Source organism: Theropithecus gelada, chromosome 1 (assembly GCF_003255815.1).
Source record: "Theropithecus gelada isolate Dixy chromosome 1, Tgel_1.0, whole genome shotgun sequence".
NCBI classification, from domain to species: Eukaryota; Metazoa; Chordata; class Mammalia; order Primates; family Cercopithecidae; genus Theropithecus; species Theropithecus gelada.
In genome coordinates, this window is record NC_037668.1 from 23291800 (window position 1) to 23363888 (window position 72089).

At 40.9% G+C, this 72089-nt stretch overlaps 2 protein-coding genes across 4 annotated transcripts; both read right to left on the reverse strand.

The window, feature by feature from the left end:
• Nucleotides 1-2493: 2493 nt before the first annotated feature.
• Nucleotides 2494-27994, reverse strand: LOC112629231 (Fc receptor-like protein 1). 3 transcript variants are annotated; one of them, XM_025392747.1, is made up of 11 exons: nt 27852-27994; nt 14662-14682; nt 11414-11680; nt 9942-10229; nt 9480-9758; nt 9026-9142; nt 7636-7663; nt 6255-6337; nt 5962-6033; nt 5190-5218; nt 2494-4266 (listed from the first exon to the last, which is right to left on the reverse strand). In XM_025392747.1, the coding sequence occupies exons 1-11, from the start codon at nt 27880-27882 to the stop codon at nt 4195-4197; spliced, it is 1287 nt and encodes a 428-aa protein (XP_025248532.1). In that variant the 5' UTR covers nt 27883-27994; the 3' UTR covers nt 2494-4194. The 3 variants fall into 3 exon arrangements, with proteins under 3 accessions (XP_025248532.1, XP_025248521.1, XP_025248542.1); XM_025392736.1 differs by having other exon boundaries at nt 5190-5221; XM_025392757.1 differs by lacking the exons at nt 5962-6033; nt 9026-9142 and adding an exon at nt 5853-5914 and having other exon boundaries at nt 5190-5221.
• An 11311-nt stretch (nt 27995-39305) lies between these two features.
• Nucleotides 39306-52505, reverse strand: CD5L (CD5 molecule like). Its single transcript, XM_025401158.1, has 7 exons — nt 52352-52505; nt 49430-49699; nt 47130-47156; nt 43852-44172; nt 42420-42761; nt 41212-41532; nt 39306-39990 (listed from the first exon to the last, which is right to left on the reverse strand). Exons 2-7 carry the CDS (start codon nt 49455-49457, stop codon nt 39986-39988), a joined length of 1044 nt encoding a protein of 347 aa, XP_025256943.1. The 5' UTR covers nt 49458-49699; nt 52352-52505; the 3' UTR covers nt 39306-39985.
• Nucleotides 52506-72089: the final 19584 nt, after the last annotated feature.

Genomic DNA, 72089 nt, shown 5'->3' on the forward strand with positions numbered 1-72089 from the left:
CCAGCTACTTGGGGGGTTGAGGTGGGAGGATTGCTTGAGTCCAGGAGTTTGAGTTTGCAGCAAAACTATGATCATGCCACTGTGCTACAGCCTGGGTGATAGAGTGAGATTCTGTCTCTAAAAATATTATAATAAATATAAATACATTAAATAAATAAATATAAATAAAATAAAATATGTGATAAACTCAGGATTAAATGTCTAAAACTTCAAGTAGTAGATTTATCTGAGAATTACAGTGTATTTAAACTTTAAGCTTGTTAAAAATCATAAAATCAAGTGTTAAGCCAATAATAGTAAAACACAACAAATAACAAAAAACTCTGTGAAGGAATGATAATAATGCCAATAATAATTTATTTTTTGAGGACTCAATGTCATTTCAGGCACTGTCTTAAGCATTTTCACAAATAATTTTACTGAATTACCAAAACAACACTATATTTATTTATGTACAATTGTTATTTCAATTTTACACATCAAGAAGCACAAAAGGTTAATTAATTTAACCAAAACTGGAGAGCTAGTAAATAATGGAGGCAAAATGTAAATCCAGACAATCCTCTGAAACCATCCTTTTAACCATTTTGCTAATAAAATCTCAAAAAATGTAATCATTGAAATAGAAAATAAATAGGTTAAACAATAAAATAGATAAACAGTTGAAGAAAGAACTAGCAAACTGGAAGATATAGATTAAGAAATTACCTAAAATGCAATGAGATAATGAAATGAAAATTTGGCAAGACTAATTAAGAGTCATGAGAATAGAATGAAGTCTAGGAAACTTCTAACATAAGTTTCTGAGGGAAAGAATTCAAATAATGCTGCAGCAGCATAATAATAAAGAGATAATAACCAAATATTTTCTAAACTTGAAAAAAGGCATGATACCTTCGACTTGAGTTATGAATCTCTAGCAAAATAAATCCACATTTAGACAAATCATAGTGAAATTGCATAATATCATATATAAAAGTCTTAAAGGCAACTGGAGAGAAAAGATAGATTAATTATAAAGAAACAACAATTAAATAGATTTCTCAAAGAAAGCAGTAGAAGCTAGAAGACCATAGAATAAAATATGACAACTGTTGTGCACAAAGCTATGCTATTGATCTTAAATTCTGCTTTTGGACTTTTTGGACAAATAAACTCACAGACCCTATCAGAAATGATGGGAAAGTTTAAGTTCTTAAAGAAAGAAATTGATTAAGAAGAAGTGGAATGTAAGAAGCCATAGATAATGTTTAATGTGAGTATTAAGGTAAAGAAGGGATGATCATACAATACAAACAAGTTCAAACTCCTGATCACATGATACTCCAATTTCATCCTTTGAAGCCCTCCATGAGCTCCAGGCACATGGCACTGGCAGGCAAAATAAAAAATGTAAAAAAGCTGTGTTAGTTTTATGAAAGGAAAATGAAAATGTCCATGGACCAGAAACAGAAAATCAAAACAGAAAATGTAAATGGAGAAAATAAGAAAGCAAGGATATCAAGAGAAAGAACATGAAAGCATGGAAATAGAAAGTACAGAGTTCTGAGCTGGGACTAAATTTGATGTGCCTGAGGAAACCTGAGGCTAATGTGTTTGAAGTGAATTATGCAAGGGGAAGAGTGGTAGGAAGATCTGTAGTATTAGTTGGAGTCCAAAACAGGCTTAGGTTGAATTTAAGTGAGATAAAATAGAATAATAATAAAAGGGAAAAGAACAGACTATTTCAATAAACAGTAGTGAACAATTTATATGTTTGAAAAAAAGTTAAATGCCTACCCCTAATTTTAAATTAAAAAAATACATAAAGATAAAAACAGTAAAAGTTAGATTCCTACCTCATACCACATATACACATAATGTATTGAGTGAATATATAATAAAACTATGGAGGCATTGTAAGAAAATATTAGAATGTTTTATAACACGGCAACATGGTCTGATAGAAAATGACAGAAATATAGGAAACTTAGAAGCCAAGATTTTAAAAAATTGAGTTCAACTGTGCAAAAACTAACCTTCCATATTTTAAAATTCACTGTAAACAAAAAGTGAAGTGAAAGATTGTACAAAAACATTGGCATCATGTACAATGGAGAAATGGTCAAAAGCATAATGTTCAGTAGTTGTTTTCAGAGTGGCATAAATAGACTGGACATGAGTATGAGGGAACTTTCTAGAGTGATGAAAATACTTTAAATCATGATAAGGGTTTGGATTACTTGAATGCATACATTTGTCAAATTGATGGAACTATGCACATAAAATCTGTGTATTTCACTGTTATAAATTATGCCTTAATAAATAATTCCTATAAAAACTGTAAGAAAAACACAAATAACATAGAAAATGGGCAAAGGCTGAACACAGGACTCTTTCTCTCTCCTGCTGCCATGTGAAGAAGGACATGTTTGCTTCCTCTTCTACCATGATTGTAAGTATCTGGAGGCCTCTCTAGCCATTCGGAACTGTGTGTCAATTAAACCTCTTTCCTTTATAAATTGCCCAATCTTGGGTATGTCTTTGTTAGCAATGTGAGAACTAATGAACACACCCCACAAACTGATTTCCCAGATGTTATGGGTGGAGATATAAATTGATACAGCCTTACCTTAGAAACATTGAAGACTATTTAACAAGAATATTTAATATGCATAATCTAGCAATACTAGATTTACAAATTTATCCTTCAGATAGTCCAGCAGGAGTGCATAATATGCTTGTACAAAGACATTTGTTTGAACTTTGATTTTATAATATGAATTTTTTTGGAATCTCCTTAATGTCCACCAGTGGTGAGAAGGATTAAAATATATTATGATAGTACTTAATGCCACTGAACTGTACACTTAAACATGGTTTAAATGATCAATTTTATGTTATGTATCTTTACTACAATAAAAAATAAAAAAGTTATGATTTATCTATATAACACACTACTATTGAGACTTTTAAAATAGTATAATAGATCTATTTGAAAATATTTCATGATGGTTTGTTAGATAGGTATACTTCTAAATGTTTATATACTTACATGTATGTATAAGTATGTACACAAAAATAGAAAATTATCTAGAGAGCTACCTGTAAAGGTTTTAGCAATAGTAAACATTTGTGTTAACTTACAGGAAAGACTTTAACTGTTTACTTTATATACCTCCAAATGTTTATTCATTCATAAGAATGAGTGTCTGGTTGTTTTAAAATTAAAATACATTGCTTGAGCCCAGGAGTTTGAGACCAGTCTGGGCAAAATGGTGACATCTGGTCTGTACATAAGACGAAAATCAGCCAGGTTTGGTGGCATGTGCCTGTAGTCCCAGCCACTTACGAGGCTGAGGTGAGAGGTTTGCTTGAGCCTGAGAGGCAGAGGCTGCAGTGAGGCGAGATTGTGCCACTGCATTCCAAATTGGGTGACAGAGTGAGACCCTGTCTCAAATTTAAAAAAGAAAAAATAAGATATAGACTTCAAACCATATTACCAAGATTTCAAAAATTTTGTGAATAAAAAAAGACACACTGTATTTATAAAGCTTCTAGGGGCTGTAGTAGATACATAATTTTGGATGTGGTATAGGTTGGCCTATATATACAGAATATGTGACTAAAATTAAGTGTAATCACAATAACTTTTTATGTAACTTTGTTTTAATTCTAATTTGGTAACAGTGACTCAAAATAAATAGAATCATATTTTAGGTGGAAACTCGATGACCCATGTAAGTGGCAGGGCTGGAGTTCTGTGCTGTCTGGGCAGAGAAAGCACTTGGACTGAATGATGATGGTCACAGACAGCTCTCTCTGTGAAGTCCTGCAGAATCACTGACCTTGAGTTCATGTGCTCTAAGCTTCACTGTCCCTCCACCCCAAGATCCTAATTTATTTTATTCCATCCTGTTTTCTCTTGTAAATAGAAGAGCACAAGTTGACCTTTCTCAAAAGAGCCAGCAGTAATCTGGTTCTGATAACAAAGTTCCTGTCACTCCTGTGTCTATTGGTTCTCCTAGGTAGTTTCTTCAGGGCTGCGCCAACTTCACTTCACAGTAGATCAGTAGATGAAGGAATAGTGCCATGGAGAATAGCATCCAGAAGAGGTATACTGGAAAGCTAATGCCCCAGGATCTCTGAAGAACATTATCAGGTCTGAGGCTTGGGGTCATGGATGGTTTTCAAAGGGCAGAATCCTCCATAACCTTACATAGCGTCTTCATAGTCCACATCCGTAATGTTTGCTTTCCTCAGCCTGGAATAGATGTCTAAGGAAACCTGGAAGCAAAGGTTAGGACTAGAACAGGGAAGACAAGCAGAATATGCCTCCGCTGGTCCTCTTCCCCAGTCAGCTTGGATGCATCTTATCATGGCTCATCACACAATGCAAAAATCAGGGCCTCTTGAAAAACTGTGGTCCAAGGCCAGCATTTTCAGAGTGCCTGTATCCCACTGGCAGACTACAGAGATGATCCTGATAAGCTGCAAACTGATGCAAACATACAATGCCTTTCCTCATTCTTATGGGCCATTGTTAGGCAGCCCCATGGGCTGTCATCTTTTAAAAGGTTGTCAGAATTTTATGTTCATAAATTAAATTTAGCATGTCACTGGAGTTTACCAAGGATTTGAATTTTGTCCTGAGATATTTGGCTGCCACACTACACTAGACAAAACTGCAAAGCACCTACTGTTTTTGCACACATGCACAGAGTTGGAATTTCTGCAGTTTTAAGAAAGTATTTTTGTATCAGCTATATCTTGAATTATTCAAAGTTTACCAAATGCTAATTTTTAGTGACACAAATTACTATTAACTTAGGTTTGTTCAACATTAATTTACTTCCTGTAGATTGTTTGGTTAACCTTATAATACAAAATGATGGATGTATGGCTCAATAATATTTTAGGATAAAGATTTTCCAATAAATAGAATTTTGAGACTAGGTATGCACCCTAGTTTAACTAAAAATCATTCATGTGTGCATTGCTAAAGTAAGTGAATTTTTAAGCCTCCAAAATTTCCTTGTACAATGACCCTTTATTGTTGTAACTACATGTTTTTACCTCAATTGCGTTGGGAGATAGAGAAGAGGTAGACCATGGGATTTTTGCTCTAAGTGGCTATAATTTAAGAAGTTTGAGAACCAGTCCCCAGAAGAAAGAAAGAACATGGAGAAGAGAACAATAGAGACTCTTACCTGGTCCTCCATATGTGTCCCCAGGGTTTCTGCTGCGGAGAAAAGGCAAGTGCTATGACATTCCACTTACATTTAAAGTCCTTCATTAAACTTGTGTTAAGAAAAGCTTCTTCCTCTCCCATCCATTTCCCATTAATTGATTTCCATTAATATTTTCTGTCTTGCTTTTCTGCTTATCACAAGTATGATTCCCTTAGTAGCCAGAGGAAAATTGGCAGCCTGGGGGTGGGAAGGTAAGTAGAGCCCCTATGCCAGGAAGGGCCTTTATACGTCTCAGCTATTCTGGGCCGACCATGTGTAGGATGGGACAAAAGCACCGGCTAGGCAGCTGTGCTGGGGTTATGAGGAGCGTGTCAGGCTACTCAAAGAGGGCAGGCAGAAGCCATCACCTCTGATGCTGCCACATGACTGGGGAGTGAGGCATAAAATGTAGGCCTTACAATGACACCTTATTGTTAACTACATGTTTTTACCTCCATTGTGTTGGGAGGTTGGGAAAAGGCAGGCCATAATGGGATTTTTGCTCTTTCTAAGTGACTATAATTTAAGAAATTTGAGAGCCCAGCCCCAGAGAAAAGAAAGAACCTTAGCATTAGCTCTGGGCTCTACTCAAGGTAGCTCCAGACCCAAGGACAGCCATTAAGTATACACGGTGATGCTCACAGCCTTCTGCTCTGAAGAATGCTGTTGTCTGCCATGCACAGCCACTGATTGTTCTCTTGGTTCTAGGAAAGACAAAAGTTAGAGACGAATTTACTCCCCCGTGTCTCACCTGCTGCTGATTCCTGCTCCAGCTGGTTATAGTACACCAACGAATAAACATCATGCCCACTTACAACATTCACTGCAAGAGAAGGAAGGAGACTTCATGACACAGCTCCTGATTCCTGTCTTTAAAATTACTCCATACCTTCCACCTGTCACAGCCATGAAGACAGATAAGTCATTTGTTTGTAGTAGAGGCTGGGGCACAGCAAAGTCAGGTCTGGCTAGCAGATGTTATCCCATTGTCACTTCCCAAGCTTGCTGTACCAACTTTGGCCTGGGTCATTTGGAAAGGCTCACCATTTTCATATGTAGGCTGTAGCTGTCCTGGGGTAGGTGAGTTGAGGTAGGGGAACTCTTGGGGCACAGGGCTGGGAAGGCTCCTGCAAACACAGAGACACATGTTACTTATCTGAAATTACATCCCAGATAATGCAGATATCACACTGAAGGAGAAAAGCCTATGACAAATGGTCCTGAGCAGAATACTGAGTTATGGGGAAATGAGCAGCTAGAAGGCACAGCAGTGTGGCACGAGCCATGGCCCTCTGCACAGGCTGTGGGGCACTGCAGACCAAGCACATGAGCGTAAGGCATGGTATTGCCCATTCCCAGAATAGTGTCATTTGCATCATGAGTGCTCCCTAAATATTAAATGAATAAATATTGACTCACTCCAGATGGAAAACACTTTGCTTGGCAGAACAAGCAATTTGAGGAAGGGGCAAAAGAAAATGCTTCTTCTTGTGCAGGTACCAGTGAAAGAGTGCTACTCTCATTTGAAAAAAAAAAATCTGTTTATTGTTGGCATAAATGATAATGCATTATATTAAAAAGACAACTAAACATTGGTATCTCTAGACGGGAGTATTTTAAAAAATATTTTCCTCCTCTAAACATCTAAAGAATTTCACCAATAACTGTTCGGTATGTTTATTCCTGTCTGTCTTACATTCCAGAAATGTACATGTATCTTACCTACCCTAAAATACTTTAAAACTTTCAAGAGCTTTTTATATTTTCACACCTCTCAGCACTCAACGGAATGGCTTACAGATCCTCAAATATTGGTTGACTGATTGAATGAATGCATGATCCTGGTGAAAGCTATGTGATTTTATTTTTATTTATTTATTTATGGGACAGAGTCTCGCTCTGTCACCCAGGCTAAAGTGCAGTGGTGCCATCTTGGCTCACTGCAACCTCCAGCTCTCAAACTCAAGGGATTCTCTTGCCTCAGCTTCCTGAGTAGCTAAGACTACAGGCATGCACCACCATGCCCAGCTAATTTTTTGTATTTTGGTACAGATGGGGTTTCACCATGTTGCCCAGGGTGGTCTGGAGTCCTGAGCTCAGGTGATCCACCCACCTCAGCCTCCCAAAGTGCTGGAATTACAGGTGCGAGCCACCGTGCCCAGCTGCAATGTGATTTTAATATTCTGCAGTGGTATTGAAAGGGATCAATAGGAAAAATGACAAAAAGATTTAAAATTGTTAATGTACGAAATCTAAAAGAAGGGAAGTGACAATGAATTGTTCAAAGCTGCCAGTAGGAGAACTCAGGAGTGAGTTCTGGGTATAATAAAACAGAAAAAAAAAGTTCAGGAGAGAACAAATCTAAATCTATTTTTAAAATAGATTTTTCTGCATTATTGGCACATACAGCGAAAACAGGCCTCACCTGAGTGGATCCCTGGTTGAACGTCTTCCTGCAAAACAAACAAATGAGCATACACATAAATAGAAGAACCCTCACTGTCAGTGCTCTTATACATCCTGCACAGGGATATGCCTCATGCTTAGATGCCCATTGCGGGTGCCACTGTGTGCCCAGCAGACATCCTGGCAATCATTTCCAGAGCCTTCATTTCACAGACGGAAACTCGAGTCCTGAATAATTAAGTGAGATTCCCAAAGCCAGTTAGTACCAGATCTAGGACCTGGGACCCAAGTCTCTAAACTTGTATATTTATTGTATGTTTTGGTTTTGTTTTACAACCACACCACCCAATCTTATGGTGACAAAAGTCCTTGGAGGCAGGTGCTGCCATAACCATGCTATAGATGGTGTGAGGTACCCAAAGATGTCAGAAAAGCTTGGAATTTAAATGAGAATCTCGTAGTGTCCTCTCTTGCCCTGTCTCCAACTTCCTCAGTGAAGAGGAGACCAAGGTTAAATATATAAATAAATATGTAATTACCAATCGTGATAACATGTGAATCTAAATAACTTGGAACTCATAACGGGAGAGGACAATTGCAGGCTGTGCAGGCCAGGCAAAGCCTCTTGGAAAAAATGACATTTCAGAGGAAAGTTGAGAAATTTCCAGCAATAAGTAGAACATGTGGACGTGTGAACGTGCATCTCAGAGAGAAGAAAAAGCATGTGACAATACTTGAAGGTGACTAAGAATTGATGCACTGACTTTAGTACTGGGACATAGTCAGGATAGCTGGAACTGCTAACCATATTTCTCTTCTGTGGCAAATTATTTTAAATAGTTACATTTGTTTGTTTGTTTGTTTGTTTGAAAGAGAGTCTTGCTCTTTCACCAGGCTGGAGTGCAGTGTGCGATCTCGGCTCACTGCAGCCTCCGACTGCTTGGTTCAAGTGATTCTTCTGCTTCAGTCTCCCAAGTAGCTGGGATTACAGGCATGCACCACCACACCCAGCTAATTTGTGTATTTTTAGTAAAGACGGGGTTTCCCCATGTTGGTCAGGATGGTCTCGATCTCCTGACCTCGTGATCTGCCCACCTCAGCCTCCCAAAGTGTCGGGATTACAGGCGTGAGCCACCGCCCCTGGCCAAATCATTACATTTTTGTATAAAAGTTAAATCACAGAAGCACAAAATATCACTCGAACCTCAATTGATAGCACATGAGGGGTGGAGAACTTTACCAAAAATGTTACACTATGTTAATAGGCACTGTTCCTACCTGCTGGGGTTTTTGGCAGATTCACAGGCAAGGTGGTTAACAGCATATACATCTTTTGCAGTATACATGTCACAATTTCAGTGAAAACAAAGATCACAGTAACAAAATGCCACTCTCTTTTAAATACTAACCTATTTTTCTTTTGAGGCCGTAGCAAAATAATAAGGCCACAGTGGCAGGACCAAGGGTGCCGAGGAGCCCCTCAATGACTCCTGAGGTAAGATGATTGCTTCTGGCCCCAGTAGGCACTAGAGGGAGAGACCTGTGCATGATCTGCTCAGAGGAAGGGCTTGGGGCTTAGAGAGCAGACATCTTGGGTGTGGGTTTTACCCAAGGTCTGCTCTTCCAAGTGGCGATTTATTTATTTGTCTGGGGACTTGTGGCTTATCACATTTATGAAAAGAGAAGAGAGGCACCCAACCTTGAGTTCTCTATGCCCCTCCGATACATCACTCATGACAGCACCTCACACAGAGGCCCCACCATTGGTAGCACACCCCCGGAAGCATAGTGGAACCAGCAAAACTCTCCCAGGATGCTGGGAAGGAGACATTGACCAACACAGTTCCATAGCCTGAGCTATACCTGTGAAGTTGAGTGTCACCTCCTCACTGCGCTGGGCCCCCAGGCCATTGTTGGCCTCACAGGAGTAGTTTCCAGAATGTTCTGCAGTCAGGGAAAGGTTGAAAGAGGCTCCTCCTCCAGAGGGGGCTGAGCTGCTCCCCAAGATGACATCCTCGTGATAAAACCAGTACAGGATCGGATGAGAGCCTCTCAGGGCCTCACAGTGAAGCTTCAGCACATCCCCCACCACAGCCTGGGCCCTGGGAGCCCTGAGCATGAGGATGGGACGAGACACTGGGACTGAGGGAGATAGTAGACTGTAAGAGACAGTCTCTGACAATGCAGCAAACCCATAATCCCTGTCCACCGATGCTCAGCCCCACTGAACTTCCTCAGCATGCCCCAGGGAAACTTCGTGTGCCCCAGGGAAACGTGGAGCCCAGTTTGTGACTGGCTGGCTGAATGGAGGGTAGTGGAACTTACTTCTGACAGTGATGCTCACCAGCCCACTGGGTCTGGGACCATAGCCATTTTCAGCTACACAGTAGTATTGCTCAGCATCACTCTCCCTCGCTGTAGGAATCTCATACTCTGCTGTCAGTGAACGCTGGGTCTTTGTCTGAAGGTTTAAACCTATAGCCCCTTTGTACCAAAGGAAGGTGATGTCTCCTGTCCCCATAGCAACTGAGCAGATGAGGACCAGTCTGTCTCCCTCCATCACCTGTCCTCCTGGGGGCTGAGTCTCCAAGCTCACATCAGCAACAGGGACCCCTGTGTGAACACAAGATGACATAGGAAGACCCTGAGTAGGGAGAGTTTCAAAGACAGTAAGTAGATGTGATAGTCCTGAAAGCAAAGAGCATGAGTGAAGTCAATGACATATATAGCTTAATTTGGGTGAGGGGGAAGGGTCTGCTGATTGATTGGGTGATGGTGATAGGATAAGAAAGACACCATAGTATTACTATAGAAGGTGTAGCATCAGCTCTCTCCTTAGAACAGTGTGACTTCCACTACCCTAATCTCTCAAACTTTCATTTTTTCAAAGCACAATAGTATAGTAAAGTGATTATAAGTCCAAATTGTAAATCGAACTGCCTTGTTTGAAGAGTGGTTCCAACTCTTTTACTCGCTGTGTGTGCTTGATCAAATTACTCAACTTCTCTGAGATACAATTTCCCATATGTAAAAGATTGCTGGTAATGACAGTTATCTCCTGCAGTTGGAGGGTTCACAATTACACAATATCTGTGAAGCATTAGGATAGGGACTGCCATGTATAAACTGCTCAATGATTATTGTGGTGGTGGTGGTCCAGTTTCACCAGTATTGAGTTTTTAGCAAGTGTGGGAGAGCACAGCCTTTTGGAAGTATTAAACATTTGCTTCATGGCACGATAGAATGGCAGAGGATGTTGGAATTGTCAATGCTGACGTGGAATAACAAGATGAATTACAAAGCACTCTTTTCTTTCTATTTTTTGGAAATCAAGCTCCAACTGCCCTTCCATAAACCCTGCTCCGGTAACCTATTCTACACATTCCTTCGGCAAAGCCTTCTCTGAGTACCTCAGTCCTTTATCCCCCTTGTCTGTAGCCAACAGCCAGTCCTACACAATGCAGCATCACATATTTAACCGTAGTCATTCAGAGTGCTGGCTGAGCATCACCTTCGTGTAGTCAGGGACCAAACATTATGCAGCTCTTCTCCCCACACCCTCCAGCACAGTGAAGACACACAGTAAGGGTTTCCTAAATACTCTCTGTTTGCCTGAATGGAAACAGACTGAATAAGGGAAGATCCCTTAAGGATCCTAATAATGAGAGAAACTCAGGAATATCTTTCAAACAGCTCCTACTCTTGCAGAGATATAACCCATAACAGTGAGGATTAGCCTCTTGCCACTGTCCCTCTCAGCCTATCTATCCTGGCAGACTGACCCCACTGACACTCACTGTGCACATTTATCTGGGATCTCCGGCTCCTCAAGACTTTGGATGCCATTGTCTGTGCCTCGCACCAGTAGGACCCTGAGTCTTCTTTCCACATGTTGGCGATCTGGAGCTTGGGGGAGCTGCTCCAGCCCGGGCCCAAGGCCTGGGCATCTCTGAAGAAGCAGAACTGGAACTGGGCATCTGAACTCCGTAGAGAGGGCATCTTACAGGTCAGGGTCACTGGGCTCCCCTCTGTGGGATGGGAGGGGCTGACTATCAACAACAGCTCTAGAGAGAGGAATTAAACACAAATGATTAATGGAGTTCAGAGTTTCTGGTAAGAGGCACTTTGTGTCACAGCACTTGCCAACAAGACTCAAAGAAACAGCCAGTTGGACACACAGGCCACTCCACAAGCCTCCACCTCCCCGCACTGGCCCATGGGTCTTCCATGAACTCACCCTGCTCACGCCTGGTACATCCTGCCCCTGTGCAGTGTTATCTTGCAGAAGGCAACCCTTACCTTTGACTTGAATCTTATTATTTTTTGAAGTTCCTATCCATAAACCAAAAGTACCTTTCTTGAAGCCAGTACAATAATATTGAAGACTGTCACTGGAGTTGGCACTGGAGATGGTGAAGCTTGAAGTTTTATTCAAAGTGAATATGCTTCTTTTATCCTTGTAAGCCATATTCATTATCTTCTTCTGTTCCCTTTCCCCTGGCATCTCAGAACCACACTATCTTTTTCAAAAACAGAGTATGGGACCTGCAGGGTTGATCTGTCCAGGAAAGACATAGGAGAATCCAATCCCCTCATCGCTGACTCTGTCCTGCCCCTATTATTGCTGTTTCCATTAGAAGCAATGGGGTGTATTTGCTTGGAAATGCCCAGTACCCATCATCCACACAGCTTCTCTACAAACCTCTATAGAAACCATGATCTAAAGAGCTAATTTAATCCTTTGGGATATTAGGGATATTAGGGGCTCTTTTCTTTTTCTTTTTCTTTTTTTTTTTTTTTTTGAGACAGGATCATGTTCTGACTCTCAGGCTAGAGTTCAGTGATGCTATCTCAGCTCACTGCAACCTCAACTTCCTGGGCTCAAGCAGTTATCTCACCTCAGCCTCTCAAGTAACTGGGACTAGAGACACATGCCACCAAGCCCAGCTCATTTTATTTATTTTTTTTAGAGACAAGGTCTTAGTCTGTTGCTCAGGCTAGTCTCAAACTCCTGGGCTGAAGTGATCCTACCGCCTTGGCCTCCCAAAGTACTAAGTACAGGGGTGAGCCACCGCTCCTGGCCTGGGGCTCTTTTTTGGTGATAAGATGATAAAGTTGTGCTCTGCTCTCTCCTCATCTCCCCAGTTTGCAGCAGCCCGTAGAAATGTCACAACACCTAATAGATATGGGTTGTGTGGACATTTGTTTATCCAACCCTCAGAGCCTCTGCCTCTTGAAAAATATTATACTTTCCCTAAGACAAAACTTCTTTCTTTCCTCACCAGAAGAAAATGACAAGTGCTTTAGATTAGTAAGGGGTGATTCCTAGTTCAATATCTGTAATCTCTAAGTTTTTTTCTGCTGAAAATTTTTTTTTTTGGAAACTTTTAAACATCAGTTCCATCCATAGTACCAGAATATTCGCTTTGTCCTAAGGCATGGAATATCTTAGAGTCACTGTCTTTCCTTGGAAAACTGTGGTCCCCAGAAGACTGACCAGTAGCACAGCTCTTGGAGTTAAGCAGGGCAATAAATAAAAAGGTATTTAGGCCAGGCGTGGTGGCTCATGGCTGTGGTCCCACTACTTTGGGAGGCTGAGGCTGGTGGATCACCTGAGGTCAGGAGTTCAAAACCAGCCTGGCCAACACAGCAAAACCTTGTCTCTACTAAAAATACAAAAATTAGCCAGGCATGGTGGCATGCGTTTGTAGTTCCAGCTACTCCCAAGGCTGAGGCAGGAGAATCACTTGAACCCAGGAGACAGAGGTAGTAGTGAGCTGAGATCACACCATTGCGCTTCAGCCTGGACAATAGAGTGAGACTCTGTCTCAGAAAGAAAAAGCGGGGGGGCATTTAGTATTTGGGCATCTGTAACCCACTATTCTCAATGAGGCTAGAGTGGTGATGAAGTGGGAAATTGGACAGGACGGATTGCAAGGGTCTGGAACTCAGTCTTACAGCTCAGAACTTGTTTCAGATAATTCTTAGATAGCAGAGACTATCTGGAAAATACCTGGTGACAGAAACTTGGTTTCCTCATCTTTGATATGGCTTTGGATTTCTGCTTAGGCTAGGATTGGGCACTTGGGCTTAGGGGTAAAGATGAGACCAGACAAAAGGCATGCATGGTATTAACACAAGTCGTGAGTTAGACTTGGACAAACATTAGATAAGGAACCTAGAAGGCTAGACTGACTCTGAATCTCTCTGAATCTTTCTGGTCACAGGAATTGCTAGGGTACTTGAGAACCTGTGTTCCCTAGTTGCACTTGCAGCCGATGTTCTTGAGGTGGCAGGACAATCTCTTTTAACTCTGTGGCTAGTATTTTCTGCACAAGATAGCAATTTTTACATTTTTAACATTAAGCATGATCTAATGAAGAGTCCTTGGTGGGGAAAGGAAGTCTCTACTCTCCTCCTCTGGTAAAGGTAAGACTTTGAGTCAGGATCAGAGCAATGAAGTAAGTTTGCATAAACCAGAGTCCGAAAGAGAAAATGAGTTGGGGTAACAGGTGTGGCTGCAGAGGAGAGCTAAAAATAGGAAGGAGGCAGCAGTACTACTTCATTCCACACATGGCTGGAGGATTCACTCTAATGTTCTCCGTGGATGCGTGATTTCGGCATTTCCTTCATCACCCATGGTGATACACCCAGCCGAGGAGCACAACTGGGAATTGGAACTCCTGAGGCTGGGAGGACAGAGATGCTTCTAGCATGAATCTTCAGCACCCTTTGCCTTCCTTGTGCAAACAGTGTCTCCCTCCCTGTGCTGGGACTTCCCAGAAATAAGACTGTGTTCTTGAGAAGGTCAGAGCAAGACCTATTCACCCCACTGAGCAGACATGTGTCAGGTGCAGAGACTGATGTGAAGACAGAGCAGCCCAGGCCCAAGGGAGTCACTGATGTTTGTACACCTCAGTAGTTGTCACCCTGATATGTTTTGGGCAGGAAGGGGCTGCTAAGACAGCAATCCGCAGGCCTCCTGTGCTGACCTAAGTAACAAAATACCCACAGACCTTGAAGAAGAAAAGGAAGTGCAACTCACCGGCGGGTTCACAGAGTGGAGCTGGGAGAGAATTCAGCAGAGATCAGTACAGAGCAGCAAATCCCACACATCTCCAACGTTTAAATCCTCCGAGAGCTTCCCCAGCACCACACCCTCCATCCCTTGTACCTTCCCTGCATCTCTCTCTTCCTCCCTCCTTCCCTCGTTCTCTCTTCTCCCCTTCCTTCTTTCATCTTCTCTTCCTCCCTCCTTATCTTACCCCCGCTTCTTTTCTTCTTTCTCTCTGCTCCTTTCCCCATGTTCTGCATCACCCACAGAGCACCTACCCACAGAACAACACATGGCTGTTTTTTATGATCAGAAAGTAATTGCCAATGACTTGTGTTGTCTGTGATTAGGAAGTGGCGTCTTTACTAATTACTTAGCAGCTCCCTCTTCAAGTTCCTTATTCCCACTCCCACCTCCTCCTCTCAAAAGTCTTGAGGGTCCAGCTTTGTATTGACTGTTTCGTGGGAACAACAGAGTCAGGCAAGGAGAGTGCAAAGCCTCATACTCAATGCATAGAGACCCTTTGTTTACCAATTTCAGATCAAAGGAGGCTTAGGTACAGAAAAGGAATTCAAATTTCTCCAAAAATTCTCTTCTATCCAAAGGATTTGACCATAATATTATGGCTCAATGATGAAGAAAAAATAATTCTGGGGAAAATGCAGGCTTTGTAGCTGGATGACACAGATTTGAGTACTGGCTCTTCCTCTTACAAGCTGTGTGACTGTGGGAGAAATGTTTCACCTCTCTGAGCTTTAGTTTCCTTGTCTGTAAAGTGTAGATAATAGTAGCACCTACCTCACAGAGTTTTTGTGAAGCTTAAATAAACTGATATTCTTAAGGAGCTTAGACTAGTGCCTGGAATTTACTTATTCAGTAAATATCGTGTCATTACTATTATCTATTTTAGCCAAGCTTGGTTTGAGACACTTACTTTTTCTTAGGTTAAATGTTTACTTGAATAATTAGTTCCTTAGGTAAGAGAAAATAATCAATAGGAGATACTATAAAATCATATTTTATACATTTATCCATTCAACAAATAATTTGAAGTGCTCACTGTATGCCAGACATTGTGCATGGCCCTGGAGTGATGGGAGTGAACATGAATGATGATCTTTGATGTCAAGAAATTTATAGTACAGTGGGAGAGAGCCAATTTAAAAATAAGTATATAATATTCTTTCAGAGAGTGATTGGTGCTCTAAGAAAAATAAAGCAGAGAAATAAGATACAGAGCATCTTAAGATGGTCTTAACTGTTTAGATAGATTTAGATAGACTCAGTAAAAACCTAAATGAAATCAGGAAACAAGTCTTCTGAATATTTGGGAAAGAGCATCTGTGGCAGAGAAAACATCAAATGCAAGTATCCTGAGGAGGAAATACGCTTGTACAAGGAGGAATGAGAAGGCAAGGGCGCCTGGAGCTGACCAAGTAAGGGGGCAGGGGGTCGTTATCGGTGTCTGAGAAATAGGAAGGATCCAGTCATGGGCACTTTATGGACTTGGCAATAGTTTTGGATTTCATTCTAGGTGTGATGGGGAACTATGGACAGTTCTTGCTTAATTTACAATATCACTCTGACACTGTGAGGAAAACAGTATAGAAGTGCAAGAAAAGCAAGGAGAACATTAGTGGGAATTTAGTGTAGGGGAGTAAAGATAGTGGTTCAGATTAGACAGTGCTGGTGATATGAAATGGTCAGACTTTAGTATAAATTCTAAAAGTAGAATTAATAGGAATTGCTATGGATTAAATAGAAAGTGTAAAAGGAGAGAGAGGAGAATTAAGTATGCCTCTTAGATTTTTGGCCACAGAAACTGGAAGAATGGTTGTGACATTTCCTGAATTGGAGAAGTTGTGGGGGAAAATAGGTTAAGTTTTGAGGTGGTGGTAGTACAGGTGGAAGATCAAGAGATCTGTTTGAGTTTAAGATGCCTGTTAAACACCTGATGTTAAGTTTAAGATGTTTATTAAGATGTCTATTAGATACCAGAATGTAAGAGGTATTTAAAAGAGAGGCCAAAGCTGGAGAAATAAGCTTGCATTTAAGCTTTAAGTGGCACATGAGGTGACATAATTATATAATTTGGGGAAGTGAGTATGGATGAAGTCTAGGTATCAACTTTGAGGATATCCAACATTTTGAGGTCAGCAAAGGATCCAAGCCAGATGCCGTGGCTTATGACTGTAATCCCAACACTTTGGAAGGCTGAGGTGAGAGGATTGATTGAGGCCAGAAGTTTGAGACCAGCCTGGGTGGCAAAAAATAAATTAATTAATAAAAAAAAAAACAAGTTTGCTGAAGGGGATGGAGTTTCACTCTTCTTGCCCAAGCTAGAGTGCAATGGCACAATCTCGGCTCACTGCATCCTCCACCTCTCGGGTTCAAGGGATTCTTCTGCCTCAGCCTCCTAAGTAGCTGGGATTACAGGCATGTGCCACCACAACCAGCTAATTTTTTTTTTTTAATGTAGTAGAGACTGGGTTTCATCATGTTGGTCAGCTTGGTCTGAACTGCTGTCCTCACGTGATCCACCTGCCTTGGCCTCCCAAAGTGCTGGGATTACAGATGTGAGCCACCACACCCGGTCAAAAAATTGTTTTAATTAGCTGAGTGTGGTTGCATGTGTCTCTGGTTCCAGCTACTCATGGAGCTGAGGCAGGTGCATCACTTGAGACCAGGAATTCAAGGCTGCAATAAGCCATGACAATACCACTGCACTTCAGTTGGGGCAACAGGGTCAGACCCTAACTCTAAAAAAATTAAATAATTTAGCAAAGAACCTGAAAAGCAACAGATACTGAATTAGAAAGAAAACCAGCAGAATATGATATTCCAGAAGCCAAGTGAAAAGTATTTCCAAAAAAAGAGTGATCAAATGCCCCTGAGAAATTGAGTAAAATAAAAAATTAAAATTGACCCCGGATGCAGCAACATAAAGATGGTTGATGCTATGTGCAAGAACAATTCAATGGAATGGTAAGAATGAAAGACTGATTTAAGTGGGTACAAGGAAGAGTGAGAAAGAATTACAAGGACTTAGACGAGTTTACCAGGGGTTAGGAATGGGGGAAGATTTGACTATAAAAGGGATTGAGGGCATAAGAAAAATTTTTTCTTTTATTTATTTATTTATTTATTTATTTATTTATTTATTTATTTTTTGAGACAGAGTCTCACTCTGTCACCCAGGCTGGAATGCAGTGGCATGATCTCAGCTCATTTGTAACTTCTACCTCCCAGGTTCGTGCAATTCTCCTGCCTCAGCCTCCCGAGTAGCTAGGACTACAGGCATGGACCACCACACCTGGCTAATTTTTGTATTTTTAGTAGAGATGGAATTTCACCATGTTGACCACGCTGGTCTCGAACTCCTGACCTCAGGTGATCCACCTGCCTAGGCCTCCCCAAGTGCTGGGATTACAGGCTTGAGCCACTGCGTCCAGCCAGGAAATTTTTGAAGGGATAAAAGTGTCCTGTATTTTGATTCTGCTGGTCGTTATGTTGCTCTAAATCTTTGTCAAAAATTATAGACAGTGTTTCAAAAAAGTAAACCTTAATGTAATGGAAATTAAAAATAAATATTAAATAAAGAATGAAAGAAAGTGAAGCAAAGACAGCAACTCACTGAAAACTTTATATTTTGTTTTATTTTATTTTTTGAGACAGGATCTTGCTCCGTTACTCAGGCTGGAGGTCAGATCACTGCAGACTTAACCTCCTGGGCTCAAGTGATCCTCTTACCTCAGCCTCCCAAGTAGCTGTGACTACAAGCATGTGCCACCATGCTACACTGTTTATTTTTTATCTTTATTTTTTATCTTTTGTAGAGACGAGATCTTGCTATGTTGTCCAGGCTGGTCTCAAACACCTGGTGTCAAGCGATCCTCCTGCCTCAGCCTCCCAAAGTGCTGGGATTACAGGCATGAGCCACCACACCTGGTGCACTGAAAACTTTATAAAGGGAGACAGAAAAATGGTGTAGTAAATGGAAGCCATATTTCTAGTATTTTAAGGGAAAAGACATTGTCGGTGATGTTGGCAAGATGGCTGACTAGAGGTGTCTATTACTCATCCCCTTTCCTCCTAAAATACACTGAAACAATAAGGAAACAACTACATTTTGACTGGAGTGTCTAAAGGAGAGCACTGAAGTACAGCAGGGGAGTGGCAGAAACCTTGCAGAGCACAGAAACTCAGGATGGCTACATAAAGAAGGCAATGGAACACCCTGCCTCTGCAACCCTGTCTCCTCAGTCAGGATCAGCTTGGAATGCAGGCTGGGATTCAGGCCTAGAAGGGGTTTTTCCCGAAAACAAAAGGTAAAGAAGACCCCAGAAGCCCCCATTATATCTGTGGACACTGGCAGTCTTTGTTGCTGGAGTATCCTGCAGTTCTCACAGGCCCTAAGTCCAGTTTTGGAATCTGCCTGGAGTTCATATGGCTGCATTATGCTAGAGTAAGAGCCCATATTGTGGCTCCTCCCATCCATAACCCAAGCTACTACTGCACAGCACCATCTTGAAACTAGAGCAACTACTAGAGTGTGTTCTGTTCTTGGGGGCAGTAGTCACTGCATCTATTCATCCTTGAGGCTTCACCATCATTGCATCATGCTTACACACAGTAGTACACCATCTGCTAGCCAAGCTGCCCTGCATCCTAACCCATGGGAACAAGCTGTCTAGGAAGCACTCCATTTTCTCCATCCTAGTGGCTTCAGTGCCCCAACCCCAGGGACTCAAAATCTAGGCTCAGGGAGACAGCTGTGATCCTGTCACTTGAGTCCACATGACACTCTGCCCTGCCAAGGAACAGGCTGTCTTGCCCAGTGGGGAAGTCAAGCCTTATCCAGAAAACCAGCCATGTGCTTGCCTCCTTGGCATATGATCCAGTCGGGCATCCTGCCCCTAGGGAAGCCACAGCTGAGCCAGCAGACCAATTGCATGCCCCCTGGGTGTGAAAACCAGCCTGGCACCTCACCCCTGGGGAAACACAGCACCTGCCAATCTGTATTACTCTGCTCTTCCTGGTCAAACAACCTAAGTGTCCTGCCTGGATCTGGACTAGCCCTCTGAAGCCTGAGCTGCTGACGCACACCATTTCCTTGGTGTGATGGTGTGATATGGGGGAGTGAGCCCAATATTGTCCTGTTCCCTGCTCTCCAGAGCTGAAGCCACAACTGCATCCTATCACCATTCCAGGATTTTTGCTGTCACTACACCTGGCATCATAGAGCCAGGGCCACTACTGTGTCCCACCACTCCAGGGTCCAGAGTCACCACTATGTAATACACTCTCTCCTGGTGCCTAAGTTGCCACTGTGTCCATTGACTCTGGGATTTGATTTGTACTTGTGATATGCTTCCCAGTGTCTGAGCCTTTGGAAAGCCCTTTATCCTTAGAGCCATAACAGTGCTGTATCTTGACCCCCCAGGATCAAAGTCACAGCTACAACCTTGCCTTGACTTCCCCACTGGGCCTGAGATACCGGAGAGTGCTTCAGAGTCACATTCTTTGCCTTGGTGAAAGAGCTGTGTCCATCTATGCCTAAGACAATGAACCTACATCCAGGCACAGATGCCACAGCAGTGGCACTGTGTGCAGGACAATGAGTGCAGGACCACAACCACCTCAAGCATCTGTGCCCTGGAACACAGTACTACCGTGCCTGCCTGTGACCCATGCTGGGAACGAACACCAAAAGAGACCCTCTCAGGTATGAGGGTCTATGAGGAAAAGAACAAGAAGATCCCTAAAGCTCTTGCCACTGAGAACTGTAACAATCTATCCTGCCAACCACTACCCCCAGAAACTCCTACAGTCTAGGACACTGAGGCACACACAAGCATTGCTGACATTGATTACTGCTGAAGAAATTACACAGAGACCACACTACTATGCTCACCTGGAACCAAACCAATGCACCTTCCTCAACTAAGGATCCATCGGTGCCCTAGGATCAATCTGCAGGTGAAAGTCTTTTCTTACAAAAGCTACTCTAAAATTGAAAGAGGAGACTCTTCCACCAGATGCACAAATGTCAAAGCAGGAACACAACAAACATGAAAAAGCAAGGAAACATGACACCACTAAAAGAACAAAATAATTTTCCAATAACTAACTGGAGATTTATTAATTGCCTAAAAAATTCAAAATTATAATCTTAAGGGAACTCACTGACTTATAAGAGAATACAGATGAAAAGTTCAATAAAATCTGGAAAACAATTTATGACCTAAAGAGGAAATTTGAAAATAGATAGCTATCATGAAAATAATCCAAACAGAAATCATAGAGCTAAAAAATTAAATGCATGAAATAAAAATTACAATTGAGAGTTTCAACAGTAAACCAGATAAAGAAGAAGAATTTCTTTTTCTTTTTTTTTTTTTTTTTTTGACGGAGTCTCGCTCTGTCACCCAGGCTAGAGTGCTGTGGCTGGATCTCAGCTCACTACAAGCTCCGCCTCCCGGGTTCCCGCCATTCTCCTGCCTCAGCCTCCCGAATAGCTGGGACTACAGGCGCCCGCCACCTCGCCCGGCTAGTTTTTTGTATTTTTTAGTAGAGACGGGGTTTCACTGTGTTAGCCAGGATGGTCTCGATCTCCTGACCTCATGATCCGCCCGTCTCGGCCTCCCAAAGTGCTGAGATTACAGGCTTGAGCCACCGCGCCTGGCAAGAAGAAGAATTTCTAAATTTGAATACAGATCTTTTGAAGTACCTCAGATAGCTGAAGAAAATTTTTTTTTAAATGAAAAAAGCCTACAGGACTTTTGGGACACCATTAAGTGAGCAAATATTTGTATTATTAGAGTAGTAGAAGAAAAAGATATAGAGGAAGTGATGGAAAGCATATTTGATAAACTAGTAGTTGAAAACTACTCAAGTCTTGGGATGAATATGAACAACCAGATCCATGAAGTTCAAAAATCCCCAAATAGATTTAACCCAAAGAGGTCCTCTCCAGGTACATTATAGACAAATTGTTAAAGGTCAGGTAGAAATAGAATTCTAAACACAGAAGAAACATCAAGTCACACGTAAGAGAATTTCTATAAGAGTATCATCAAATCTATCACCAGAAATCATGCAGGCCAGGAAAGAATAAGATGATATATTCAAAGTGCTGAAAGAAGAAAACTTTCAGCAAGAATACTATACGCAGAAAAGATGTCTTTCAGAAATGAAGGAGAAATAAAGTCTCACCCACACAAGCAAAAGCTGATGGAATTCAAGACCATTAGACAAGCCTTAAAGTAACTGCATAAGAGAGTGTTCCAACCAGAAGTGAAAGGACAATAATTACTCCATGAAAACATGTGAAGGTATACAATTAACTGACAGAGGTAAATTGATCATTAAATTCAGAAAATCTCATTACTGTAATGGTGATTTGTAAATATTTCAAATCTCTAGTATGATGGTTAAAAGTGAAAATGGTCAATAATAACTACAGCTGTGATAAGTTGTTAAGAAGTATGCAATATAAAATATGTAACATAAGGCAACAAAAATATAAATTATGGGGGCAATGGAAAATGTCTAGACCAAAGTTAAGTTATTATCAGCTTAAAGTAGTCTATTATAACTATAATATTTTTTATATAAGCCTCATGGTAACTGCAAAGAAAAAATTGACAGCAGACACATAAATGGGAGAGAGAAAAGAATCAAAGCCTAGTGCTTCAAAAAATCCACCAAAACACAAAGATAAATAACAAGAGAGAAACAAAGGAATGAAAGATCTACAAAACAATTAGAAAGCACTCAACAAAATGTCAGGAGTAAGTCCGTACATATCTATAGTAACCTTGAATGTAAATAGATTAAATTATTCAATTAAAAAATATAGAGTGGCTGAATGGATTTTAAAAAACAAAACCCAACTATATTCTGCCTGCAAGAAACTCTACCTGTAAGGACGTACATAGACAGAAAGTAAAAGGATGAAAAAGAAATACCATGAAAATGGAGAACAGGAATAGCTATGCTTATATCTGATATAATGGAATTTAAGTCAAAAACTATAAAAAGATGCAAAGAAGGCCATTGTATAATGACAAAGGGGTGAATTCATCAACAAGATATAAACGATTTTAAACATATATACATCCAACACTAGAGCACCCAAATATACAAAGCAATTTTATTAGATCTAAAAGGAGATATAGACTGCAATATAATAATAGTAGGGGACTTTAACACTCCACTTTCAGCAATGGAAAATCATCCAGAAAGAAAATCAACACATAAATATCAAATTTAAACTACACTGTAGACAAAATAGATCTAATGGACATTTATAGAACATTTCACCCAACAGCTGCAGAATTCACATTTTTCTCATCTGCACATGGAACATTCTCAAGGATAGATTGTATTTTAGGAAACAAAATGTCTTAACAAATTTAAAAAGATTGAAATTATATGAAGTATCTTTTGACCACAATGGTGTAAAACTTGAAATCAATAACACAAGGTACTTCAGAAACTTTACAAATACATGAAAATTGAACATCATGCTCCCAAAGAACCAATGAGTCAATGAAAAATAATTTAAAAAGAAATTTCAAAATTTCTTGAGGCAAATAAAAATGGAACCACAACATACAAAAATCTATGAAATATAGCAAAAACAATTCTAAAAGGGAAGTTTATGGCAATGAATGCCTACATCAAAAATAGAAGAAAGATCTAAAATAGGTAACCTAACGTTTCACCTCAAGGAGCTAGAAAAACAAGAACAAATTCAGCCCAAAATTAGTAGAAGGAAGGAAATAATAAAGACTATGGCAGAAATAAATGAAATAGAGACTAGAAAAACAATACAAAAGATCAATGAAATGAGTCAGTTTTTTAAAAAAGATAAACAAAATTGACAAACTAGTCAGACTAAATAAGAAAAAGGAGATAAAATTCAAATAATAAAATCAGAGATAAAAAGGGGGCATCACAGCTGACATCACAGATTATAAAGGGTAAAGGATTATAAGAGACTATTGTGAACAATTATATGCAAAGAAATTGGTACCTTAGAAGAAATAGATAAATTCCTGCACACATATAACTTCAAGATTGAATTATGAAGAAATAAAAAATCTGAACAGACCAATAACAACTCAGGGAATTCAATCAGTAGTAAAAAGTCTTCCATCTAAAAGGAACCTAGGACCTGATAGCTTACTGCTGAATTCTACCAAACATTTAAAGAACTAATACCAATTACTCTCAAACGATTTCAAAGAAATTAAAAGAAGAAAACACTTCCATACTCATTCTAAGAGGCCAATATTACTTTGATGCCAAAACCAGACAAAAACACAACAAAAAGAACAGGCTGATATTTCTGATGGACATAGATGTACAAATTCTCAACAAAATGCTAGCAAACCAAATTCAACAGAACATTTAAAAAATTCATTTACCATGATCAATGGGATTCATTTCAGGGATGAAAGAATGGTTCAACATGCAAATCAATAAACATGATACATCACATTAACAAAATCAAGAATAAAAATCACATGCTCAACACATGCACAAAAAGCATTTGACAAAATTCAACATCCATTTATGCTAAAAACTCTCAGAAAATTAGGTATAGAAGAAATGTACCTCAACATAATAAAGGTCATATATGACAAGTCTATAGCTAATATCATACTGAATGGGGAAAAGTTGAAAGCATTTCTCTAAAATCTAGAAAAGACAAAGATGTCCACTTTGGCCACTACTATTTAACATAATAATGGAAGTCCTACCCAAAGTATTAGGCAAGAGAGAGAAAGAAAGGACATCCAAATTGAGAAGGAAGAAGTTAAATTGTCCCTGTTGGCAGATGACATAATCTTATATGTAGAAAACTCTAAAGACTTCACCAACAAAATTTCATCTAATAAATGATAAAGCTCTATGTCACTGATTTGGGCATCAACTTCACCGATGAAGTTGCTGGATAATAGATAGATAGATAGATAGATAGATAGATAGATAGATAGACAGACAAAACATTTAAATCAGTAGTGTTTCTATATACTAATAGTGAACTACCTGCAAAAGAAATCAAGAAAACAATCCCATTCACAATAGTTATAAAATAATAAAATACTTAGGAATAAATTTAACCAAGGAGATGAAATATCTCTATAGCGAAAACTATAAAACATTAATGAAGAAATTAAAGAAGATGCAAATAAATTGAAAGATATAACATGTTCACGGATTGGAAGAATAAATATTGTTAAAATGTCAATACTACCCAGAATCATCTACAGATTCAATGCAATCTCTATCAAAATACCAATGACATTGCTTTCAGAAATAGAAAAAGCAATCCTAAAATTTGTATGGAACTAACAAACAAACAAATAAAAAAACCCTGAATAGCCAAACAACCTTGAAGAAAAGAAAAGCTGGAGATATTACACTACCTGACTTCAAAACTCTAATAATCTACAAACCTATAATAGTCAAAACAGCATGGTACAGGCATAAAAACAGACACACAGACCAATGGAACAGAATAGAGAGCCCAGAAATAAGTCCACACATTTATAGCTCACTGATTTTCAACAAAGGTGTTAAGAATGCATAATGTGAAAAGGACAGTGACATCACTAAATAGTGTTAAGAAAACTGGATATCCACTTACAGAAGAATGAAATTAGATTCTTATCTCTCACCATAGACAAAAATCAACTCCAAATGGATGAAAGACTTAAATGTATGACCCTGAACTGAAACTACTAGGAGAAAACATGGGGGAAAGCTCTATGTCACTGATTTTGGCAGTGATTTTTTGGCTAGGCCCTCAAAAGCAAAAGCAATAAAAGCAAAAATAGACAAACGGGATTACACACAACCAAAAGGCTTCAGCATAGTAAAAGAAATAATCAACAGAGTGAAGAGACAACCTACAAAATAGGAAAAAGTACTTGCAGTCAAAAAATCTGAGAAAAATTAATATCCCAAATACATAAAAACTCAAACAATACTAAGAAAACAACCCTATTAACAATGGTCTGATTCTCAAAAGAAGACATGCAAGTGGCCAACAAGTATATTAAAAAATGCCCAACATCACTAATCATCAGAAAAATGCAAATCAAAACCACAATGAAATATTACCCCATACCTGTGAGAATGACTATAATCAAAAAGACCAAAGATAACTAGTATTGTCAAAGATGTGTAGAAAAGAGAATCTTCATGTGCTGTTGGTGGGACTGTAAATTAGAACAGCTATTATGGAAAACAGTATGAAGGCTCTTAAAATATAAAAAATGGAGCTACCATATGGTTCAGCCATCCCACTACTGGACATGTATCCAGAGGAAATTAAAGCAGCATGTTAAAGAGACATCTGCAGTCCCACATTTATTGCAGCACTATTCACAATAGCCAAGACAGCATCAATGTAGATGTTCATCAAAAAAATCAATGGATAAACACAATGCAGTATATATACATGATGGAATACTATTCAGCCATAAAAATAATGAAATCCTATCATTTACAACAACATGGGTTAGCCTGAAGGATATTATGTTAAATGAAATGAGGTAGGCACAGGAAGACAAGTACTGCACTGTCTTACTCATGTGGAATCTAAAAACGTTGATTTCATAGAAGGACAGGGCAGAATGGTGGTTACAAGAAGCTTGGGTAATAGTGGGGAAGGAGGAATGAGGAAAATGTTGCTCAATGGGTATATAATTATAGTTAGATGGGGGGGGGGTGTGTCCAGAATAGACAAATATAGAGAGACAGAGAGTAGACAATGATTGCTTGTGGCCACTGAATAGAGCAGTGAGTATAGGTGAGGGGGTTGGAAAATAATTGGGGATGCCTGCTAGTGGGTATGGAGTTATTTCTTGGTGATGAAAACTTTCCGAAAATGATTGTGGTAATAGTTGCACCACTCGGTGATTGTAATTAAAAACCACTGGATTGTATAGCTTAAATGGTGAATTGTGTTATATGTGAATAATATTTCACATATTTTTTTAATAAAAGGTACTGTAGCATGTTTGTATACTTATGAGAATAATTTAGATTGAAGAAACATATTGATGATGGAGCAAAGTTTTTGAGAAAGTAAGAGGGTCTTGGGCCCAATGCACAAGTGGAGAGTCTTGTCATCAACAGGATGAGGGGCAATGTATTCGTGGTAGGGGAAGAGAAGGCAGTGTATGTGAATGCAGAGGTGAGTAAGTTGACAGCAACAGAAAGATGAGAGAGTTTTCTTTTGACTGCTTTTATTTTCTCAATGAAATATGAAGCAAGATTATATAATGAGAGTGAACAGAGAAGTTTGAGGTGACAGGATAAGGTATGCAATAGTGATCATGGAGCAACATGGATTATGAACATGTAGGATAATTGCCTGGCATTGCTGCTGGCTACCTGAGATTCAGGGGTCCTACACTTAAAAGGGGATAAGTCAGCAGGGTTGTGTGTTTAAAAAGAAAATCCCATTCAGCTGTTTATGCCTGGGAGTGAAGTATGCATAAAGGCATGTAAACCTGAGAATGCTATGGGGGAAAAGAGATGAAGGTGTACTCGAGGGAGTGTTGTGTGGTGAGCTGCAGAATCTGAGCTGAGTACCATGAGAAGTGAGCACATGAAGTGTAGTCACTGATAATGGAAAAGTAGTCCTGGGGTAATTGTTGGAAATAGAGTGCGGGAGAAAGTGAGCTAGAAACACAACTTAGTGGGGGTGGCGGGGGTTGTATACTGAAAACAAAGGATCATAGGATGATAAGTTCTAAGGTTTGACTGTGGGAATGGGGAGTCAGAGAGGAATAAAAGGAAATAATGTTGGTAGTAAGAAGGGCAAGGAATTCAGAGGTCAATTTATTATGTAGATTTTTTTTTTTTTTGGCAGCTGTTGAAAACACTAAGAACAAAGACAATTATTGATGGACAGGAAGACAGACAGGGAACACTTCCTATGACATAAAAACTGAAATGATAGTTTTTTTGAAAATTCTGGCTTTTTGAAGTATCTACAACTTTTTGCCTGACTCTGAGCCCTCAATGGAAGTGGAGATCTGAGCATCCCTGAGCATTACCTGACAGAACCTTAATCCTAAGAAGTCCTTACAGCCCTTCAGGAAGCAGAGCCCAAGCGTGAATGCATCCCATACCCTGCTCTGAGTCGTCCAACTCACCACAGATCAACAGCAACAGCCTCGGCAGCATGAGGACCAGGTCAGGGATGGTACCTAGAGATGCCTCTCATCAAAAAAAGAATGCACCTCAGAGTCGAGCAGCAGCAGCTCATCAGAGGTTTGAGGAAGTTGAGATCAGAAGTCACCCTTCAGCAGAAGTAGAAGGAAGAAGAGCCCTCCAATGACCAGTCTCCATTTCCTCTTCTATGAAGGCTGAGAAAATTAAAGATGATCCTTTTTAAATACAGTTTGATTCAATCCCACAAGTTGCAGATAATAGTACACGTCAATATTTGAGGGACTTTTTCAAGAATTCGGGTATTTCAAAGGAAGTTTTCTAAAGGCAGGTTCCTACTTTGATGAGTCTCATCGGGTTATGGTCCTGCTGAATTTCATCTTTGATACATCTACAACACTTTTCACCTTTGATAGGGATGTCTCCTGGATTGTTTCTAATCAGCACATTCTTCTTGTTCAGCAATATGGTCCCACTATGCCAACTTTCTCTAGTATAGTCATATTATGCAAACACGTCATTAAGCCAGGGACTGATGGGGCTGTCACCCAGCCTGTGTGCAGTGTCTGACCCTTGCTGCATATGATGACTTGTGTACAGGGTCGACCTATTCATACAGATATACGCTTTGATATTTAAACTTTCAGTGTACCAGTAAATGAGCATGAAGTCACTGAAAAATAAAATCATGGCAAATTACAATCTGGGGGATGTTTGAAAATGAAACACAGAAAATAAACATATGCAAATTAGCTTCAGGGCACTTGAGAAGGGTTCACCGTTAGTACTAACTCTGGGATTTGTAAAATTGCCCGTCTTTTCCCTCAAAATCAGGGTACTACCTGTAATCTCTCCCATTGCTACCTTTAGCACATTAGGACTACCAGTTCTAGGCAAGTGAAGCCTAGATTAGGGATTGGAGGAGAATAAACTATCTTAATTTTCAACATTTCTTAAATCCGTGAGTGTCTAGGATTAAGAATAACTAGAACACGTGGAAAGTAACCTATTAGGGGAAAGATGCTATCAGGCAATGATGTCTAAGTCCAGGTACCCAGTTCAACGAGTATGACTGAGAAAAGAAACTAGTCAGTGATACGCAAAACTAGAGGGAAAAGGGAGCAATGTTGGTAACCAGGCTAACAGCGAAAGTGCTAAAAACAAATAGGTATCCCATAGATTTATTTATTGGCTTGGGAAAGCCTGTGTGGGGATACGCTTGCTTAGTGTAAAGTTTCAGGATCAATGCAAAAAATTCTCCTGAAAGAGAATGTAGAGCCCTCTAAATCCAGGGTGTAAAGTTGTTTTTGCATACACCGTGCTGTTTCATCTCTCTCTTTTTCTTTTAATCTGTTGGGTTTTTAATGTTTTAATTGACACATTGTAATTGTACGTATTTATGGGGCACAATTTGACGCTGTGGTATAATACATATATATGTTGCACAGTGATGATCAAATCAGGGTGGTTGGCATATCCATTGTCTTGTGCAGTTTTCATTTCTATGTGGTAAAAACATTCAAAGCCTCTTTCCTAGCTATTTTGTAATATATAATATCTTACTATTAACCATAGTCACCCTGCTGTGCAATAAAACACCAAACGTTATTCCTCCTATCGAATTGTCACCTTGTACCCGTTGACCAATCTTTCTCTCTCTTCCCTCCCCATTCCCTCCTCAGTGTCTGATAAATGTTATTCTATGCTATACCTCCGTAATATAAGTAAGGTCATGTGGTATTTGTCTTTCTGTGTCTGGCTTAGTTCACTTAACATGATGTCCTCCAGGTTCATTCATGTTGTCACAAATGACAGGATTTCATTTTGTATGGCTGAATGGTATTCCGTTGCATATACCACATTTTCTTTATGGATTCATCTGTTGTTGGGGCCTTAGGTTGATTCACATCACATCTCTTCCTGTGTGTCCTGCTCCAGTGCCTTCACAAGCTGTTCAGATTAAAATGTGTTTCCTCCTCCACAGATGTAAAGGCTGTAACATTATTTGTTAAGCTCTCTCACACTTCTGTTTTTATAATGTGATAGTTCATGCATGCACACAAAAAAGTAACATGAATATAAATTGTGAAATACTATGATGAAATGAAAAACCATGAGCCTTGCCGGGCACGGTGGCTCAAGCCTGTAATCCCAGCACTTTGGGAGGCCGAGACGGGCGGATCACGAGGTCAGGAGATCGAGACCATCCTGGCTAACACAGTGAAACCCCGTCTCTATTAAGAAATACAAAAAAACTAGCCGGGCGAGGTGGCGGGCGCCTGTAGTCCCAGCTACTCGGGAGGCTGAGGCTGGAGAATGGCGTGAACCCGGGAGGCAGAGCTTGCAGTGAGCTGAGATCCGGCCACTGCACTCCAGCCTGGGCGGCAGAGCGAGACTCCGTCTCAAAAAAAAAAAAAAAGAAAAACCATGAGCCTATCCCCAGACTGTTTAAGAACCTGAACATAACTAATATGATAGTATTGCGTCTATTTCAGTGTGCCTTTTCTAATCCACTCCTTGTGTACTCTCCAGAAGTAACTACCACTCTCAATATTTTGTTTATAGTTCTCTTTCTTAAAAATCAGCTTATTGAATTATAATTAATACACATGGAAATGAACCCATCATAAGTATATAATTCAATGATTTTTGACAAACATACACACTGATGTAAATGCAGTCACTGTTATGATCTAGAACATTTCCATCATCTCAACAGATTTCCTTGTGTGCCTTCCCAGTCACCCCAAACCTCCCAGAACTAGGTAACTCTCCATCTGCTTTCTATAGATTTGATTTGCCTTTTCTAGAATTTCCTATAAATTGAAACATATAATATTTACTCTTTTGTTTCTAAGTTCTTTCCTTTGGCATAATATTTTTGAGATTCATCCATGTAGTACGAATAAAGCTGCTATAAACACTCATGTACAAAATTTTGGGTAAATATTCCAGTGTGGAATTATTGAGTGAGAATATGCTTATCTTTTCAATAAACTTAAATTACTTCCCTACGTGATTTTTGCTATTTTACATTCCCACCAGCAGTCTGAATTCCAGTTTCTCCATATCTTCTCCAACTTCTTTTTTTAAGCCAATTCAATGCATGTGTAGAGATATCTTATGAGTTTAATTTGCATCTTTTGGTGGCCAATAAAGCTAAACATTTCTCATATGTTTATTAGCCCTTTGTATATTTTCTTCCTTGAAATGTCTCTTCATATTATTCTCCTATTTATTCATAAGGCTGCTTGTCCAATTTTTGTCAAAAAACAAAAACAGAAAAGAGATCAGAATTATCTAATTTTGGTAAAGCCCAATTAATAATTTTTTTCTCATATGGCTAATGCTTTTTTTTTTTTTTTTTTTTTTGAGACAGGGTCTCACTTTGTGACCCAGGCTCGAGTGCAGTGGTATGATCATGTCTCGCTACAGCCTCAACCTGCCAGGCTCAAGTGATCCTCCTGCCTTAGCCTTCTGAGTGGCTTGGACTACAGGAGCGCACTATCATACCCAACTAATTTTTTAATTATTATCTTTAATAGAGACAACATTGTGTGTAGTAAAGACAAATCTATATCCAGAGTAAGTGTCTATTCCAGTAAGGACAAAACACTACCCCTTCCATGATGGAAGTGGTCCCATGTAGTCAACCTGCCACCTGGTAACTGGCTGATTACTCCGGGAAGTAGTGCCATATTAGGGACTCAGCGTGGTCTCCACTGCTGGCATATTAAGCACTCCAAGGTGGCTGTAGCCAGGTTGCCCTTGGACAGTGCAAGCTCATGATGCTGAGCCCCTGCATTAACTCCATCTTTCCACCATGGCCACTTTGTTCATGAGCCCATTGGGCCACAACAGGGTTGGCTGGGGAAGGGGGCTGACCCACTTCCACAGAATGCGTCATTTTATCCACTTGATGATTAAAGTCCTCCTCTGCTGAGGTCACCCTTTGATGAGCATTTACATGGAACCCAAATATCTTCACATTTATTTTGTTCATTCAAAGAGGTCTATCTACATATCCCATCTCCAAATTTCCTTATTCACCAAACTTCCAGTCATCTTTCTTTCAAGTCTCTGACCATCCAGCCAAACTTGCCCACAGCCCAAGAATTTCTGTAGCGTTGCACTTCAGGTCATCTCTCCTTCCAAGTAAAGTACACAACCAGGTGCACTGCTTTAAGTTTTGCTGACTGAAGATTTTTTTTTCACCACTGTCTTTTAGGAATGTCTCAGGAATGTGCTACAGCTGTCCACTTTCACGTGGTGACTGCATATTATGTAGAACCATCTATAAATCAGGCCAGAGAGTCTTCTCTTCGTCTGTCAACTGATTGGAGGGAACTCCCCATGAAGCCACAGGTACAGGCTGGGAGAGAGAAGGCAGTGTAGCAGGAGTGGAGATTGTGGATATTTTAACCGCCTCTTCATGTAATATCACTGAGGTACAAGGCCCCTAAATTATTTTCAGATTTATTTCCCACCCTCTGAAACAAAAATGTCTTACCAATAAGTCTAGAGCAGCTGCTACTTCTCACACATTAGATTCAATCAGCATAATGTCATCAATGTAATGGACCAGTGTTATATCTTGTGGAAGAGGCAGACACTCAAAATCTCTGTGAAGTATGTCATGATATAGGGCTGGAAAATTGAAATGCTCCTGAGGTAGGACAGTGAAAATGTAGTGCTAGCCTTGCCAGCTGGAAGCAAAATGCTTCTGGTGAGCCCTATTGACAGAGATGGAGAAAGGGGCATTTTCCAGATCAGTAGCTATATGCCAGGTATGAGGGGATGTGTTAATTTGCTTAAGCAACGAAACCGTATCTGGTACAACAGCTGCAATTCATGTCACCTCATGGTTAAGCTTATGATAATCCACTGGCATTCTCTAGGACCCATCTGTCTTCTGCACAGGCCAAATAGGTGAGTTAAACAGAATTGTTGTAGGAATCACTACCCCTGCATCCTTAGTGGTGTCACAAATCTCTGCAATTCTTCCAAGAATGCAGTCTTGTTTTTAGCTTACTATTTTTCTAGGTGGAGGCAGTACTATTGGATTCTACTTGGACTTTACCATCACAGTAGCCTCATTCCACAGGTCAGAGAAACAATGTATGGTCTTTGTCAGCTGCTGAGTATACCTATTTCAATTATGTATTCCGGAACTGGGGTTATAACCACAGGATGGGTTCAGGGACCCATTGGACCCAATGTGAGGCAGACCTCAGCTAAAATTCCATTGATCACCTGAACTTCATAAGCTCCTACTCTGACTTCTGGAGCACAATTATGTTTTGGGTCTTCTTTATTCAGAATGAATTAGGGCCAGAATCCAATAGTCCCCAAGAAGTCTGATTATTCTCTTTTCTCCGGTGCACAATTATCCTGGAAAAAGGCTATAGGTCCCTTTGGAGAGGCTTTAGAGAAAGATTACTAACAAATTTTTGGTATTGTACTGGTGTTCTTCCTCAAAGGGACCTGCCCTTTCCTTCGTTCAGGAGGTTCTAGCTTTGTAAATTGGCTCGACTCTAGAAATTGATTGAGGACTGTGACTCTCTGTTTCTATGATTTAGGTTAGACTGTTGTTTGCTAGACCTAAAATGTTTCTGTTTATATAGATCAAGTAAGAAATTAGTAGGCTTCCTGTCTATTTCAATTCCAGAAACACATGATGATCTAGTCAGTGTCATAGGTCTCTGTGAGTCAGATTATTCTGATGGTTGCTTTGACTTTGTTGTCCACTTTGGTAACCACACCTACATAGCCTTTGGCAGTTGAATGCTATCACTTGGCCCCTGCCATCCTGGGATCCAATTGCTCCTATTGCATTTTGATTCCCAATTCAGTGACTGCAATTTCCACTGCAAGGCCAACCTACAGAGAAGAGTGATGACCATTTTTCAGATGCCAGGGCTCCCCTCGGAAATTTATTTCTCACAGCTAATGATAAAATGTATGTCTTCCGAACCATTCTAGTATGTGTAAGTAGGTCTTAAATGATAAAACCTCTTTAACAGTCCACTTTCCCTAAGTCATTGAATCTCTTCTTCTACATTAAACCAAGGCAGTGTGTGCTGCCTCACTCTTTGTGGGCCACCTTTTGTTCCATGTTTTGTCCTACTAACCAAACAAACTGCGAGAGCCCTTTTCACCTTCCTGAGCTGCAAGATTAAAGAATGAATATATACTTTGTAAGCCCATATCAATAAATTACGCCTAATCAAACTTAGGTTCCTTTCATCATTATCTTATACCTTTAGTATTCATTCCCACATGTGTTCCCTAGATTTCTGTCTGTTTGAATTAGAAAAACTCAAGCAGTTCTTTTGGAGTGTAGTGTGACTTCCTCATAGGTCAAAATTTATATTCACCTTTAGAGGCCTGCTGCAATGTGAGTATAGTTATAGATCTACAATCAAAGAAAAGTGGTAGGAGGGAAGGAGTGGGTCCTGAGGAGAATCAACATTGTCTTTTATGACTCTGGGGAGGCCATACAGTTTCCTCAGGCAATGCAAGTTTAGTCCCTCAGATGGAACAGAGAGGCCAGTACCTCTGGGTGTGGATACCACTCTGCCAGGTGTGGTTAGGCTCCCTTAGAGTTTTCTCACACATCCCCATCCTAACTTACAGGATCTCATTATTTCCCAATCAATGCCTGCACTTTAATGGTAGATATGCTGAAGTTCCAGGGGGTTAAATTGTTTTGTAGTTTAGCCAGTTGCACAATTAAAATCCAGCATTTGATTTTCAGTAATCTCAACTCTGTAGCTACAGGAGATAAGGGTCTCCCTTCAGAGCGCATATAAAAGTTTTCAGGTGACTAATGTGGTAATTGAGCTGTGAATTCAAATCCCTGAGCTCATCTCTTTCTTTCACCACTTTGTGCAGTAGTATTAAGAGTAACCAGCTAATCTCATTGCATTTGTTAGTTTTCCAAAAATGTTTGAAAGTGTCATAAACATAGTCACTCAGCTTCTTGCTTCTTATGAGTGGTTGATTAGGAATATCTAATGTGTATATTTTTGTATCTTTATTACCAATTCAAGCCATGAACAAGCAGCGCTATCTTTATTATTGTAAATAAAGTTACCATGATTTTTATATCTAATCAGATTATAGAGCCAATTTTAGAAACCCCATAACCAATTCAGAAAATTTATCCTTAAAATTCCATTCCTCTAGAATCTCTTTCAGTACCAAAATCTGTATTTTGTCAGAGTTCTTCACAGAAACAGAACAAATGGTGTGTGTGTGTGTGTGTGTGTGTGTGTGTGTGTTACAATTTATTTAACATTGGTACATACAATTATGGAGGCTGGGAATCTGCTGTGTGTAATGTGGAGACACAAGAAAGGTGGTGGTGTAGTTCCAGACTATGTCTGATGGCCTGAGAACTAGACCTGATGTAAGTTCTGATCCAACTGTGAAGGCCTGAGAATCAGGGGCACCAAGTATAAGCCCCAGTCCAAGGGCAGAAGAAGATCAATGTTCTTCTCATGCAGTCATGTAGACAGTAAATGCTCCCTTCTTCTGTGTTTTTCTTCTATTCAGGCACTCAGCAGATTAAATGATGCTGACCTACACTAGTAAATGCAACATGCTTTACACAATCTACTGATACAAATACTAACTCATCTGGAAACATCTTCACAGACACACCTAAAAATAATGTTTAACCAAATATATGGACACCCCATGACTCCGTGAAATGAACGTACAGAATTAATCATCACAGATAGTTTCAGGGAAAGTATTAAGGAGGAGAAAAATAACCAAGACAGAGCCCAACCAGAGGTATCTGGGTAGGCAGCATAAGGTGGGGTCCAGAGGCAAGCATAACTTAGTTGCAAATTCCCATAGTAGAATAGTTAAAAGTGCCATTATCACTTCTAGTTTATTATCATTGCAACTTTATTAGCTCTTCCTCATGTTCCATTTTTTCTAGAACCCAGAAGAAGGTTTATATTTGGCTTCTGCCTCAACCATTTCACAGTATAACTCAAATTAACCTTTGATGGAGGAAGGGAAGAAATGAAGAGTAAGTGGAGGAGGAGTGATTGAGTGGTTCTGGGTTCTATGTGGAGCAACAACTTAAGACTCATTTCCTTGAGAGCTTGTTTGGAGGTTCTAGCAGGGGAGCGCAGCTACTCGTATACCCTTGACCGAAGACCGGTCCTCCTCTAGCGGGGATGGTCGTCCTCTTCGACCGAGCGCGTAGCTTCGGGAGGGACGCACATGGAGCGGTGAGGGAGGAAGGGGACACCCGCCTAGCCAGCCAGATCAGCCGAATCAACCCTGGCGATCAATGGGGTGACAGATGTCGCAGCCAGATCGCCCTCACATCCTTGCAATGCCCTAGGAAGACAGTGGGACCTCAGAGGGGAGTACCTCTAGGGTGCATCTAGAAAATGTAGACTCCATGGTGTCAAACCCAATAGTCAATTCATCTTACTTGGTCCAACAACACAGTCAATACATATCTCCTTGTTGAAACACTTTCTTCATTTGGTTTAAATATACCAGTCTCATGTTTACTCCTACTTCACTGTCTTCTACACCTGTGATGGACAGGTCTTATGCATGCTGACAGCTTCCCTACTCAAGTGTCCGTGTGTCTTAGCTTTTCTACCTGTAATTTTCAGTGTTACTCAGGAGTTCACTCAGCCCATACACAAGGTTTAACACCAGCAGGAGCAACTCTCAATCAATGGGATATGAGATTTGGTAGATAAATACTTCAGCTTACTCATTCCTTGATGAGAATATTTTGAAATAATTTTTACACAGTGCCTCAGAAGACCCCCAGTGAGATGGAGACTCAGTTGCCCCTAGCAGTAACCAACTTATTAATGCTCACTTTATTGGATTTTATTTCTTTCCTACTAACCTTCCTCAGTCTCTCACAAGTGTTTCCTGAAATTATGACCTAATAAAAAATCTGCACCTAAATCCTCGTTTCAAGGCAATCCAAGCTAAATGTTGGATTAAATGTTGGTTCTCTGAGGCTCTGTTCTTGGATCTCCTCTCCTTTTCTGTCTCACTCATTTTCTTGGGACTGAAATCCTTTAGTCTAATGACTTTGAATACTATGTATGTGCAATGGTTTCCCAGATTATGTATCCAAGCCCAGACCACTCCTCTAAACTTTTATCTCCACATGGAGATCTAATAGGTATCAGACTTAACATGTCTAAACAAAGCTTCTGATAGCTGCTCTCCAAAAACTCTGCTCCTCTGGAAGATTTACCACAATTGAGTAAATCTGATGCATTAGAGGAAAGGAGAGAAAGCCCATGTGGAGGGAATGTGTTGTTAGAGGACAAGAGTAGCATGAGATGAGGTTGGAGGAGTAGGCAAGGACCAGATCACGCACAGGCATTTAAGTCAAAGTAAGAAGTTTACATTTAACTCGTGTGCAATGAGAAGCTCTCAAAGGCCCTTTAGCAGAGTTATAACCTGATTTAAATTATGTTTTAACAGAGAAATGAGACATTGAGAATAATTGAAAGTTCATCAGGTAACAAAGTCGAAGAGGGCTTTTCCAACAGAGGAAACAGGAAGCATGAATCACTATCAGTTCTGATTTGCCTATCTTCTATAAACCACCTTCACTAGACCTTTAACTGATCTGTGTTTTAATGCGGAGGCCATGAGCTTTAAATGTCACCTTTGTAAAAGAATTATTGGGCATTTATACAACCAGGTCCACACAAAAGTAATATCTTGGAGTAATAGAAATAGATATAGGCCTGTGTTTATAGCCCCGGTCCTTATCTTTTCAGATCCATAAACATGATTTTACAAATGCAATGAGAGTCTATTCATTAGTAATAACTAGGTGTAGCTACTCAGCCTTACAAAAAATTAATGAATTATCATTTTATGAATTTAAAATAAATATATTATCTGGCGTTCTTTTGGTTGGAAGTACAAAAACCAACATAAGTCAACCAAACACTTCAAAAAAAATTATTATGTACAATACAGAAGTTTGTCACAGAACCCAAGGCCAGGAATGCCATTTGACCCCAGGAAGAGACAAAAATGAGAAACCAAAAATACTTTCTGGGTTTTCTGTGTGTTTCATCTATGTTCCCCTCTGAGCATCTGTTTCATTCTTACTCATATATCTCTGTGGAAGGGCTTCCTCTGATTCTCTGATCCATGTGGTAGAGCATTTTCTTCCCTTCTCTGAAGCTAGGTTTCTCTACCTATTTTCCTCTGCTGGCTTTTAAATATTTATTAAACAAATTGAACTACAATGGAACCACGGGTTAGGATACAGAAACACACTCCAGTGTCATTAGCAGTCATGGGATCCCATAGCCAGTATTCAAGAGTCTAGCTCTTTCTGTAGGCAATCTGTCTTACATTTCCTATCTGAATAATGCAGAGTAAACATGACAAGCATGCCCTGAACCTAATGAATGGACAAGTCTGTCAGCAAATAGTATCAGTTCCATGCATTTCCTTAGGGGCTCTTTCTTCAGAGGACCCAGTTATTCCACCATTTCAGCTTTACAATATCAGAAATTCATTCTCTCTTCAGTGTTTTTTCATCCTTCATTACAATCTAGTGCCTTAAGAATGAATCCTCTAGGACAGGTAGTGACTTAGGGAATCACAGTTTTGCCTCCGGACTCCCAGCCAAGTGTTGGGCTCTCTCCCTCCCATTCTCCTCCCGTCCCACTGCACCCCTCCTCCTACTCTCTGTCTTTCCTTGACTGTTGAACTGTTTTGACAGAGTTAATTGAGTAAGGAGCCAGAGACCACTGTGATCTGGGTTAGAAACATAAACACATTGGTTAGAAGAAAAAGCAAAAATATGTCAGATACAGGCATGGCATTAGAGTTGGCTTATCAGAGATGTGTTAGCCTGAAGTGCAGGAGCAGCAGAACTGACTTTGGGAACACAGGCTGGAGCAGAAATAGACTGGGAGACAGTTCCACACCCAGAGGACAGCTTTTTACACATATGGTTGTATTTGCTGGAAAGTTCTCTTCTACTTAACCCTGTATGGGAGACTGTCGTGGAGAATCTGACACAGCTGCTTCTCCATGTGCAGAAAGAGCATATCACACAGAGAAGCAACTGTTGAGACTGTGAAATCTGATTTATTAGATAAGTGTAAATGTGTAAATGTAGCCATATAATAAGTACTCAGTCTAGCGTCAGAGTCTAAAGTTGTCAATTTTTACAATCAAATCTTGATTCTCTTATTTCTGTCTTGCCTCAAGCTTACAGGCCCCAAAGACTCAGTTGATAAAGTGAAAATGATATTTTTCACTTTGCTTGGCATAAGACACAACTTTATCCCTCCCTGACCTCTTTCTGCCTCTTTCTTGACCTTTTCCCAGTAACCAATTATTTTTATTTGAATAAAGTAAAATGTATCTTTGACATCCTTCTCATTAAACGTCAACCATATTGGCAGGTTGTACAGGGATGGACAACAAAGATTTTTACTGGGGCAATCAGAGGATGAAACATCGTTTTTAAGTGTCATGAAAAGGTCTAGGATTATAGGACACTGCTCTGCTCCTGAAAGAATTGTCTACTTACACTAAGAAGTAACAGAATAGTGAGGTGTTGCTATTATGATCACCTGAAACTTAAGGAGAAAAAAAAGTAGTTCAATCAAAAGAATTCTAAGCTTTCCCCCAAGTTTCAAGAAAATGTCTACCCATATTTTCCTTCAAATGTTCCTTTCATTGTTTCATTTCTTTAATGTTGTTTGCAGACATAGATCTTGCCTTAGTAATGGTCTGTACATTCGGTCAAAGTGACAGGTCTGAGGATTCCAGGCAGCTTGGGAAGAGGCATGAAAGGCCAGAACCAACGTCAAGGGGTCAGAAGTGAGCACAGGACACGTGGAAGCTCATCTTCCCCAGCAAGAGGGAACTCAACAGCTCACATCTACAGGCAGCAATGGGGGCTGCTTGTCCCTGAGAACAAGGCATAAGCCCAGTATTCAGACTCCTGAGGGGATGAGGGAGTAGTGGCTCAAGCCTGAGCCCCAGAATGAGTACAAGGATAATCAGGGCTCAGGAGAACAAGCAGAGGGCAGGCAGGGCTAGTGGGGCCAGGTCAAGCATCAAGAACACCAGGATGTTATCCTGTAAAGAGAAGAGGAAAATGCAGTAAGGATGGGTATAAGGCCAGGAAGGAATTATTCACTTGAAACTCACATTAGCTAAGGGAGAAGTCTGGGGCTCAACACAGGAAAAAGAGCTAAGCTATGTACAGATCCCACACTGATGTGAGCCAGGCCAGAACCTGGTGCAGTATCCCAGGGACTTACTCAGCTAGCTCCATGTGCGTCACAAACAGTACTGATATCTATTAACATATCTTATCCTCAAATAATCACAAAGTCTTTGAGGTAAACTGGACAAGCGTCTTTCTATTTTACCCATGAAAACACTTAGGCTCAGAGGAGTTAAGTGATTAACATTACACAGCTTCAAAGTAGCAGCAGCAGGGTCAAACCCTAGCCTCCTGCAGCTAAATTTATTCATCTCTGGGCACTAACTGCTTCCCATATTCCTTGATCAACTATCAGTTCTTATCTAGTTCCGGAGTCAGTGGTTTAACCAAGTAGCCCCGCATGGATTACACAGTGGGGCTTCAGACCCCAGGCTCTTTTGAGTCAGCCACCCAGGGGCTGCACTTGCATTTTTTAACCAAATTGGGACAGGGCTTCTTCCTTCAATCCCCTGAAGAAGTCTATAGTTCAGGGCTGGTATTGTGGTCTCTCTGATAAGACTCTCTCATGGGCATTCTCAAAAAGCCCCCTACCATAGTTCCACTCTCACAGACTAATTTAAAATCTAGGAGTGATGGCAAATAGAATGAGGTAGAACCATCTTTCATAGTTTAACTTAGAGTTTCAAGGTTAGGGTCATCTAAGAGAATAACCTTGGGTTGAGAGTAAAGACTGTTTATTATGGTTCTGCTATATGATTTGAAAGCAATTTTAATGATTTTGAAGAGTTGCTTAGTTTCTCCAACTTTCACTTTATGTTTAATATAAAGACGTTGATCAAATAATTTTCAGAACACCTCTTGTTTTTACATTCAATACCTGTATGTTCTCACAATCAATACCTGTATAGTGTCAGCCCTACCTCTACCCACCAGCCCCAGGAATAAAACCTACCACAGGACCTGGACTTCCAGCCATATCCCTGGAAGTACTCACAGAGCAGGTGATGACTATGAGCAGCTTCATGGTGCTTGTGGAGACACCCTTTTCCCCAGAGTACACCCCCACCATTTCCTCTTCCTTTATCATCCTCCTTGACAGCCTTTGTGAACTCTCCATCTGTAGGACTTACCTGAGCAGATGACAGCCACATCTTCCTGGTGGGTGCAGTCGTGATATCCCCAAAATCTGTGCTGGCACTGCTCCAGGGACTGCTCCTCTCCTAAGCAACGAACATCATCCAGCCAGATGCGGCCAACCCCAGGGCCATAGCTTTTCCGGTCTTTGAAGGACGGGGAGAGGGACTTCCCACAGCCCAGTTGCTTGCATACCACCTGGTCCTCCTTTTCTCCCCAATTATCATCACAGACAGAGCCCCATACGCCCTTGCGCAGCACCTCCAGTCGCCCAGAGCAGAGCTTGTCTCCTCCTACTAGTCTCAAGTCAAAGGGATCTGCAGGATGGGGGAGGAAGTCAGGGGTTGGAGACAGGAAGGGAAAGGAGAAAAAATAAATCATTTATTTTTAAATTTTTTTCATTTTGTATTCTTTGTTTGTTTGTTTTGAGATATCATCTCACTCTGTTGCCCAGGCTGGAATGTAGTGGTGTGATCACTGCTCACTGCAGCCTCAACCTCGAGGGCCCTAGTGATCCTCCCACCTCAGCCTCCCGAGTAGCTGGGACTACAGGTGCATGCCACCAAGCTCAGTTTTTCTTTTTATTTTTTAGGAGACAGGGTTCTACGTATGTTGCTCAGTCTAGTCTCAAACTCTTGGGCTCAAGTGCTCCTCCCACCTTGGCTTCCCAAAGTGCTGGTATTATAGGTGTGAGCCACTGCAACTGGCCAAGAAGATCATCTACATCCTCACCACCCCCATAAGTACATTTGAAACTCTCCACCTGTATTTCTGTGATTAGAGCTCTTTCTCTCGCTCTCCATCAGGTTCTAACCCCTGTTGTACAGGTCGGCTTCCCTCACAAGGATCTTTTCACTTCCTCATCTATTTTATAAATCTAATATTTATAAATGACATTCTAATAAGTTTTAAAAATTGAAGAACTTAACAGATATATAGAAAGATGTACCTTGTTCTTACAATATAGAATTCAAAATAATAAGAGTTCATATTAATATAGTGCTTAATATTTAAAGCATTTTCAGATACAAAATTGGGTATCATTATATCCATTTCAAAAACAAAGGAATTAGCTATCTGCCCAATTAAATAAGTTTGCAATGGTCCTTTGGTGCATGAGTAGCTCTTTGGAAATACTGTTTGAATGAGATTCCACGTAATTAAATCCATGAATAAACCTAGTCTCTGGATGCACAGGCATTACCTTCACATTCGACCCACGTGTCTTCATCATGGATGCAGGTGCTCTTCCCCCAAGGCCCAGAAGGGCAATCCTGAAGGGTTGCTTCTCGTCCTGAGCATGACATCTGGCTCAGCCAGATGGATCTTTGGTCCTGGGCAGGCTTGTTGCAGCGTTTTTGAGTCAGTACAGCCCTCCCACATCCCAGCTGCCGGCACACCACCTTTGCGGCCCGGAGGCTCCAGCCTGTCTGGCACACACTATACCACCGGTTCTGGTGCTTCACTTCCACGCGTCCCTTGCAATGCCCAGGGCCATCAGCCAGCCTGACATTCTCTGGGACTGGGGATAAAGGGCTCTCTGGGTCTGAAGGGAAAGAAAGAGAGTGTGTCTGTTCCCTGCCAGAACATGGTCTTCTCAGTAAAGGGGGCCCAATGGACACATCTCTCAGTTCTTGGTGTTCAGTACAAGGCATGCTAAAGTGCTTAACACTGCCTCATAGATGCCTGCTGAAAGAATGAATGAGGGAATTAATGAAGAAAATGTAATTTCCAAATTCCAAGTTGAATCATTATCATTTCTGTAACATTTTAGTTTTTCAAATTGTTTTCACATTCAACTTGTCATTTGATCCTCACAAGAGATCTTGTATAGACTTTTAAAAATAAATTCAATAACATACAAGATATGTCCAACACCAAATACCTTTTGGTTCACTGTTGGCGTTGCAAACTAAATATATCAGATTAGTGCTCCCAACCCTCAATCTTTCTAAAAAATAGGACTGAGTCTTCAATGTCAAGGCAAAAGGTGACTGTTTCTCTAGAAACAAATTCTGTGGGGAGACAAAGAAAGAGGAGTCACAGACTAGCTCCTCAGTCACATCGCTGTCTAATGAACAAAAGAGAAGAGACTATTCATACATAGAAAGCAAGTATACGGGGGGAAGTAAAGGAACACAGACCTGTTTGTCTATATATCTTTCTATCATCTATCCACCTGTCTGTTAGATTGTGTTAGTTTCCTATGAGTATCTCCTGTCTACCTGACTAGAAGATAAACTCCTGGAAAATTGAGACTATTTTTTAAAAAGCATACATTGTACTTTGTGAGCTCATTTCTTCCCCCATAACTCCATGCCCAGCTCCAGATACAGGATACTCTATTCAACAAATGTTTAGTGGTGTGTATGTTGGCATGTGTGTAAACAAGAGAAACAAGTTCTCGTATAGATTGAAACTAAGATAAAAGTATTTGGTCAATCAAGTAGAAATAGCAGTTCTAGGTGAAGATATTGTTTATCTCCAGCACTGACAATTGGGAAAGTATGAAATGTGGGGAGTGAGGGGCCAATTAGCCATTGTACAAAAGTCTGCGGTGGGGAGTGAAGACAAACAAGAGTGGCCACGAGGGGTATGGCAGCTGGCAAGTGGTCCGGGGCCCCTGCCATACTCACTCTCACACAATGCCCCAGCATCTTCATTATGTAAACAATTGTAAGCTTCTTCTTGCTCACATTGAGCCAGTGTATCTTCTGTTCCTGTGCAACTGACCTCTTGGATGAAGACTTTTTGCTCGTTTTCTGCTGGTGGCTCATATAAAATACCACTGGGGGTTCCGTTGGCCGCTCCACAGCCCAGCTCCCGGCACACCACAGCCACATCCTTAATGTCCCAGCCGTCATCACACACGGTGCCCCACTGGCCATTCTGTCTCACCTCCACCCGCCCTTCACAGCGGTGGAGGCCCCCCACCAACCGCACTCCAGATGGAGACGCTACAAAGAGACAGGTTGTTAGCTAGAGGCCTGAGAGGAGCTCAGAGAGTCCTTAGGCATGTACTCAGTCAATCTGGGACTCTTCCACCATTCAAATGGTGTAGAGTGTTGAGGAACTAGAAATGAGGGATCAGAAGAAAAGGTGAGGAAGAGGAGCTTCAGAACTCCATCTCTGAGTTCTGGTTCTGCTACAGCCTTAATGGTACCCTGCCAAGAAACTCTACTTCAAGATGCCTGGACATGACTGCTGGCATTTTCAGATTGAAGATTAAGGAAAAGAGGTTGGTTGAAGATCCAGCAGAGTTTTAGATTCTCTAGAGGTCAGAATCAGAAGGACCTAAAGAGATCATAAAGTCCACCCCATTATTTCACAGATGAGGAAAATCATCCTCATGAAAGTGATGGTCTTATGGCTACATTGTCCAAAAGAGGAAGCCCCAGGCCCGAACAGAGCTGTAAAGAGAATATCTGTTGTGTTTTTCTCCTTGACTCTGTCTCTCTCCATGGCAGCCAGATTGAGGCAGAGTGTCTATAATTCAGGCTGAACAACCTAACTATCTCTCACTCTCAGTGGCCAATCCATGCCCATCCTTGCTGCTTCCTATGAAATTTGTTCCTTGTTCGAGTGCCCACCTCAGAAGAAATACAGAGCACTGGGAAAGGGAAGAGTCAGAGTCTCAGAGCCCCAAGAGTTTGATCTAATTCTAGGGACTAGAAGCATAAGAGAGGATCCACGGAATCTCCAGATAAGTTGTGAGAAATCTGGGACTTGGTTCAGTTTCATGACTAGAACTCTGGAAGTAGAAAAGACTAACAGAAGTGGGGTATGATGGCTCATGCCTGTAATCCTAGCACTTTAGGAGGCTGAGTCAAGTGGCTCACTTGAGGTCAGGAGTTTAAAACCAGCTTGGACAACATGGTGAAACCCTGTCTCTACCAAAAAATAATAATAATAATAATAAATAAATAAATAAATACAAAAATTAGCCAGAAATTGCTTGAACCCAGGAGTTGGAGGTTGTAGTGAGCCGAGATCATGCCACTGCACTCCAGCCTGGGCAACAGTGACACTCCATCTTGAAAAAAGAGAAAAAAAGAAAAGACTAACAGAAATTCTCTTCCTTCCACCAAGACATGCAAGGAGAGTAGAGATGGTTGTGTAGGGAGACCAAGGAAGAGCCTATTAGACAGCAAACACTTGTTAGGTGAGTACTATATTTCTGTTTTGTTTGTTTTTTAGTGAACTCAGAGAACAGTTATGAACAAGAGAGATAGCATTGCTGCCCTCAAGAAGCTTATATTAAGCTTGGCAATCCCACCAAGCCTCTTGCAGCCTCAGAGCAATATAGCAGAGGCTGAATTTTCCATGTTTACATGGAGAGAGACAGTTAGCTGAGAGAGTTCTGGTGCACCAGGAGAGGTCACATTTGGACTGGAAGTCTATGGCCTATTGGAAGAGGAACAGCTTAATAAGGGCCAACATGGTTCACATGGGATGAGCCAGATTGCATGCATGGATGGAACATGACTGCTGAGGACCAGATTTCCCACAGACTGCCTTGTCTCAACTGCACACAAATTCCCCAGAGTTTAGAATCAATCTAAGAGAAGTAGTTCAGTGAGAAAACTCTAATCTGGCTAATTTTAAACTGCATCAGGAAGCTTATGTTTATTTCATGCATTTGTTTTTTTGTTTCTTTCCTTTTCTTCCTTAAATTTTTTTGGGAAAAAAATATATAAAAATGGAGGCTATAGATAGTAATTAAAAGTTAACCATAAAAAAATAAGACTTTTATATAAACCATAAAAAACTAAGAAAAGTTTTCATTTCCGCACAACTGAGTTTAAGGCTCATAGATCTGGATAAAAATATAATTTAAGAGCAGTTACCCAAAAATGTTTTTTATTTTCATGAGTAGCGTGAACCATAAATAATTTTGGGGTCATTGTATCTGAGATTAGAGTTTGGATTGGCATTTTTGCGTACTACAGGAAATACTAGCTATCAGGATTAACAGTATAATTTCTTTCCTTGCTGATTACAAAATTCTCAATTTTTAATCAGTTTTCATTTTCTATGGGGTAGAAGACTAAAATAGCCATGGGAAAGAATAAATAAATTTAAAAAACCAAAAAACAAAAAATAAGTAAGCAAGAAATTCAGGGAAAGAAGAAATAAATTAAAAAACAAATTTTTTAAAAACAAGAAATTCAGCTTGATGAAACAGAAGGACTGAGAAAAGAATAATCTGAATGTCCAGATGAGAACTCAGGAAGGTTGCATCTGTCAGGGTATAGAATTCTTCATACCAATAGCAATGTTTCTGGCTGCCCCTCTCTGGTAAAGTCTCTGTGATTAAGCAGAAAGGGAGACTGGAGGGATAATATACAAGAAACTGATAATCCACAACCCGTAGCCTCCCCTTCTATAAACTCACTCTCTCTGTGCACCCTTTCCTTGGGTTTATAATTAGTGCATTACCCAAAGACTGCCTGAGCAGGAAATCCAGCCTATACTCTGCTGGTCAAGCTATGTGCTGCAAGCAACAATACATTTCTAATTCAAACAAAGATACCATTAAGCCTGGCAGGGGGACCTGGATATGCTGGAAACCAAACAGGAAGACACCGAAAGGAAGTTCATTTTTCAGGTATGCCCATAAGGCAGTGAAGTGCATTCTAGACCTGAAATGAACCTAGCTCTTACTTGGATGCTGGCCAAGTGGCCACAGAAACCAAGTGGGGAGAGGTGCCCTGCCAGAATAAACCACCCAAACCCTTCTAAATTCTGGAGGTGGAAATCTGTCCACACAAGACTGAGTGGGTGAGGTAGGAAGCCAGAAAGGAAGTACGCTGGGCCTGTTTTGAACCAGTCTTTCTCTGTGGCTCAAGAAACTTCAAAATTTCCCCTCTCCTGAGCTTGAGGCCTCCCTCTCAGAAACCCCCAAAAATCTTACCTAGGAATCCAGGTCTGGTGCAAATGGCTGGTGAAGAAAGAAGGAAATGAGTGAGGTCAATTTCCAAGACTTTATTCAAAGAACACGACTCTCTAGAAAGCCTTCACAGAACCGTGTGAGATAAGAGTGGTAGATGCAGCACCTCCAATGTCAGTCCTGTTGGGACCTTCTTCTGGGATGACCATCCTCCAAGGACACAGGGACACTGGCTAGAAATCACAGAGACCAATTCTACCACAGCTAACTGGTTCGGCCTGTTTCCTTCACACACAGTGGTGGATAGATTGGTTTCCTATTCTAGTCAATTAGATTGATTGGTTATTACTGCCTAAAGTAAAAGTGTGGTGATGCAGCCTCTTGACTCAATAAGAAAGAGTGCTGGAGGCCAGTGGGAAGATGCACTGGCTGGGGAAGATAAAGATGCCACGGTGCGCAGTGCAGAAAGTAGGGCAAAGGGGCAGGATATGCCTGTGTTCGTTGGCACAGCATTTAGACCAGGTAAGCAAACTCTTACTGTAAAAGGCCAGACAGTAATATTTTCAGTTTTGTGGGCCATATAGTGTCCGTTGCAACCAGTCAGCTCTGCCATTGTAGCCTGAGGACAGTCACATATATGTATGCAAATAAGGATGGCTATGCTACATTAAACCTTTATTTATTAGACACTGAAATTTAAATTTCTTGTCATTTTCATGCACCATAAAATATTATTTTTCTTTTGTTTTTTTCCTACCATTTAAAATTATAAACCTCATCATCAGTTTGCAGGCTGTTTTAGTTGATTTAGATGAATAGCTCAGAAAGTAGCTCTATATGTAGTTCCAAATCTCCAGATTCCAGCACCAGCCTATCTTTAACACATGGGAGTTTCTTCCTACAGGATCTCTGTATATTTGGATTCCTTTCTCCATAAGGTCCCTCTTAATGCTGCAGAGAGTCCTGAACCCTGTAACCTTCAGGAGTCCCTGAGGCCTATGCATTTTCAACTGCAAAACACCCACCTCCCCCATCTTATAGGATTTTTCAGAAGGAGCAAATATCTTTGGACCTCCAGCCTACAGTTTTTCAGGCAGATTCAAGTAGTTCAGTGGTTTACCCTGGAATATTTTCTTTTCTTGGTTTCCAAGTAACTTCTCATTACCCTCATTCCCTTAATCTTCAGAATGTGGCCACTCTCAGACTCAAGGAGGCCTTCTCTGCAACTGTCCAAAACTCAAGGTTATATTATACATAATGGGAAAAATTGCATAACCCCCATGCCAGCATGTGTACATGTGAAGGAAAGTGAGCATGGCAAGCCTGATATGTAGGTGCAAACGTGATATAGCCAGTAAGTGACTTGGAAGCTCTGCAGTAGGGTGGGTAACTGCAGAAGGATGGACCAGAAAGGCTTCATGAAGCAGGTGGAAGTGCAGATGAGCCTGGAAGACCCAGTAGTATATCCATGAGGGGCAGGACTAGCCGTTGAGTGGTGTGGGGGCTGTATGGATGTTTAAGATGTGGTCAGTCCCTTACATTGAACACAAAAGTGTCCAGTTGAGAGGCTTGCGTGGGCTTTGGTGATGCACTAGGTCAAGACATAAAAGTGGATGTGATTGATTAGTGTAGGGACTTACCAGGCCTTGTTAGATGCTTTATATTAGTTATCTTATAAAAAATACTGCTAAAAACCTCTGAGGAATGTAATCTTATCCTCACTTCATAGATGAGAGAGCAAGATTTCAGAGAGGTGTGGTAACCTACGAATTCATAAAGCTAAGAAATCAAAAAGGCAGGATTGAAAACCAGGTGTCCTTGGCTCCACAATCACCAGATTAACTAGGTTGATCTCTAGATTACTCTAAGCAATGAGAAACTGCAGAAAATTATATATATATAAAAAAAAACATTCTATGAAACACTTTTCAGAGGAAACCAGACAATATGATCAATGAAAGGTGATTGTCTTGCAGTTCTACTTCCTTTCCTGGCTCTACTTGCTGCTACCCAGTGCCCATTCATTTGTCTTCTTACTAATAGTACATTTAGGAACATTTATGTAAAAAGAGAAATGGGATAAACTATCATTACTTTGTCATTACAAATATAGGAAAATAGAAAAAAATCTGATAAAGTGAATTACAAATGTGTATGGATTAAGTGGCTTTTAAGGATTAGACTAGTTACCAAATGTAGAAAGGAAGGAGAAGCTCACCCTTGAAAAACATCCAAATCTGTTCCAGGTTTGCAGGGAGAAAGTTCTCCTAATCAAAGTTCCAGAAAACTCTGAAGCCTAAACCAGCAGGTGCAGAGATACTCACCAAGGATCAAGGAGAATAGCAGAGCCATGACCAAGGCAGCTGAAGATGATGAGCTGAAATTTAAGGCTGGAAGGAGGCCCCCGGGCAGCAATATTTAGTTTGAGCTGCAAGTATGTTAAGAGGAGGGACAAAGACGGGTCCTGAGTGTGGTCAAAGCATTATCAAATGATCAGAAACCAATAGACTTAGGAGGGAGAACTGACAGAGCTGGACTTGCTGAAATCAGCATGTTCTAGAGGAAGGGAGGTGGCCAGAACTGGCAGAAAATTGCTGAAAACAAAGCAGAAACAGGCTGTCATGACTTGGTTCTGCTGTAAGTCCAGCTCCATCCATCTCTGCTACAGCCCCTTTGTTATGTAAACAGAGGAAACACCTCCCACAAGGAAAGGCAGGTACCAAAAATATGGTCATCTCTCAGTAGAAGACAAGGCAGTACTTAGTCTCCAAGGATGGTTTGCAAGGGAAGTAAGCCAATTTTTATTCCTTTACCCAAGAGGGAAGTGTCTAGAAAATTTGGAAGCCAGAAGCCACAGGATAAGTGCAGAGTTGCCCTTGGAGGCATACCCCATAAACCATAATCCATGGTGCCAATTTCCACATATAGGCCTGACTTTATTGGCTTCAAACCAGCTTTCTCAGTACTAAGCAGAGGGTCCAATACACAGATTGGTTATTTTTCTATGCTTGTGCTGGTGTATGCCCATCTTTGGAAGCTGGATGGAAACAGATCCCTGAGGCGAGGGGCACCATAATCATTGAACTCAAGTTGTCTGTAGGTCTAAGACATTACGGACAGAGATTAAGCAGTAAGACCCCCTCAGGCCCCTCTGCCTTTTATATTATTAAGTATAACTATGCTTCATGAGCTATTCTACTCCAGATTGATCAAGCAATCAATTTTGTATGCTAACATAATCCCTACATTCCAAGCAGGGTAATTGTTCCTCTACAGTGAGACATTTTTGCTTCTTTGTAACATTCAGGTCACTCAGCGGAAATCTTGGTTCATTGTAGCATTCATTTTTATTCCCGTGTTTCTTCACTTACTTAATGTTGTATTCAAGGAAACGTTTTTAGCACTCATGAATGCCAGGCAGTACGTGAAGAAACAAGGGATAGTTTTGCACTGTAAAAGTATATGGTCTAGGAGTTGTGATAGCATGTGGAAACTGCTGTTAAGAGAGAAAAGTATAAGAAACTTTGGAGGCCAGGCAAGGTGGTTCATATCTGTAATCCCAGCACTTTGGGAGGCAGAAGTGGGAGGATTGCTTGAGCCCAGGAGTTTGAGGCTGCAGTGAGCTATGTTCAGGCCACTGCACTTCAGCCTGAGTGATAGAATGAGACCCCATCTCCGGAAGAAAAAAGAAAGAAATGAAATGAAACTTTGGAGGAAATGGTTACTCTGTTTGGAGCTAATCAGAGAAGACTTCACAGTAATGATGATACTTGAGCAGGGGTTTAGGATGAGTTAAGTGGAGAATCTGAATAGGAAAATATTTTGCCATGCATATGCAGACAAGTGAAATAACATTACTTATTTAAGGAATCACAGGTAATTTGGAATGACTGGATTATAGCCTGCTTAGTGATCAGGGGCCAGGGGTTACTGATGTTGAAAGTAAAGACACTAGATGATATGCAAGTAGCAACAAGAGCCAGACAATTGAGGGTCTATTATGAATGGGTTTATAAATGCTAACTATTCATATCCTTCCCTCTCTAGATTCTGAAGTGACACAGTAATAGGGACAGAATTCAGAAAAGCTTCAAAATATCATATTTACTGTTGATGAAGCTACATTAGACTGCCACTGGGATCTAAGGTTCTATGCATTTACCTTCATTCTTCAGGAGCCAGATGTGCACAATTGAGTTTACCCTTGGAAAAACAAAAAAGACTTTGTGTGGCCTGAGGGAAGACAAACCTATTAGCAAACACAGGTTTCATAATTCAGAAATATATTTTCCCCATTCCATGTGGAAAATTGAGTGAAGGAAGAGGAGAAAAGAAAAAGAAAACTTTTCCCCCCAATATAGTATTTTATGAAGAGGTATGAGAACATGAAGAAAGGAAAAGGAAGCTTTTTAGCCAGGAAGGACATTATCCCACAGGACACAGGAAGTCACCAAAGGGTGTTACACATTTGAGGTATGTATTTTGGCTGCAGCACTGAGGAGGATATGGGATGGAGGAGACCAGTAATGGAACATTAAGACCCATTAAGAGATTACTGCGTCAGAGAGAGCAGAGGAGGACTTCAGTAGGAGGTAGAAGAACGTACCTGAAACCTACTGTGTTTGGAAGATAAAAGTTACTTAACATGAGCAAGGAGGCTGTATTGGCTGGAAGCTTCTAAAAAGTGGTAAAGGTCTGAAATAATCACTAAAAGGAAAGGGAGTCTGAAAAAAGACAACTAAATTATCTGTTTTCAGCATTGGGTAGAAAAACTTGCATTTGTAAGCAACATCCATGTGCCCAGTTGTGGGATCTTCTCAGGCTGCAGTCAGAAGGCTGATGTGAGAGGCCCATAAAGCCAGAGTTCAAGCTGAGGGACCCGCCCAACTGGTGCATGAGGCTTAGAGAAGACCAGGACATGGGCTGATGAAAAGTGAAAACAGAAAGAGGTTCTGGGAAAGGGAACCTAAGTGAGGGAAGTGCTGGGGAAAAGGAGAGTGTTAGAAAGTTCAAAGTATAGGAAGTTGTTCAGAGATTTGGAGAGAAGTGCTTGAAGTTTCAGAGAAGCTATTCTGGGCAAGACCAGGCACAAGCCAGTGTATGAGAAGAGAGTGAAGGAAGAAGTTTCAGAAGCTGAGGGGTTTAGGGAATTGAGAAGTGGTTATCAAGAAGAGGACCGCCAAGAAGAGGGAGGTGGAATGGGAGGCACAGGTTGGGGAAGCCCAAAGCTATGCGGAAGTAGATACCTGTCTGGAGGACATCAATACATGACACACAACAAAAGCTAGAAGACACTCTGAGGGGCCCTCTCAGGGAGGGCAAGCTTCCTGTCCTGCAGGTTTGGCATCAAGGTGAAAACCCTCAGATAAATAGTTGAGTATGTCAGTTGTGGCTCCATGAGAGTAGAAAACCATCCAAATTGCTCCCCCTTACACATCAAGTGCTTAACATGCAATAAATGATTGCTGAATCAACAAATGCATGCAGGAATGATTGTATCGTGAGACGGAACATCACCGAGCCTTTAGACTGACCAGAAATGCCATCTCTTGGCTCTATTCCTTGTCCACATTGTGCTTTCTGGTGGCTGGGACTGACATTCTGAGACTCTCCCAGGCCAATGTTTTATAGGCAATTGATCTAGAACACAGGGTTTTGATGGGTTTGGTTGCTCTTTCCTGTGTACATCTGCAAACACCTCTAAATAATCGCTTTGATTCTCTTCTGTTGCTCTCACTGTGTCCCTTCTCCCTCCCCAGCAGTGACCAAAATGGAGGAGAAGCTCAACATTATGTCACATGAGAAATAGATCCAGGACTTGGGGTTCAGGGAACATAAGCACTGTCTTCAGACACTTAAAATAAAATTGTTCTGTGGGATTTGTGAGGAGTAAACACCATGTACGTATGGAAACTACAGTTGACACAGGTTTGAACTTGGCTGGTCCATCCACTAATACACAGATTTTTTTCAACAAAATACAGAGGGCAGATTTTTCACACATGCAAGAACTGAGTATCTGTGCATAATAAGGAACGAGTATATATAAAAAAATTTAAAACCCATCATAAGAAAAAAAAATACAGAATAGGTTTCCCTAGAGACCATAAGCTCTCTATAACTGTACACATTGAGTCACATTGCCTGTTAATAGATCCATTATTTATGGTTGGTTATTATTAATCCTTTTTTTATATCACTAATCTTAAGATTGTTTATGGCAAAGAAAAATCCAATCACTCACAGAAAAGAGGCCCTAAGGACTTAGGAGTTAAAACTCCAGCACCAACCCTGTCAGCTTGGGCCCTTGTGGATGCTGCAAGGCAGACAGGACACCTGCACTGTGGCCTCCCTCAGGGTCATGACAAAATTGCAATGGCTTTTCATTCTTCAGGTATCTGCAATGAGGGATCCAAGAGGACAGAGAACAGATGATAGCAGCCCAAAAGCTGGAGTCCACAGGGAGGGAACTCAGGGAGCCTCCCTGTCCAGGGTGCCCTGGTTGAACCTAGACTGCCTGCCCACATCCTGCTAGCAGCAAAATCGGCCCTATCTGTCCTTGTGTCCCAGGTGTGCTCTGCCCTGGAACTTCTACCTGTGCTTTTCTGGACTTTCCTGGAACCATCTTCAAAAAGCAACATTACAGTGCAGAGGCTATGAGCATGGGTTTTGGGTGCAGGCAGACTTGGCTTCCAGTTCTCACTCAGTAACTTACTAGCTGTGGGACCCTGTACAAGATAGATGGGTCCTTTCTTGGTAGCTTTGTTGACAAGATCTATGCTTTTTTTTTTTTTTTTTTTTTTTTTTTGCTAGGATAATCAGTTTTCATTTCTTCCTTTTAAAAACTGAACGTTTAATTAATTTAATCTTGCTTAATCCACATTCATGTTCCTCTTTTAAACGGGAAATCATAAGTGACAGGAAAGCAAATAACTTACAGGGTCACACCTCAGAAGCACTCTGGAAGCACCCTGCAAAGAGGTCAGCTCACTTCCAAAGGCTAATTAGGCTTGTCCAGGCACCTTTGTGCCCCAAAGTCGAGTCACTGGACACATATTCATGCTGAAAGCCCACATTCTCATGTCAGAATAAATGGTTCAGTACAGGACTCATGAAGAAAGAGGAAAGAGGAGCTATCCAAGGAACTGGTCTGGCATGGGAAGTATCATGAGGGTTACTAGACATCACTGCACTTTGCTGCCCCTGCATGGAGAACATTACACCAGTGCAAAATATGAGTTTTGTAAAAGAGTCACATGAACAGTTTTCTCATGAGCATTCCCTACTTAGCCTTGATAATATTGTACTGTGAAATTCCAATCCCTCTTTACCAAGCAGATCATGATTTTCCTTAATCCATGTGATTGAGAGAACCATCTGTTCTACCTAGATCCCCCACACCAATTTCTCTTCTTGAGGGTCTGCCAATCCTCTCTGTGTGTCCACATCATTTCTGTCACATGTGGTCTCGGGGACCGGGGACGGGGGGTGTAGTTTCCTATTTTCAGCTCCTGACTCCTCTTTTATTAACTGGTGTTCACCACCTACTCTTGAAAACAAGTTGGAAATGGAATAAAGAGATAATAATGATACAGGAGATGGCTAAATGCATTTAGGAGGAGGGGGGAAAGGAAGAGCAGACGGGGGTTATCCTCCATGACCCCTTATTTCAGTCCTCTCAAAGATGGTAATACAATTTTTATTGAATATTACTAATTTAACCACAAATATTTAGTGATTATCTCTTGTGAACCAAGCACTGTCCTAGGCTCTAGAAAAGAGGAGGACAAGAACTAGAGTTGGTTTAAACATAGTCTTTAACACACAAGCAGTAATTAAATTAAAAGGCAGTAATTAATTGAATTAAAAGGCAGTAATTTTGAATGCTTCAATATAAAGGTAAGAAACTTGGGATGGGATGGGTGTGGTGGCTCACGCCTGTAATTCCAGCATTTTGAGAGGCCGAGGTGAGCAGATCACAAGGTCAAGAGATCAAGACCATTCTGACCAGCATGGTGAAACATTATCTCTACTAAAAATACAAAAATTAGTTGGGTGTGGCAGCAGCGCCTATAGTCCCAGCTACTCAGGAGGCTGAGGCAAGAGAATTGATTGAACCCAGGAGGCGGAGGCTGCAGTGAACGGAGATAGCCACTGCACTCTAGCCTGGGTGACAGAGCAAGACTCCATCTCAAAAAAAAAAAAAAAAAAAAGAAACTTGGGATAATTATTTATTCATAGTCCCTATTGTATTCTTGCAACTATTAGTACAGTATCTATCCTTAATATTTGATTAACAAATATTCTAATCAGGGCACACCCAAGATGGCTGAATAGGAACAGCTCCAGCCTCCAGCTCCCAGCATGAGCGACAGAGAAGATGGGTGATTTTTACATTTTCAACTGAGGTACCAGGCTTATCTCACTGGGTTGTGTCAGACAGTCGGTGCTGGTCAGCAGGTGCAGCCTGACCAGTGAGAGCTGAAGCAGGGTGAGGCATCACCTCCCTGGGAAGTGCAAGGGGGAAGAGAATTCCTTTTCCTAGCCAAAAAAAATTGAGAAACACAACACCTGGAAAATCGGGTAACTCCCACCCTAATACTGTGCTCTAACAAGGGTCTTAGCAAATGGCACACCAGGAGATTATATCCCACACCTGGCCCAGAGGGTCCCACGCCCACGGAGGCTCCCTCATTGCTAGCACAGCAGTCTGATGTGTAACTGCAAGGTGGTAGCAAGGCTGGGGGAGGGGCGCCCGCCATTGCTGACAGCTTTGAAGAGAGCAGTGGTTCTCCCAGTATGGAGGTCGAGATCTGAGAACGGACAGACTGCCGGCTCAAGTGGGTCACTGACCCCTGAGTAGCCTAACTGGGAGACATCCCTCACTAGGGGCAGACCCACACCTCACACCTCACATGGCTGGGTACACCCCTGACACGAAGCTTCCAGAGCAAGAATCAGACAGCAGCACTTGCTGTTCAGCAATATTCTATCTTCTGCAGCCTCTGCTGCTGATACCCAGGCAAACAGGGTCTGGAGTGGACCTCAAGCAATCTCCAACAGACCTACAGCTGAAGGTCCTGACTGTTGGAAGGAAAACTAACAAACAGAAAGGACACCCACACCAAAACCCCATCAGTACGTCACCAGCATCAAAAACCAAAGGCAGATAAAACCACAAAGATGGGGAAAAAGCAGGGCAGAAAAGCTGGAAATTAAAAAAATCAGAGCGCATCTCCTCCTCCAAAGGAACACAGCTCATCGCCAGCAACGGAACAAAACTAGACTGAGAATGATGTTGATGAGTTGAGAGAAGAAGGCTTCAGTCCATCAAACTTCTCAAAGCTAAAGGAGGAACTACATACTCAGCACAAAGAAACTAAAAATCTTGAAAAAAGAATGGAAGAATGGATTACTAGAATAATCAATGCAGAGAAGACCATAAAAGAACTGACAGAGATAAAAACCATGACACGAGAAATACATGACAAATGCATAAGCTTCAGTAACCGACTCAATCAACTAGAAGAAAGAGTATCAGTGATTGAAGATCAAATGAATGAAATGAAGCAAGAAGAGAAGTGTAGAGAAAAAAGAGTAAAAGAAAAGGAAAAAAGCCTCCAAGAAATATGGGATTATGTGAAAAGACTAAATCTACGTCTGATTGGCATGCCTGAAAGTGATGGGGAAAATGGAACCAAGTTGGAAAACACTCTGCAGGATATTATCCAGGAGAATTTCCCCAACCTGGTAAGGTAGGCCAACATTCAAATTAAGGAAATACAGAGAACACCACAAAGATACTCCTTGAGAAGAGCAACTCCAAGACACATAATTGTCAGATTCACCAAAGTTGAAATGAAGGGAAAAATGTTAAGGGCAGCCAGAGAGAAAGGTCGGGTTACCCATAAAGGGAAGCCCATCAGACTAACAGCAGATCTCTTGGCAGAAACTCTACAAGCCAGAAGAGAGTGAAGGCCAATATTCAACATTCTTAAAGAAAAGAATTTTCAACCCAGAATTTCATATCCAGCCAAACTAAGTTTCATCAGTGAAGGAGAAATAAAATCCTTTACAGACAAGCAAATGCTTAGAGATTTTGTCACCACCAGACCTGCCCTACGAGAGATCCTGAAGGAAACACTAAACATGGAAAGGAACAACTGGTACCAGCCATTACAAAAACATGCCAAAATGTAAAGACCATGAATGCTAGGAAGAAACTGCATCAATTAATGAGCAAAGTAACCTACTAATATCACAATGACAGGATCAAGTTCACATATAACAATATTAACTTTAAATGTAAATGAACTAAATGGTCCAATTAAAAGACACAGACTGGCAAATTGGATAAAGAGTCAAGACCCATCAGTTTTCTGTATTCAGGAGACCCATCTCACATGCAGAGACACACATAGGCTCAAAATAAAGGGATGGAGGAAGATCTAACAAGCAAATGGAAAACAAAAAAAAGCAGGGGTTACAATCCTAGTCTCTGATAAAACCGACTTTAAACCATCAAAGATCAAAAGAGACAAAGAAGGCCATTACATAATGGTTAAGGGATCAATTCATCAGGAAGAGCTAACTATTTTAAATATATACGCATCCAATACAGGAGCCCCCAGATTCATAAAGCAAGTCCTTAGAGACTTACAAAGACACTTAGACTTCCATACAATAATAATGGGAGACTTTAACACCCCACTGTCAACATTAGACAGATCAACGAGACAGAAAGTTAACAAGGATATCCAGGAATTGAACTCAACTCTGCACCAAGCAGACCTAATAGACATCTACAGAATTCTCCACCCCAAATCAACAGAATATACATTCTTCTCAGCACCACATTGCACTTATTCCAAAATTGCACACATAATTGGAAGTAAAGCACTCCTCAGCAAATGTAAAAGAACAGAAATTATAACAAACTGTCTCTCAGACCACAGTGCAATCAAACTAGAACTCAGGACTAAGAAACTCAATCAAGGAGGTTGGGAGCAAGATGGCCGAATAGGAACAGCTCCAGCCTCCAGCTCCCAGCATGAGCAACAGAGAAGACGGGTGATCTCTGCATTTTCAACTGAGGTATGGGTTCATCTCACTGGGGAGTGGCGGACAGTCGGTGCTGGTCAGCTGGTGCAGCCTGACCACCGAGAGCTGAAGCAGGGTGAGGCATCATCTCTCCTGGGAAGCACAGAGGAGAAGGGAATCCCTTTTCCTAGCCAAGGGAAACTGAGACACACAACACCTGGAAAATCAGGTCACTCTCACCCTACTACTGCACTTTACCAAGGGTCTTAGCAAAGGGCACACCAGGAGATTATATCCCACACCTGATCCAGAGGGTCCCACACCCACGAAGCCTCCCTCATTGCTAGCACAGCACTCTGAGATCTAACTGCAAGGGAGCAGGGAGGCTGGGGGAGGGGCGCCCGCCATTGCTGAGGCTTAAATAGGTAAACAAAGCCATCAGGTAGCTCGAACTGGGTGGAACCCACCACAGCTCAAGGAGGCCTGCCTGCCTCTGTAGACTCCACCTCTGGGTGGAGTGTGACAGCTATCTGACAGCTTTGAAGAGAGCAGTGGATCTCCCAGCATGGAGGTCGAGATCTGAGAACAGACAGACTGCCGGCTCAAGTGGGTCCCTGACCCCTGAGTAGCCTAACTGGGAGACATCCCCCACTAGGGGCAGACCCACACCTCACACCTCACACAGCTGGGTACACCCCTGACACGAAGCTTCCAGAGCAAGAATCAGACAGCAGCACTTGCTGTTCAGCAATATTCTATCTTCTGCAGCCTCTGCTGCTGATACCCAGGCAAACAGGGTCTGGAGTGGACCTCAAGCAATCTCCAACAGACCTACAGCTGAAGGTCCTGACTGTTGGAAGGAAAACTAACAAACAGAAAGGACACCTACACCAAAACCCCATCAGTACGTCACCAGCATCAAAAACCAAAGGCAGATAAAACCACAAAGATGGGGAAAAAGCAGGGCAGAAAAGCTGGAAATTAAAAAGTCAGAGGGCATTTTGCCCTCCAAAGGAACGCAGTTCATCGCCAGCAACAGATCAAAGCTGGACGGAGAATGACTTTGATAAATTGAGAGGAGAAGGCTTCAGTCAATCAAACTTCTCAGAGCTAAAGGAGGAACTACATACCCAGTGCAAAGAAACTAAAAATCTTGAAAAAGGAATGGAAGAATGGATCGCAAGAATAATCAATGCAGAGAAGGCCATAAATGAACTGACAGAGATAAAAACCATGACATGAGAAATACATGAAAAATGCACAAGCTTCAGTAACCGACTCGATCAACTGGAAGAAAGAGTATCAATGATTGAAGATCAAATGAATGAAATGAAGCGAGAAGAGAAGTGTAGAGAAAAAAGAGTAAAAAAACATAAACAAAGCCTCCAAGAAATATGGGGTTATGTGAAAAGATGAAATCTACATCTCATTGGTGTGCCTGAAAGTCAGGGGGAGAATGGAACCAGGTTGGAAAACACTCTTCAGGATATCATCCAGGAGAACTTCCCCAACCTAGTAAGGCAGGCCAACATTCAAATTCAGGAAATACAAAGAACGCCACAAAGATACTCCTCGAGAAGAGCAACTCCAAGACATATAATTGTCACATTTGCCAAAGTTGAAATGAAGGAAAAAATGTTAAAGGCAGCCAGAGAGAAAGGTCGGGTTACCCACAAAGGGAAGCCCATCAGACTAACAGCAATCTCTTGGCAGAAACTCTATAAGCCAGAAGAGAGTGGGGGCCAATATTCAACATTCTTAAAAAAAAGAATTTTCAACCCAGAATTTCATATCCAGCCAAACTAAGTTTTATCAGTGAAGGAGAAATAAAATCCTTTACAGAGAAGCAAATGCTTAGAGATTTTGTCACCACCAGACCTGCCTTACAAGAGATCCTGAAGGAAGCACTAAACATGGAAAGGAACAACCGGTACCAGCCATTACAAAAACATGCCAAAATGTAAAGACCATGAATGCTAGGAAGAAACTGCATCAACTAACGAGCAAAATAACCTACTAATATCACAATGACAGGATCAAGTTCACACATAACAATATTAATTTTAAATGTAAATGAACGAAATGGTCCAATTAAAAGACACAGACTGGCAAATTGGATAAAGAGTCAAGACCCATCAGTTTTCTGTATTCAGGAGATCCATCTCACATGCAGAGACACACATAGGCTCAAAATAAAGAGATGGAGGAAGATCTAACAAGTAATTGAAAAACAAAAAAAAAGCAGGGGATGCAATCCTAGTCTCTGATAAAACCGACTTTAAACCATCAAAGATCAAAAGAGACAAAGAAGGCCATTACATAATGGTTAAGGGATCAATTCAACAGGAAGAGCTAACTATCCTAAATATATATGCACCCAATACAGGAGCCCCCAGATTCATAAAGCAAGTCCTTAGAGACTTACAAAGAGACTTAGACTTCCCTACAATAATAATGGGAGACTTCAGCACCCCACTGTCAACATTAGACAGATCAACGAGACAGAAAGTTAACAAGGATATCCAGGAATTGAACTCAACTCTGCACCAAGCAGACCTAATAGACATCTACAGAATTCTCCACCCCAATTCAACAGAATATACATTCTTCTCAGCACCACATCGTACTTATTCCAAAATTGACCACATAGTTGGAAATAAAGCACTCCTCAGCAAATGTACAAGAACAGAAATTATAACAAACTGTCTCTCAGACCACAGTGCAATCAAACTAGAACTTAGGACTAAGAAAATCAGTAAAAACCACTCAACTACATGGAAACTGAACAACCTGCTCCTGAATGACTACTGGGTACATAACAAAATGAAGACAGAAATAAAGATGTTCTTTGAAACCAATGAGAACAAAGATACAACACACCAGAATCTCTGGGACACATTTAAAGCAGTGTGTAGAGGGAAATTTATAGCACTAAATGCCCACAAGAGAATGCTGGAAAGATCTAAAACTGACACCCTAACATCAAAATTAAAAGAACTAGAGGGCCGGGTGCGGTGGTTCAAACCTGTAATCCCAGCACTTTGGGAGGCTGAGATGGGCGGATCATGAGGTCAGGAGATCGAGACCATCCTGGCTAACCCGGTGAAACCCCGTCTCTACTAAAAAATACAAAAAACTAGCCGGGCGAGGTGGCGGGCACCTGTAGTCCCAGCTACTCGGGAGGCTGAGGCAGGAGAATGGCATAAACCCAAGAGGTGGAGCTTGCAGTGAGCCGAGATTCGGCCAATGCACTCCAGCCTGGGCGATAGAGCGAGACTTCTTCTCAAAAAAAAAATGAAAAAAAGAACTAGAGAAGCAAGAGCAAACACATTCAAAACCTAGCAGAAGGCAAGAAATAACTAAGATCAGAGCAGAACTGAAGGAGATAGAGACACAAAAAACCCTCCAAAAAAATCAATGACTCCAGAAGCTGCTTTTTTGAAAAGATCAACAAAATTGATAGACCGCTAGCAAAACTAATAAAGAAGAAAAGAGAGAAGAATCAAATAGACACAATAAAAAATGATAAAGGGGATGTCACCACCGACCCCACAGAAATACAAACTACCATCAGAGAATACTATAATCACCTCTACGAAAATAATCTAGAAAACCTAGAAGAAACGGATAATTTCCTGGACATTTACACTCTCCCAAGACTAAACAAGGAAGAAGCTGAATCCCTGAATAGACCAATAGCAGCCTCTGAAATTGAGGCAATAATTAATAGCCTACCAACTAAATAAAGTCCAGGAGCAGACGGATTCACAGCCAAATTCTACCAGAGGTATAAGGAGGAGTTTGTATCATTCCTTCTGAAACTATTCCAATCAATAGAAACAGAGGGAATCCTTCCAAACTCATTTTATGAGGCCAGCATCATCCTGATACCAAAGCCTGGCAGAGACACAACAAAAAAAGAGAATTTTAGACCAATATCCCTGATGAACATCGATGTGAAAATCCTCAATAAAATACTGGCAAACCGGATCCAGCAGCACATCAAAAAGCTTATCCACCATGATCAAGTGGGCTTCATCCCTGGGATGCAAGACTGGTTCAACTTATGCAAATCAATTAACGTAATCCAGCAAATAAACAGAACCAAAGACAAAAACCACATGATTATCTCAATAGATGCAGAAAAGGCCTTTGACAAAATTCAACAGCCCTTCATGCTAAAAACGCTCAATAAATTCGGTATTGATGGAATGTATCTCACAATAATAAGAGCTATTTATGACAAACCCACAGCCAATATCACACTGAATGGGCAAAAACTGGAAGCATTCCCTTTGAAAACTGGCACCAGACAGGGATGCCCTCTCTCACCACTCCTATTCAACATACTGTTGGAAGTTCTGGCTAGGACAATCAGGCAAGAGAAAGAAATAAAGGGTATTCAGTTAGGAAAAGAAGAAGTCAAATTGTCCCTGTTTGCAGATGACATGATTGTGTATTTAGAAAACCCCATCGTCTCAGCCCAAAATCTCCTTAAGCTGATAAGCAACTTCAGCAATGTCTCAGGATACAAAATTAATGTGCAAAAATCACAAGCATTTTTATACACCAGTAACAGACAAACAGAGAGTCGAATCATGAATAAACTTCCATTCACAATAGCTTCAAAGAGAATAAAATACCTTGGAATCCAACTTACAAGGGATGTAAAGGACCTCTTCAAGGAGAACTATAAACCACTGCTCAGTGAAATAAAAGAGGACACAAACAAATGGAAGAACATACCATGCTCATGGATAGGAAGAATCAATATCATGAAAATGGCCTTACTGCCCAAGGTAATTCATAGATTCAATGCCATTCCTATCAAGCTACCGATGACTTTCTTCACAGAATTGGGAAAAACTGCTTTAAAGTTCATATGGAACCAAAAAAGAGCCCACATTGCCAAGACAATCCTAAGCCAAAAGAACAAAGCTGGAGGCATCACGCTACCTGACTTCAAACTATACTACAAAGCTACAGTAACCAAAACAGCATGGTACAGGTACCAAAACAGAGATATAGACCAATGGAAAGAACAGAGTCCTCAGAAATAATACCACACATCTACAGCCATCTGATCTTTGACAAACCTGAGAGAAACAAGAAATGGGGAAAGGATTCCCTATTTAATAAATGGTGCTGGGAAAATTGGCTAGCCATAAGTAGACAGCTGAAACTGGATCCTTTCCTTACTCCTTATACGAAAATTAATTCAAGATGGATTAGAGACTTAAATGTTAGACCTAAAACCATAAAAACCCTAGAAGAAAACCTAGGGAATACCATTCAGGACATAGGCATGGGCAAAGACTTCATGTCTAAAACACCAAAAGCAGTGGCAACAAAAGCCAAAATTGACAAATGGGATCTAATTGAACTAAAGAGTTTCTGCACAGCAAAAGAAACTACCATCAGAGTGAACAGGCAACCTACAGAATGGGAGACAATTTTTGCAATCTACTCATCTGACAAAGGGCTAATATCCAGAACCTACAAAGAACTCAAACAAATTTACGAGAAAAAAGCAAACAACCCCATAAAAAAGTGGGCAAAGTTTATGAGCAGACACTTCTCAAAAGAAGACATTCATACAGCCAACAGACACATGAAAAAATGCTCATCATCACTGGCCATCAGAGAAATGCAAATCAAAACCACAATGAGATAGCATCTCACACCAGTTAGAATGGCAATCATTAAAAAGTCAGGAAACAACAGGTGCTGGAGAGGATGTGGAGAAATAGGAACACTCTTACACTGTTGGTGGGACTGTAAACTGGTTCAACCATTGTGGAAAACAGTATGGCAACTCCTCAAGGATTTAGAACTAGAAATACCATTTGACCCAGCCATCCCATTACTAGGTACATACCCAAGGGATTATAAATCATGCTGCTATAAAGACATATGCACACGTATGTTTATTGCTGCACTATTCACAATAGCAAAGACTTGGTATCAACCCAAATGTCCATCAGTGACAGACTGGATTAAGAAAATGTGGCACATATACACCTTGGAATACTATGCAGCCATAAAAAGGGATGAGTTCATGTCCTTTGTAGGGACATGGATGCAGCTGGAAACCATCGTTCCCAGCAAACTATCACAAGAGCAGAAAACCAAGCACTGCATGTTCTCATTCATAGGTGGGAATTGAACAATGAGATCACTTGGACTCTAGAAGGGGAACATCACACACCGGGGCCTATTGTGAGGAGGGAGTTGGGGGAAGGGATAGCATTAGGAGATATACCTAATGTAAATGATGAGTTAATGGGTGCAACACACCAACACGGCACATGTATACATATGCAACAAGCCTGCATGTTGTGCACATGTACCCTAGAACTTAAAGTATAATAATAAATAAATATTCTAATCAATCCATATTTAATAATTAATTATAATATTAAAAATTAAACATCAAAAATAATGGTCTCAGTTCTGGCAGAAGCCCCAAGGCCTGGAAAAATAAGTGCTAGATCATTTGTTCAAGACATGTTCAAATTTTATAAAACTGGTCATTGCCATCATTAGCCCATCTTGCCCATCTGGGCTTTATTCAACAATGGCATGAATTCATTCATTAATAAGAAATATGTATAACAAGGAATTTTCTTAAATAAAGTTTTCAGTGTACTGTGTACTTTCTTCTGCCTTCCCCTAAACGAACCAAGAGAGGGACTTGGAAAATCCATGAGAAATTTCTGCTCAGGTCCACTGAAGTTTAGAGGGACCTGGTCTGCTAGCTGGCTCATATCTGTAAGCATCTGAAGGTAACTAGCTGGCCGGAGCTGTGTCAGGAATCTCCTGTGCACTCGAATGAATTTATTTATTTATTTATTTTTTATTTTATTATTATTTTTTTTAATTTGAGACAGTGTCTGTCTCTGTCACCCAGGCTGGACTGCAGTGGTGCGATCACAGCTCACTTCAGGCTTGATCTCCCAGGCTCAAGTGATTTTCCTACCTCAGCCTCCTGAGTAGCTGGGACCACAGGTGAACGCCACCACAACTGGCTAATTTTTCTGTATATTTTTGTAGAGGTGAGGTTTTGCCATGTTGCCCAGGCTGGTCAAATTTCATGCAAGAAAGAAACATGTTTTCTAGGATTTTATGTGGACCAGACAGGATCATCTTGAAGGTGACGCTACACAGAGCATGGCTGGGAGAGTGAGGTGACCCCCTCAAGAGGAATTGTGTGAGGAAGATCCAGGAGCAGTAGGGGCATTATAAGTAGTTGGCCATAGGCATCATAGCATCAGGGAACAGCAGGTGGATGAGTCTCTGAAAAAACTACAGAAGGATTGCTAGAGAGGCAGCAGGTGACAGGGCACTCACTCAAGGGATACCAGCCCCACTGTAGCTGTTTTCTTAAAAAGACTTTATCCTTCATGGTTAACCCTCTTGTTCTGCCCCTGCTCCTTCTTTAGGGACCCAAAATAGCAGCTAATTGTTTGGGAAGGAAGTGAAGCAAAAAGAGAGAAAAAACTAATAGGATCTTCTCTTTCTCTGCTGCAAGCTTCCAAGCAGAAGTCACCCCTGTGCTGAGACAGAAGCAAGAAAGAGGCTGTCCGATGAGGAAGTCACTCTATAAAAAGAACCAGATTTGCTTTTTGCTTGCTTGATTTCTCTTTCTCTTCCTCCCTCCCTCCTTCTCTCTCTCTCTTTTTGTCTCTCTCATTCCTCTCTTTCTTGCTTTCATTCCTGTCTGACGAGAAGACTACTTAATTAATAACTGAAAGTGATTGGAAATCTTACAAGGTTTGCTTGAGATTTCCTCTGGTAGTGGAAAATTTAAAAACACTCAACAAAGTGAGTTCACAGGTAAGTTACTGACTGATAATAAAATTACTTTGTGTTTGCACCCTACCAAATAATGTAATGGACTGAACTTTGCCTGTTTAGTCAGCAATGCTCTGTGGGGAGGAAGCTTCTTTTGGGAATGAGAAAAAGAGATGAGTGTTCCATCAAGCTTGGCTGTGTGGGAACAGCCACCACCCAGGTTACAGAGGAGCAAAGGACATGGTGGTGATAATGTGACTCCCATTCAAGATAAAAACTCTAGGCTAATAAACATGTGTTTTGTAAACGTCTATGGTCTGATATGGGATATAGTACAAAGATACTCTTAATGTCAGACATATGTGAAAGAGAGAGTAAAATCTTACATACTGCAGTGCAGATGTGCAAAAATATTAAACTTTCGTTTTTATCTATAGCCAACCACATCTTATTTTTGAGTTCTCACCATTGCTCATAAGAAAATGTATGCCAATTAAATTCATATATTTAAAAATTTATGCTAATTAAATATATCTCAGACTTGGCTAATTTTAAGTGGCTGCTTTCCTAATTCAACCTCTTTTGGATACGTAGTCAGTGAATTTCAAATTTAAACTCCCCAAATAGTTGTTTTGTTCCTTTCACAAAAAGACTCCTTTGTTTTCCTTCTGAAGATGGCAGGTAAAAGTAAAGGAGGGAGGCACAGGCTGGGAGTAGGGGAGGAGGCATAGAAGGCACTTATTCTCCTGAAGGTAATGGAGCCAGGCCTATGAGCAGTGAGTTTCCTCATTGGTCTCTTTGGTGTTTGGGACACCCTGGACTGCGGTCTGCTGAGGTGTGGCTAATTCTGTCCAGCCTTTCTGAGGTATTTTGCTGGCACCTACTGCCTATTTCTGTGACATTCACCATATCTTTTAAATTATTACTGTCCCTTTTTCATAATCTGCAGCCTTTTCATCCAAGCCCCAGGCCTCTGCCAGGGTCTTTTCATCATTTCTGGGCACCTGCAGCAGCCCTGGAAGTCCTGCATTTTTGATGTGCCCTCCCTCAGGCCCATTTATCTAGAAGCCTCCCTTGAACCTGCCACTTCATAGATGCCACAATGGATGTGGCAAGGCTATGGAGCCCAGCCAGACCACTCCCTCCCTAGGTAGGACTGTGAGAGTCAGGATCTGCCTCAGACTGGCCCCCAGTTGGAAATCTACTAAGGAAGATATACATTCTCCAGACTTGAAGCCCAATCCATGCCTGAGGTTGGGGTGGATGTAAGAGAAGGTGAGGAGAGGAAAGGTGAGCATCTTCCTCACCACACCTCCTCCCTACTCTGCTCTCACAGTATGTCTTAGAGATAAGTAAGCGTTCTCAAGTAGGAAGGCATAGACACTGAAACTTCTGAGAAAAAATTAGCTATTTTGTGTTTACAAGATAATGGGACCATTTGCTTTTATGTCATGAAAGTGGGGAAAGTAGAGCAGGGACCAAAAGGAAATGTGTGGAGATTGAAGAACTTCTCAGAGCATGCAACAGATGCAAACAGTTTTGAAAATCACTGCTTTTTGGTCCATGCCTATCTTTCAGCTCAGGCCAGCACATGGTCCTGATTTGTCCTGCTCTTTGCACTCTAGAAACTGAGGGTCAGCTTGCCCAGCAAAACGAATGGGGTTGCCTCTCTAGGTTCTTGGATAAGACCGTACTATTGTGACTAGATTGCAATACTTCAACAATGATCTTGCAGGACCACCTGGTCTGGCCTGGGCCTTCCTGAGGCTGCAGAGTAACAAGAGTATGCGTTAAGGGTGCTAATATGAGCTCATCTACTAGAAGGCCTAGGCTCCTTCCCAAATCCAGAATTGCTCCATGTATCATTTCCTCTTTGTGTTCCACAGCTCCAAATTTCCTTGAGTTCTCTCTCCTGCCCCAAACTAGCTTTGCATCAGATAGAATTTCCACAAATCCCATCTTTCTAGGTTCTCTCAAAAATAAGCACATAGACAATATTTCTTTTCACAGTTTTTCTACTATTATCTTTGGTGTCATCTAATTGCATAGTCACAAGGGAACTTCATGAGCACAGACTTATGATAAAGAGAAGATGGAGTAGGACTGCCATTTTCTAATTCAGCAAGAAGTCAAGAAGTATAGGATAGGTACGAAGGATAGTGAGATCTGTAAATATGTGACCTTTATAACTTCTCTATGAGTTGCTTAGCTTTATTCTGCTTTTTTGTTGGCAAACTGTAGCTAAGCATGAAATAAAATAGAAGTTTTCAGGGTCAATGAGAACATTTTATCTGGCTACATAAAAAAGATGATTGCCTTTAGCATATTCAGTGCATAAACTATGTCATGTACCAGACACTGTGGTCAGTACTATGAAGGAATAAAGATGAATACAATAACAGTATCTGCTCTCAAGGAGGTTGCAGCTAGTGGGTGAGACTGATTCATAAGTAGTAGATTGTAATAAAAGAAAAGTTGAAATACAGATAAAATGTGTTCAAGAAAAGTAAAGTGAAATCCAATCCAATTATGAGGTTGTCCTTGAAAGATAAGTAGAGAAGCAATAGAGGAACATGATGGCAGGGTATTTCATATTAAAGGGAGAGCCTTATCAGTATCATACAAGGGCAGAAGCCTAAATATGCTTATAAAATGAGGAAATGAGCCCCGTGATTCAAGGGTGGGGTGTGTAAAAGGATGTGATGGGAAAGGAGTCTGGAGAGACAAAGAAACTTGGTTATAAGTACCATTGAATCCTTGGGTAAGAAGTGTGGTCACTGATGTGTCATCATTTGGGAATGATAGACTGGCTTAAACAGGGAAATGGTATAAATAAAACCAGAAAATAACTCTGGCTGACTGTGAGTGGTGGGCCAAGAGGAATAATATCCTTAGCAAATATTAATAATAGTATGGAGAGAACCAGTGAGGGCTTGAGTGGGGAGCAACAAAGGAAAACAGAGAATCACTGAAGTGATTATAGTAGAACCAGAAGGCGCTATGTACAGCAGTATCATTCCTTCCACCAAAGGAAAATCAGAGACTCCACTGTTGGGGCTACATTTATAGGCTCAAAGAACCAACAAATGTCAAATCTAGAAGGGGTTCATGAGATTATGTTGTTTCGGCAGGTGGAAAAACTGAGAAGCCAAGAGATGTCTACTGACCCCAAGCTAGTACTGTGTCCACCGTTCCAGCAGTTCCTTAAGTGTAAGAGTGTAGCTTCCCACCCCTGAGGTCAAGGACCTGTGAAGGCCAACATTTCATGCTCTTTTTAGGTTATATGTACCTTAATGTACTCAGTGTAAATGAGTTTTAGTTCACATTCTTTTCTGAGGCTTTGAGGTCAGAAAAGAGCTTCTTGAAAAAGAGATTAGAGAAGAAAGGATGTCTGAGTAAGAGAAGAGGTGCAGATGAGGGGATAGGTATATTAGTTTCTGAGGACTGCTATAACAAATTACCACAAATTATCACAAACGGGTGGTATTTTGAGCTGGGTTGGGTAGTGGGTGCCTATAATCCCAGTTACTCAGGAGTCTGAGGTTGGAGGATTGCTTGAGCCCAGGAATTCAAGGCTGTGGTGTACTGTAATCCTACCTCTGCACTACAGCCTAACTGACAGAGCAAGATGCCATCTCCTAAAAAGACACACACACACACACACACACACACACAACAAAATCCACAAATTTATTGTCTCACAGTTCTGGAAGCTAGAAATCCAAACCCAAGGTGTTTGATAGGAATAGAATTGAATCTGTACATTGTTTTGGCAATGTTTTTCACAGACTTAGAAAAAAAACTATTCTAAAATTCATGTGGAATCAAAAAAGAACCAGAATAGCCAAAGCAATCCTAAGCAAAAAGAACCAGCCAGAAGCATCATGCTACCCAACTTCAAACTATACTACAAGACTACAGTAACCTAAACAGCTAGTAATGATACAAAAACAGACACAAAGACCAATGGAGCATGAGAACCCAGAAATAAAGCCACACACCTATAGCCATCTGATCTTTGACCAAGTAAACAATAACAAGCAATGGCGAAAGGACTGTCTATTCAATAAATATTGCTGGGATAACTGGCTAGCCATATGCAAAAGATCGAAGATAGACACCTTCTTTTCATCATCCACAAAGCTTAACTCAAGATGGATTAAAGATTTAAATTTAGGACTCCAAACTATAAAAATCTTAGAAGAAAACTAGGAAATACCCTCCTCAACATATGGCTTGGCAAAGAATTTTTGGCTAAGTCCCTAAAAAGCAATCGCAACAAAAACAAAAATTGGTAAGTGTGACCTAATTAAACTAAAGAGCTTCTGCACAGCAAAAATCAACTCAAGATGGGTTAAAGACTTAAATGTAGAACCTAAAACTATAAAATCCCTAGAAGATAACATAGGAAATACCATTCTAGACATAGGCCCTGGCAAAGATTTCATGACAAGGATGCCAAAAGCAATTGCAACAAAAACAAAAATTGGCAAATGGAATCTGATTAAACTAAAGCACTTCTACATAGCAAAAGAAACTATCAACAAAGTAATCAGACAACCTACAGAATGGGAGAAAATATTTGCAACTATGCCTCTGACAATGTCAAATATCCACCATCTATAAGGATCTTAAACAAATCAACAAGCAAAAGACAACCCCATTAAAAATGAGCAAAATATATGAACAAACACTTTTCAAAAGAAGACATACATGCAGCCAACAAACATATAAAAAATTCAGTATTACTAATCATTAGAGAAATGCAAATCAAAACCACAGTGAGATACCATTTCACGTCAGTCAGAATGGATATTATTAAAAAATCAAAAAACAACAGATGCTGGTAAGGCTGTAGAGAAAAGGCAATGCTTATCCATTGCTGATAGGAATATAAACTATAATAGTTCAGCCAGTTTAGATTTCCAAGCTGTGGTTTGGAGATTTCTCAGAAAACATAAAACAGAGCTGTCATTCAACTCAGCAGTCCCATTACTGGGTATATACTCAAAGGAATAGAAATTATTCTACCATAAAGACACATAAGGGCAAATGTTCATCACCGCACTATTCACAATAGCAAAGACACAGAATTAACCTAAATGCCCATAAATGGTAGACTGGAGAAAGGAAATGTGGCACATATATACCACGGAATACTATGCAGTCTTAAAAAAAAGAATGAGATCATGTCCTTTGCAGCAACATGGATGGAACTGGAGGCTATTATCCTAAGTGAATGAACACAGGAACAGGAAACCACCCCAGTGCCACATGTTCTCACTTATAAGTGGGAGCTAAGCACTGAGTACACATGGACACAAGGAAGGGAACAATAGACACTGGGGTCTATTCAAGGATAGAAAGTGGAAGGAGGGGGAGGATTGAAAAAAATTTTTTTGAGTACTATGCTTATTACCCAGGCAATGAAACAATCTATACACCAAACCCCTGGTGACACACAACTTGCCTATATAAGAAACCTGCACATGTACCCCTTGAACCTAAAATATAATTCAGAAGTAAAAAACAAAAATGAGATCAAAGTGTTGGTAAGGCCATGCTCTCTCTGAAGCCTCTAAAGGAGGATCCTTTCTTGCCTCTTCTAGCATCTTGCAGCCACAAAAGTTTATTGGTTTGTAGATGCATGATTCTAATCTCTGCCTCCACCTTCATATAGCATTACCTCTGTCATTTGCGTCAAGTTTTCTGTTTTCATAAGGATATCAGTCATATTGAATTAGAGTCTACTCTAATAAACTGACGTTAACTTGATTTCCTTTGCAAAGACTCTATTTCCAAATTAAGTCACATTCACAAGTACTCTAGGTCAGAACTTCAACATATCTTTTTGAACAGTCATAACACTGGGGCACTGGAGACAAACCTGGCTGCACACTGTTTTTCCAGGTTGAATCTAGTAGTGAGAACTCTGCAAGAAAAGGTGTAAGTCTGATTCACTCTCAGAAGATTCTCTATCTTTGCCATACCTGCAGATGTCTGATCTGAATGTCAGAGGGCAAGCAAACAGTGAACACTGTCTTCTCAATTAGGTAGATGAGAATAGCAATGAGATTTACATTTTCTTGCAATTAAACAAAGCAACTGACTACTAGGGAAATCTTGGGGAAATTTCTACCCAAAGAAACT

Excerpts from the sequence above, each read along its gene's own strand:
- LOC112629231 (XM_025392736.1), bottom strand. The coding sequence starts at position 27,882 with ATGCTGCCGAGGCTGTTGCTGTTGATCTGTG. Across the intron at positions 9,759-9,941 it reads GGTGAGCATCACTGTCAGAA|TCCCAGTGTCTCGTCCCATC; the intron begins GTAAGTTCCACT and ends TATCTCCCTCAG. Across the intron at positions 6,338-7,635 it reads TCAACCAGGGATCCACTCAG|GAGCCTTCCCAGCCCTGTGC; the intron begins GTGAGGCCTGTT and ends CTGTGTTTGCAG.
- CD5L (XM_025401158.1), bottom strand. The coding sequence starts at position 49,457 with ATGGCTCTGCTATTCTCCTTGATCCTTG. Across the intron at positions 47,157-49,429 it reads GCTATTCTCCTTGATCCTTG|CCATTTGCACCAGACCTGGA; the intron begins GTGAGTATCTCT and ends TTTCTTCACCAG. Across the intron at positions 41,533-42,419 it reads CACGTGGGTCGAATGTGAAG|ATCCCTTTGACTTGAGACTA; the intron begins GTAATGCCTGTG and ends CCCATCCTGCAG.